This window comes from Vulpes vulpes, chromosome 5 (genome assembly GCF_048418805.1).
Source record: "Vulpes vulpes isolate BD-2025 chromosome 5, VulVul3, whole genome shotgun sequence".
NCBI lineage: Eukaryota > Metazoa > Chordata > Mammalia > Carnivora > Canidae > Vulpes > Vulpes vulpes.
Genome location: NC_132784.1, coordinates 137,710,767 through 137,782,855, shown reverse-complemented (window position 1 = coordinate 137,782,855; position 72,089 = coordinate 137,710,767). Strand labels below are relative to the sequence as shown.

General features: G+C 42.0%; 1 long non-coding RNA gene across 2 annotated transcripts; it reads right to left on the bottom strand.

Moving 5' to 3' along the window:
- Window positions 1-22,193: 22,193 nt before the first annotated feature.
- LOC112925824 (uncharacterized) lies at window positions 22,194-55,405 on the bottom strand. Of its 2 annotated transcripts, none has more exons than XR_003236214.2 (3): window positions 55,281-55,405; window positions 52,439-52,602; window positions 22,194-22,886 (listed from the first exon to the last, which is right to left on the bottom strand). It is a non-coding gene; the product is annotated as an uncharacterized lncRNA (long non-coding RNA). The 2 variants fall into 2 exon arrangements; XR_012001854.1 differs by lacking the exon at window positions 22,194-22,886 and adding an exon at window positions 50,307-51,472.
- Window positions 55,406-72,089: the final 16,684 nt, after the last annotated feature.

Here is a 72,089-nt window from a genome sequence, read left to right as displayed (position 1 = left end):
GCCCCTCATCTTTGTCTGAGGGTCTCCATTGTCGATCATTATCATCCCCAGGCCAGTCACATGGTAGGTCCCCGAGGCTCAGGGATATTAAGGTTGTGGCCTCATGACAAGGTGATGGAGTCGAGGACCGAATTCCCTTGGCCCTTTAGTTATTCACATTTATTGTGCTGCTCGCTGAGCCCCTGCATCTAGTGTTCAAGGCCCTCCGAAACACCCAACATGTTTCCATTTATATGTAAATTCTAAGTGTAAATAAAGATGATTCCTATATGGCCCTCCATCTGGATTATCCGTGCCATAGCTCTATTTAATTAGCAAAAAGTAACTCAGAGGTGACAGTCATGTGGAGAATGTACTGATGGGTAATTTTGATTTGTTATTTTCCTAAAATGCTAAAGACCTAGTGACTTTTAAATGGTAGTGAAAGATGCACAACCAAAAATTATCATGATTTTTTTTGGAGAAATGATGCCATTAGTTCACATGAACGGTCTATTTAAAAATAGAGGCAGAGAATGAAGGAAAAAACCCAGGAAGGTAACCTTTAATTTGAAATTGGATGCATTGTGATGCTCATGCTGTAAAAATCTGATGGTGTATTAATGTCCTCACATATATTATCTCAAATTGTACCTTTCAGTTATAATGGCTGTTCCAATAACATAATAGCCACTCACCTGTAATTATAAGTTTTCAAAGCCTGAAATGATTCCAATTGTTTTTCTCTGTACTTTCCATGTGCAGCTACAAGTTCCAAAAGGCTTGTTTCAACTTTTTCTGTTCCCATATAGTGTCTCATGTTGCAGTTTAAGGTCATCTTGGGCCCACTCTGCACCATGAGGACAGCACCAAGGGCGTCCAGCGGAAGACACGTCAATCTTGGGACATCGGTGACTCGCACTGGTCACCCCAACACCCACCTACACACATCTGAGTCCCATTTTCCCTTTTAAATGGAATTAGCCTCTGTCCTGTTCATTTTCCACTGTCCTTGTGTATCTCATCCTGAGGCATATCCAGGGCACCCCTCCGCTCTGTCCCGTGACCAGCCGGGCAAGGAGCTCCAGCGCCCTTCTCCACCAGGCGGGGAAGTCTGAAAGTGCGTGTGGAGGAGCCGTCGTCAGGGTCACTCCCTTTCCCTCTCTTACCCCCACCTCTACTCATATCCCTAATTCTGCAAAAGGAAGGAGAGGACAGATCTCAAGAGAACCTGGAAAGAAAAGTGGGAAGGGAGATCTTTTCAGGTGCAGACTCTCCCTGGGAGATCTCTTGGTGCTTGGACAACATCCTGAGCACCCTGGTGCTATCCGGGACCCACTGTTAAGACTCGGGTCAGCTTGGCCATTGGACTAAGCAGAAAGGGGCATCTCAGGTGTGGTCGTTAAGATGTCATTGGGGGAGGTTGAGACGGTTATTTGCAGCAAGAGCATGGGACACGAGTGTAAGATAGTGCTTTTCTCTCCTTCGTGGCATTGAGTAACATGCACACGCACTCACACATGCATGCACACGCACACACATGCACGCACACAGTGGGGAGCAGCCTGCACAGCCGAGTTCAGATGGAACCAAACCCAAGGAGCCGCTCACTTCTGATTATCACCGAGATGCGAGGTGTGGAAACCGTTTTGCAGTCAGGCAAAGTGGAAATTGAAAAAGAGGTTTTGTGACAGAGCCATGTCCATGTTGGGGTCCAGGCACTAGAGAAACAGGCTAGTGGTGATTTAGGTTTGGGGTTCTCAAGCTCTGGGGAGGGGCAGCCACCCCCGGGGGGCTATGGCGGCGGAGGCTGCTGAACTCACCCGAGTCCCTGACTTTGTAGGTCTGGGTGAGGAGCACGACTTGTATTTCTACACGAGTGTCCGGATGCTGCAGAGGCTGCTGGTCCTCTGACCTCACTTGGAAGACCTCTGATTTCTGCTGCCACGGCCCACTCCGCAGGTGGTTCTAGACCTGGAGCTGGAGGCAAGGAGGACCCAGGGCATCTCCTCAGAGGTTGGAATTGAAGAGGCACCAGGAGCGCCCGGGCATGAGGATGGGATGGTGTATGGACAGGACAAATCTACCCCAATGAGAGGGACCCCGAGCCACCACCTGTCCCCTGAGGAGCTAATTTGCATGCAGTTTCTTTAGGGTGAAGGGCCCGGGGGCCTCATGAGAAGGTGGGCTCTTCTTGTTAGCTCCAGCCTCTCAGGGGCTGTGCAGCAGGCGTGGTGGGCAGGAAGAGGGTCTCCCCAGTGCAGGCTGCAGGGCACTTGGTCGAGTGATTCTGGGATGGCACCCACCCGAGACTACATTCCGTCCAGCTCAGCGCCCAAGACCAAGCCGCATGTCACGTAGGCCTCGGGGTGAGGGGCCAACGGCAGGCCTCAGCATCTCCCCACATGGGTCTGGCTGAAGTGCGGGTAGGCTGGAGAAGGTCCCTGTCCCATCGCGCTGAATAGACCCCCTCTGCCTCCCTGCTCCTGCCCTGTGAGAAATGGGCGAAAACCCCGTGGATTTAGGAACCTTAGTAAGAAGAGTGCCAAGGTGAGGAACAGGGCTTGGCATAGTAATACGGGAGTCCTATTAAGTTTTTCTCAGAAAGATGGGACGTTGAACCAGTGACTGGTATTACCAGGAGCTTCAAAATTATTTTCTGCTGCTGATTGGGGAAGAGGAACACGAAAAGGAAATAAATACGGTTCTACGTTCACCTGCCATTGACTTGACACGGTCAAGGGGAAGGGAAACCAAGACCTTGACAATCAACCATTGATCCGTATTAATCATTCGCTCAACAAATCCACAGTTAGCAGCCACTCTGGGTAGTGACCTACAGCAGTGGGTCTTACCCCGTCTCAGCGGAACGATAACATGTTTTAAGGCATTGAGTGGCTTAGACGATTTTTGGGAGAGCTCAGGTGTGTGTTTGAAGGCCACGCCAGAATTACGGGTTTAAAATCACATTAAAAAAAGAGAGAGGGAAGCAAAGCACAAGAGATTGTGAACTACAGAGGGCTGGTGGGTGGGGGGCGGGGGCTAGATGGGGGATGGGGATTCAGGAGGGACCTTGTGGTGAGATGCGTGTTACATGTCAGTGACGAGTCACAAGTCTACGCCTGACACCAATGTACCATATATGTTAACTGGAATCTAAATAAAAACTTGAAAACAATAAAATAAAATCGGATTAAAGTCAGGTCTCCTGAATATTCCACTCGCTGCTCTGCGTGGCCCCAAATCAGCTGACACCCCAGTACTGGGGGCAAGAGATGTTGCTGGTAGAGACTCTTCAACTGCAACCCCTGGAAAAGAGAGGCTGTTCCTTCCCGCGACCCCTCGCCACCCTCTGGGTGAGTCCCATGCCTTTGGATGACTGGGCTTCTAGTCCCGGCCAGGCTGGGGACAGGGGTGAGGACTCCAGGCCACTTGTCTTTGCCTTGGGGACAGGGATGTCTGGCACTGTGAACGTGAGATAGAGGTTGGGGCTCCTGGAGTAGGGCTTCCTCCTGGCACGGGGGCAACCCATCACTTCAGGTTCTTTATGTTCTCTGCTCTTATTATTTTTTTTCTTAAAGATTTTACATGAGAGACCCACAGAGAGAAGTAGAGACCCAGGCAGAGGGAGAAAGAAGCAGGCTCTCTGCGGGGAGCCCGACACAGGACTCGATCCCGGGACCCCGGGATCACGCCCTGAGCTGAACGCAGATGCTCCACCATTGAGCCCCACAGGGGCCCTGTTCTCTGCTCTTAGATGGGAGACGTTGCTAGTGTCTCCCTAGTATCTCCCACCAGGGGTGTGTGCAGCCCCATTGTGGACCCCAGCACTGGATCTGGGTTCGAGCTCTGCCGTGAGGGGAGGGTGACTTGGGGTGCTCCTTGGCTGAGCTCCAGGCTCCATGACGGTCCCTACAGAGCGACACAGAGGCCTGTTGGCTGCCCCTGCTCAGTGCCAGCTCCTCATTGGAGACCTTGTCAACATGCACCCCCAGCCCACCTCATGCCCCATGCTCCCCCCATTTGCACAGAAGAGCTATTAATTTCCAAGGTCATGTCAACCTCGGGAGGCACCTCCCGGGCAGGGTGGTGGTGAGAAGAGCATTGCACTAGACTCCCAGGGCTCCAGGAGCTCAACAAAAGTGGTCTCATTTATGTATCATTATTGTCATATGCAGTGAAGACCCTGGGGGCAGCAGCGAGGCACGAGGCCTCTGACCTGTTGGCTGCTCACCCTTGGCGTAGGCCCAGAGGGACTTGGTGCCATTTCCTCTATTGCCTGTAGAAAGTGCAAAATGCTAACTGCTCCTCGGGCCCTGGGCCCCACACCCATCAGGCCTTTCACACTCCAGAGGGGATGGGATATTGGTTTGGGTGCTCTGTGAGCAGCCCCCTGGCCAGAGCCGTTGACACCTGGAGGTGTTTTCCCAACTGTGAGAGGGTCAGGCTCCCGGCCCAGCTGGCACGGGGCCCTGTGGTTTTCCAGTGCGCGTCTCTAATGTCATCGATCTAATCTAATGTCACCGATTACCTGCCCTCTGCTCTTGGGCCCTGCAGGGGAGCCTCCGAGGCTGCGGCTGGGTGGGGGCGCCGGGCAGGTGGCAGGGGCTGGGGGCCACACCCCACGCTCCCCTGGCCCACGGCCCGCACCGCCTCGGAGCCTCCCTGCCTTCTCGGGGACAGCGGGCACCGAGGGTGGCTCGCAGGTAGGAGGAGATGCCATCACGCTTAGTCAAGAGCTTTGAAAAATAAAAAGCACAGTAATTGTTCCATCTTTGCTGATCACAGCTACTGTATTAAATAACGATTTCGTTCTTCTTTTCCAACCCAGCCCTTGAAAACGGGAGCTGGTGTGCTCAGAATAAATTGAGAGCCTTTCAGGGGCTCGAGCCAAGTTAAGCCTGCCTCGCTGGTGGGCCTGCTGCTCGGTGCCCTTGGCCCCAGAAATTCCTTGGAGGGCTCGGCCTCGGGTGGAAATCTGCAGCCCCGGGGCCGGGTTTGGCCAGGCCTGGCTTGGGGCCTGCCAGCAGGCTTTCCTTCCCAGAGCGAACCCAGGCCCAGGCGGGGATTGTCAAAGGGCTCCAGTCATTTGCAGTCTCTTTGCGTCCCGAATGTTATTTCAGCTCCTCTCCCACAGAGCAAATATCACCAGAGGCAAGACCATATCTTTTTCATATCTACACAGAAAAGAAAAAAAAAAAAAAAGGACAGTTTAGCAACCTCAGTAAAAGATATAAAGATTTGAAGGGTTGGGGAGTTTTTATGTTTTTCTCCCGTGAGGATTGAAGAAAAGGAAAGCCAAGGGGCGGAGATGCCTGGAGGCAGTGGAAATTCTTGCCTGCGCTTAGCGCCTCCTTGACACGGTGGGCCCTCGCCCACCCTGAAGCCTGGATGCGGGGACAAGGGGGTGGGGGGCTCCTAGCTCCTCGCCTTCTCATCAGATTTCTCAGGAACTGTGATTTCATTCCCCGATCGGTAGGATGCAGTTCCGGGAAAGAACCTAAAATCAGACTCCACACACCTGGCTGCAAAGACAGATCAGTCCAACATAAGGCGGTTGGGTCCCTACAATGCCCCATAAACCAGCGAGTAACTGATGGCCAACTTCTGCATTTTTATTGAGAGGGAAGAAAGCAAACATCGGTGGGCATATAATCTAGTGCTGGGCAGTGTGTGCGTGTGTGCGTGTGTGTGTGCGTGTGTGTGCGTGTGCGTGTGTGTGTGCGTGTGTGTGTGCGTGTGCGTAATATTTCTTTTATTTTCTATCATCGTTCTGTAGGATGGGCATCATGGCAAGCATTTTGCAAACAAGCATGTGAATCTTGGAGTGATTAAGCCACTCGCTTAACAGTGAAGAGGGGTGGGAAGCCAACAGCAGGTTTCAAAGCCATGGTCTAGGCCGGGAGCAAACTCTCCTTCCGGTCAAGGCCACACGAGGGCCATGTTGATATGGAGAACGCGCAAATGCAATCCACCCTGCCTTCTGATACCTCCATTTCTATTTAGAAGATCTGAGGAATGTTCCTTTGCATGATCCTAATTCTTGGTTGCATCTAAATTCCGATGGAACAAATGGAGCATGTTGCCAAGCACGCAGCCCAGTCCCCTACCCAACTCTTGAGGAAAAATGTGCATGTCTGTGTATGACGTTCTGGCTGCTTTGTACACCAGAGAGCGCAAAAGACTCATTTTTAGGAAATACTCTTGATTTTTAAATAGTCACAGTCGGGGTGGCTGGATAGCCCATTTGGTTAAGCCTTCGACTCTTGATTTCGGCTCAGGTCGTGATCTCAGGGTCATGGGATCAAGCCTGGAGTCCAGCTCCGTGCTGGGCATGGAACCTGCTTAGGATTCTCTTCCTCTCCCCCTTCACCTCCCGCTGCTCTCACTCTCTATCTCTCTCTAAATAAATAAAAATAAAATAAAATAAATATAAAAAAACAAAATAAATAATAAAATAAATAAATAAATAAAACCTTTAAAAAAATAGCCATGCATCTAACTCCTTAATATTTCAGGATTTTAATATCATAAAAAATTAATATATATATATTTTTGAGTGCCAGGCCTTGTCACACATACTCACCGAACCCCTGGGCCTTCCTGGTATAGACCACCTTCATGGTAGCATTTTTTCACTGATGCAGGAGGCGGAGGTCCAGCTGGGTTAGGTCATCTGTCCAACATCACCTAGCTAGATGAGGTCCACGTGGATGTAACCTCCTCAATTTCAAGCTCAGACTATTTCTTGTCTTTTTTCATGTGGCTGGAAGGAATGTTAGTTTTACCTACTTGAACCCTTTTTTTTTCACTGCTTTTGGGAGATATGATTCCCATGCTGTACAATCCATCCACTGCGCACAATCCACAGATACATACAACATCTATACAACGGTCAATCTTTTTTTTTTAATTTTTATTTATTTATGATAGTCACAGAGAGAGAGAGAGAGAGAGAGAGAGAGAGGCAGAGACACAGGCAGAGGGAGAAGCAGGCTCCATGCACCGGGAGCCCGATGTGGGATTCGATCCCGGGTCTCCAGGATCGTGCTCTGGGCCCAAGGCAGGCGCCAAACCGCTGCGCCACCCAGGGATCCCTACAACGGTCAATCTTAGAACATTTTCATCACCTCAAAAAAAAAAAAAAAAAAAACTTAATCTTACATGTGGGAAAACAGAGTACAAGGGATTCTTTCAAAACTCTATACAACGCAAGTTTTATTTTTTGGCTTTTTCTCTTATGGCTTTTGAATGCATTTTTCAAAATCACAGCATCTCTTACTCGCTGGGCTGGAACCAGCACTATTTTTTGTTCTGCCTGAAGAAGATTCATGACTGTGCGAGGGAAGCTTCACACTCAGTCCTGGTTCTCCCCAGGTGGCTTTGTGATCTCCTCTCTGCACCTTGGCTTCCTCCTTCGTCGGAGAGGACGGCCCTCCCGGGATAGAATGACCCCACAGCGCCACAGCAGCTCTAGCTCCCGTTTTGCTCAGTTCTGGGTTCTTTACGCGCGTGGTCTACCTGAGATCACCAGTCATCACTGTGTTACCAACAGAGGGTCCCCAGCCCTGGGAGCTTCCTTGATTTTCTCAAGGCCCCGAAAATGGAAAGTGATAGAGACAGTTCGAACAGCCCAGGATTGTCTCTACATGACATGGTGGGAAGTAGATTTTCAGGTACCGCGGTGGAAAAAGGAAGATCAACAGCAATTTGGTGAAGCAAACAGAGCAGGAAGTTTTACATGATTTGTTTGTTTACTGGTGGCCACTAATAGGGCCATGATGCCTGGGTGCTGGGAGACACGACGCACTGTGCTTTCGCAGGCCGACGCTCCAGTTGACTGTGAGGGCACGGAATGACGGCAGCGTCCCAAATGTCTTTTTTTATCTCACACATGGTGAACATTTAAGCGGGCTAAAGGGGTGGTTGGCATTTACCTTTTATCTTTTTTAGCTCCCCTGGATGAAGCTTCTTATTTGACTGATGTCTGGCTGTCTGCCACGGGGCTGTAGACTTTGATAATGTCACACCAGCTTCCTCTGACCCCGAGGTCTTGCTTCTGATTAATTGAGACTCACCAACCTTGACCTCAAGTCCCATTACCCATTTCACTTTGTTGGGCAGGCTTGTCGCCCCCTAACGAGAACTAAATCAGACAGTAGTGATGTGCAGGGACACAGGGCCTGAGCCGGGGCAAGGGGCGGGCCTTCCTGTGTGCAGAGAGATATAATGTCTGTGAAGATGTTCCAGAAACCCCGCCTATCTCTCTCTCTCTCTTTTTTTTTTTTTTAATAAAGATTGTATTTATTTTTTCATGACAGACACAGAGAAAGAGAGAGAGGCAGAGACACAGGCAGAGGGAGACGCAGGCTCCCTGAGGGAAGCCCGATGCAGGACTCGATCTCAGGACTCCGGGGTCACACCTTGGGCCAAAGGCAGATGCTCAACCACTGAGCCACCCAGGCGTCCCCCCTGCCTATCTCTTAATGGGTATTCAAAAAATAACAGTTTCCTATTACACATTCCTCCTATTTTTTTTTTCCCTCTTTGAATGTACTCCAGGATCCCACTGTCATTAGCTGTTGTCTAATCTTGCTGTTGGGGTTTGCAAGTACTTACAAAATTGGGTGATGGTCATTGTTGCAATGACTTTCCTCTTTGCCTTGGAAAGCCTTAGAGGTCAAAGGTGCTAAGCATGTCCTTTGCTGCTGAACAGGAGTGTCCCCTCTGGTGAGGGCCGTGCCCTGGCTATGACTGTTGCAGACACCTACCCTGGGGAGTTACCAGAAGGGAGTGGTGTTCAGGTGGGGGCGGGGAGCTGCAGGAGTGGCACTTGCTGAGTTTATAGACGGTGAGCCCCTGGTCACTGTCCAGATGTGCCTCCTGATAATTCTAGAGAGATGCTCCCACAAGAACTTGTAATGAGGTCCGCCTGCTGAGAGCTGAGAGGTGATGGAGCTTCCCACTGAACTGCCCAGCCATTGTGGCTTAGACATGTCCTGTGTCAGTAGCCATCGATGTGTAATACCACCACGAGTTGCTGGGTGGCCTTTAAAGAAAGCCACAGTTGCTGGGGCCGCTGCCAGCCACCTCAAGGAGCACCGAGGGGCCCTATTATCAATCAGGGCTCCAGGACGGCCATTCCCGACACGCGACTCATATTAAGGAAGCGATCTGCCTGCCCCACTGTCTGCTTAACACCCTGAAGAGAAAATGGGCAATGCCATCCTCCTGGCAATTTTCTTTCTGAGTGGAACCTTCCCGACAGAGTAGATTTTGGGAAAGATCTATCCGACTGAGAAGATGGGATGACAGATATATTGTTGACCTCAGCCCAGGATGCAGATCTCTCCAGAAGGCAAGCTGGAGGTGGGGCACGAGGATAGAGCAAATGGAAAGAAAAGGAAAAGACACATGCCTAAGAAAGAATGGGAGCTTTTCTAAGAAAATATTCCCTTTTTGAGAGCTGCGTACCAAAAGGTAGTTGCAGATTTGACGTAAGTTTTAGGAAAAGGAGACAGGAGACCTCAGGTTGTTTTTTTTCTATGCTGATTCATTGTGACCGAGAAAAAAGAGAATTTCAGGAAAGCCATGCTTGGAAAAGGTGATACCCAGTGCTGGCGAGGATGCAATGAAACCGGCATTCAGACCTTGCCAGTAGCAGGCACAAACCCTCACAGACCTTTTGGAAAGCAATTTGGCACCATAGGTCAAAAGCCATTCAGTGCACATTTATTTTAACTGGGGAGCTGCGTTGGGATGTTCCTTTGCTAAGATTATCTAGAAACATGGGATAGCTGTTTGCACAAAGACGCTGTTGGAAGCTTTTGTCGTAGTTTTTTACGGGAAATAAGTTGAATATGCATTTATAGTAGAATCATTAAGTAAATATCAAGTCTATTCACTGGAATTTTAAGCAGCAATTGAAAAGGGTGCCCAGCAACGCCGGAAATGTGTATGATGTTATATTAAGGGAACAAGTAGATTATAGACTACAGACTAGTCTATAAACAAATACATGTTAACAAAACAGAATTATAAATTAACCCAGAAAATTTTTAAAGTGCAGCATGTGATGCATCCCCCAAAGTCTCTGAGATAGTGGCTCTGAAAGCCATATTAACTGCATAGTAGCAGCTGTTCCCCCTTTTTTAAATTTTTTTCTTTTTTTTCTTTTCTTTCTTTCTTTCTTTCTTTCTTTTTTTTTTTTTTTTTTTTTTTTTTTTTTTTTTTTTTTTTTTTTTTTTTGCTGTCCCCCTTTTAAACTGATTGAGACACAATGGCTGGTAAGTTAATAAACCCCAGTCTTGGGCCAACATGGTCCTCTGTGGATACGCAGAGATGTGGAAGTCCTACGCAAGATCTGGCTTTTGTTTTTGTCTTCAATCTAGCAGGTGACCCAGTCATTTTATCCCTAAGTACCTTCCCAAAGCGGAGAACACAACAACATACGTTCATACAAAGACTTGCTCGTGCACGTTCACAACCAGAAGGCAAAGGCCCTCCAAATGTCCAAGTGTCCTTTGGTGGGTGGAGAATCAGAATTAGTGTATCGGGTCCAGTTATTGGGAGGAACAAGACGCAGGAACCTGCTGTAACAGGGGGAGGCCTCTAAACCATGTGAGTGAAAGGAGCCAGGGGCAAAATATCCTGTGTTGTCTGGCTTAGTGATGAGATGTCTGGTTGAGGCCAGAGTAAGAGACACAGAGCAGATTAGCGCTTGCCCGAGCCAGGCACGGGAACGAGGGTTAGCTCTACACCAGCAAGAGGATCTCTCGGGAGTGATGGGCATGTTGGTAAACCGCATAGTAATGGTGGTGGTTGCACTACTCGGTGAATTCACTAAAATTCATGGAGTTTCACACTTAATGGAAGTACTTGATGATATGCAGATTATACCTTAATAAAGTGTTGGAATAATCTTTTTCTTATGGGATATAGTCAACGTTAGAAATAAAACGAATGAGATTTTTCCACGGGGCACCTAGATACCTGGTCATGGTCCATTCAGAAGATGGTCGGGTGGAAGAAGTGCTTTCTGGAGACGTGGAAGACTGGAAGGTTGGGGAGCTGGAGGGACAGGGAGGCAGGTCATCCCGCGAGTGCTCTGCAGAGCCGGGCCACTGCCTCAGCTGCGTCAGCTATGCCCTCGTTTAAGTGAAGAAATACTCCGAAATGCAGACAAGCACCAGCTATCCGATATGACGGGCTCATTTAAAACCCACGACTCAGATTTGGGGAATGTTAATTTTTTTTGTAGTTTTTCTGTCGTGTTTTTTAAAAAAAATAAAAAAAAAAAAAAAAAGAAATCAGATTTGGTGAAGCCTCCCCTGCCCACCCCCATTTGTCTCTCTCCTTCCCACGCTGCTCAGGAATCCACAGGCCAGGAGCCCGTGTCCAGTCTTTCCGGACACGTCTTTATAAACCTCATACAGGCTCCTGGATCACTCGCTATAGTAGCTGCTGGGGAGCCTCCGAGCTCACCTGGTGGCGACTATGTCTGGTCGCTTAGCCAACAAGGTGGGCCGGGGCTCCCCCAGGGCTGGGGCACAGCTCAGCCAGGTCACCGGGCTCCTCCCCCGAGAGGCAGCAAGGTGGGAAATGAGGGAAGCAGGAAAAAATTCCCCTCCGAAGGGTCTCACTTTCATTTAGAGGAAAAAGATTAGGAATCTTCCGAGGATTTTGTTTGTATTTCTTTGTTAGGTTCGGGTGTCGCGCTCACCCTAATGGTGGGCTGGCCTCTCACATGGCACTAAGGTTCCACCCCTGGTGCACAGGCCTTGTGCGATCCCTGCCCCTGAGTGTGGACAGAGCCTGTGGTCGCGAGGTCAGGTCGTTCCTATTCAGAGGCTGGAAGCCTGTCAACTCCGAATTAATCGAAAGGGAGATTATCCTGGGTGGGCCTGAGCTAATCAGAAGAGCCTTGCCAAACCCCTGAGGCATGGGAGCTGCCTGTGGGGAGAGGCGGGCCGCAGGGGCTCAGAGAAGTCCACGTGGGTCCACCAGCAGGAAATGAGGGACCTCAGCTCCACAACCACGGAGAAATGGTTTCTGCCCACAGGCTGTGAGCCTGGGGAGGACCCTCAGCCTCGGACGAGACCCAGTTCTGGGCTGACACCTGGACGTCAGCCCCTGAGGACTGGGCAGAGGCCGCGGCTCAGGCCCACCCACCCACCCTCCTACCCCCGCAGAGGCAGTGAGAGGATGCACGTGGGGTTTCTGAAGCTGCTGATTTGTGATGCCTTCTTGCACAGCAGCAGCCACACAGACACATCCTGAAGGAACCCCTGGCAAGGCGAGTGGGTCGGCTGTGATATTCCTTGGATTTATTCCTACCATATTCTTGTGCATTTTCTAGTGCCCACCTGTTTCCTGGGTGTTTTGCTTTTCTTCTCCATCTTTTAATTAAATTACTCTTACTTTATTCACTCACACACACTTTGTTTCCCTTCTGCTGATTCTTATTTTCATTCTTTTTTTTTTAAAGATTTTATTTATTTATTCACAAGAGACACACGAGAGAGAGAGAGAGGGGGGCAGAGACACGGGCAGAGGGAGAAGCAGGCTCCATGCAGGGAGCCCAATGTGGGACTCGATCCCGGGTCTCCAGGATGAGGCCCTGGGCTGAAAGTGGCGCTAAACTGCTGAGCCACCCAGGCTACCCTGTTTTTATTCTTATAGTGGATTTTTTTTTTTTTTTTAGAGAGAGAGACTGAACCCTCACCTTATCTCACAACCCTAAGATCGTGACGTGAGCTGAAATCAAGAGTCAGCTACTTAACCAACTAAGCTCCCGTGTGCCCCTCACCTTCTTTTTCTTTTTCTTTTATAGTGGATTATTCTTAAATAATCTTCACTTAATAAGTACAATTGAGGGCACCTGGGCAGCTCAGTGATTGAGCATCTCCCTTCCTCTCAGGGTGTGATCCCGGAGTCCCAGGATCGAGTCCCATGTCGGGCTCCCTGCTTGGGGCCTGCTTCTCCCTCTGCCTGTGTCTCTGCCTCTCTCTCTCTCTGTGTCTCTCATGAATAAATAAATAAAATCTTTAAAAATAAATAAACAAATACAACTCGAGGTGAAGCAATATCACTGTAATTTTCACTCATTCCCCATCGTTCATATCATTATTGCGTAATATTTTCATACTACTTCATTTTTAATCTTTTGAAATAACTCTAATTATTATGGTGTTTGTCGTTAACAAGTACTTAAATGTATTTACAAGTTTACCAATAATTTATGTGTTCACTGTGGCTTCTTGCATTCACTCACCATCCTTCTGTGTACAAGTTCCTTCTTGCTGAAGGATCATCTTCGATGATGGGCTGGGCTCAGTGCGAGGCGAGGAAGACTTGGAAGGGAAGCAGAATGTGCCACCCCAAAATGTGCCCTTTGGCAAAAGGATTACTTTGAAGGGATTATTTTGAGCAACTGCAGAGACTGGAGAAACTCTGAAAACAGCAGAAGTTAGCCTGTGTAAGAGAAATTTACATTTCTAAAGTAAATTTACATTAGAGACCAGGCCATACCAGGGAGACTGCTACTCCCAGAGATCACTTTTTCCTTGGAGACACTTATCAGCAAGGCAGGGCCGTCTTTGTTTGCCAAACATTTCCTCTTGTCACACTGTCCCCTGAATTGCCATCTCCTTTTGAAGCCCCAGACTCCTGTCCCTTTCTTTAGCTCAGGATGATCTAGGAGCCTCAATGGTCCAGTTGCCTTTGGAGTCTCCGGATCTTTGTGGGATTCCATACACACATACATGATTTATATTTTTTATTTATTTTTCACACATACATAATTAAAATACTTTTCTTTCTCTTGTTAACCTCCCATGTCAGTTTAATTCTTGGACAACCCTAGAACCTAGAAAGGTCGAAAGGAAGATTTTTCCTCCCCTCTAGCTTTCACCTTGGGCAGAACATGTAAGAGGGCGAGACAAAACTCAGGGATCAACGTAAGTGCTCTATTAATTCAACGTTGTGAAAAATCAAAATGCTGAAATATTTTGAAAAAATCCGAATCGATGAAAAATCTTTACGGAGATAAAATATCAACATTTTATGAGAAGACAGGCTGTGGCTTGTGTGTTTCACGTCGTTGTGTGACTCCTCAGCAAGAACAGGCGTTTCCGGTCAGCTCCTGGCTCCCGGCACAGGCAGCAGGGGAGACCACACACAGAAACTGATGTTTTGGGTGTCCTGACCCTTCTGTGACCTTTGGTTTGTGTCTGTGTTATGGTCCCTTTGTGTCTCCCAGGTAGTAGCCCTTGTGCCCTGTCGGTCTTGTTTTGTGTCCTGAGAGCTTGTGTCCGATGCAGGGAGAATGTTCTCTGCTCTTGCACCTGCCGGGGGCATTAGGGTGTCCGCCGTGCATCTGCAGGCAGAAGGTTGTCACACTGGGGGCCTGAGACACCGTCCTACTGACTCTGCCCATCTCTCCTGGGATGGTCGACATCTAAATGCCTTCCTTTCTCATGGCTTTGCTGCCTATGACAACTTGGCTTCTTTCCTTCGGACTGTCTTTAGTGATGTAGGCAAGACAGGGGAGTTCGAAGCTGATGGTCAAGAAAGAATTCTTGAGATGTCTTTGGTGAAAAAAAAGGTGGTTTTATTAAAGCACGGGGACAGGACTCGTGGGCAGAAAGAGCTGCACTGTGGTCATGAGGAGTGGCCTGCTATACACTTCCAAGTTGGAAGAGGGTCGAGGAGAGGGTAAGTCTCTAGGAATTTGGGGAGCAAGGTTTCAAGGACCCTGAGGGGGCTGGCTGTTGTTGGGAGAAGGTCATTTATTACCATCTAATAAAACCTTAATCATGAGACCCTTCAGATGTGTGTCGGTGGGTCATATGCTTGAGGGGTGACTGCCCACATTTATCTTGAAAGGTAGAGATAAAGGAAGTTTCCGAAATAATTTATATGTTAAAGTAGACTTACAGGGTCCTGGGGTCGAGCTAAGATGGGCTTCTGCCCTGAGCAAAGGGTCCACATCCAGGCAGTTGAGCTCCTAGAGGAAGGTCACTCTGCTTGTTTCAAGGACTTGTTAATGGGCTGGAGGAAGGAAATTTAACACTTTTTCATCCGCCTTTGTTTCCCACATCATTTGGGGGTCACTTTGGATCATGGCAGCTGCAACTTTTGTGCTCTTTGGGGGACACCTCTTGCAATCATGGTTAAGCCATGAAAAGGCTTATCGGATCTGAGTCACATTTTGAAACAGGTATACCTTGGGAGATTCTAAATCGCCAATGACTGCATGACAGATCCTTTGAATTCAGAAAGCTTTCATGTTTAAAAGGATGTTTAGGAAGTTTTCACACTAAACAAATGTCCTACTGGTGCCCATAGGAGGATCAAATTAAAAGAAGGGCGAAAAGCCTCATGTTTACTTAAAATACTCCTTTAATGAAATTAGAGAGTAAACATCAGATTTAGAACAAAAATTAAATCCACACCCACCGTAAACCCTCCCCCACTGTTTTAAAGTGTCTCCTGCTGCCAGGAGAGTTTAATGTTGGTTCCAGTCAAAAACCTGGTTATAGGCAAATATCGCCCCAAACTGGCTCTTAGAGCAGTTATTTTGGAAAGCTTGCATCCTTTATTTCCTCCTTTGGGATGTAATTTCTGTACCACCCAGCACTGCCGTCCCCAGAGCCTGAAAGCCATCTCTCTGAAAGGAAAACATCTGAGGTTCTTACTCCGGCTCCGAGTCAGAAAGACGCCTTGCTTTAGCTGCTCATTTGACTCTATCGGTGAGATAAAGGGGTTAAAGCCACAGCCGCCAAGAGGTTATATAGTGTGTTCAACGTTTACTGCTCTACTACAGAATGCTACAGCCAATTGATGTTTGTCTACTGTCTAGTTTTCTCTGGAAAATAAAGGATACTAAGAAGTAACATTTATAAGAGCGCCTGGGTGGCTCCGTGGATGGAGCCCCCGCATCAGGCTCCCTGCTCAGCCTCTAAAAAAGAAAAAAAGGAGAAGTAACAGTCTTAACCAACTGATGGAAATTGAACTTCTAAAATAATAAGGGTGAAAGGAAATAAGTTAGGATTCAAAGTATGCAAGGAAAATAGGGTGAGTTTTCGATAAGGACGAGAATACAAGGTATGCTATACAAAGGATAGATTTTTGTTAAGAAAATTAAAGGATAGTAACGTTCGTCCGTAGATGATTGTTTAAAGGTTAAAGTCTATTATGGAATGAAAAAATAAAACTCAACAACCACAGGGTTGATGGATAAAAGGAAAAGAGAAAAAGAGAGAGCCCTGTCTTGTATGGCCAAACTGGCCCAGATTGAATGGTTTATTACAAGCTTGCTTTATTTATTTATTTATTTGTTTATTTATTTATTTATTCATTCATTCACTCATTCATTCATTCATTATGAGCTTTAAAATGAATGAGCTTCCCAATCTCGAGCGCACCAATCCCAGAGCCGACTGGTTTTCTTTGTAAAGTTTTCCTGGGCTGTTGGTTTGCTCCTAACAAGAGATCTTAAAATATTTTTCTTTAGCTTTTGATTAATTTGCATAGGCAACAGTAATTTTTCTGTCTTATTTTATCATCTCTTGCACGTCATGTTGCCTTTATCATATCTTGGATGATTTAGGTAAACTTAGTTCTCCAGTAATGAAAGAATGACATTTTTTCAATCTTGTGATCTTCTATACTTATTTTTTAAATCTCCCGTGGTTACTTTGGCTAGATTGCTAACTAAATGCTGTCCCACAGTAGCCTGTGATCTTATCTAATCAAATGTTGAAACCTCTTGGTCTTTTTGACAGCTTCCCCGAATCAAATTCTAAACGGAATCTTCATGACCTTGAAGTGATCTTGAGATTTCGCAGACAATCCCTGGAAAATCTCGATTTATTCTCTCACCTTACAAGAAAAGGATGCTACACTAATCTGGTATATATTTGTTACCGTAAATTGTCAAATCCTTATATTGTCATACGTTAAACTGCACAGCCTCTACTATGTTCAATTTATAAGGACGGATGTTATTAGTATAAACATTTTAGAATTTATGTAAGGTTTCTGGAAATTTATCTATGTCCACAAAATGTCCTGATAGAATGTTTTTGGTCCTAATGCCAATTATTGCCTTAAAATGTATGTCACAGAGGCACCTGCGTGGCTCAGTCGGTTAGGTGGATGACTCCTGATTTGGGCTCAGGTCACGATCTCAGGCTCTTAGGGTTGAGCCCCAAGTAGGACGTCCTGCTCAGTGGGGAGTCTGCTGGAGGATTCTTTCTACCTCTCCCTCTGCCTCTCCCCCTTCTCATGCCCTCTCACCCTCTATACTCTCTCTCAAATAGATAAATAAATAAAATCTTTAAAAAAAAGGTATTTAAAAATGTTGTATGTCACAGAGGCTGTGAAATTTCCTTTGTTAGTTGCAATATAATATATTCTCATTAGAGCTTTCACCAAAAGCATTTTAAAGCTTTGGCCACTGACAGATAGTTTTTGTTTTATTCTGGGAAATCTCTGCAAGTTCTCACAATTAGCTACAGGCCAGATGCTTGTTTTCAAGAAAAGGGAGCCTCCTGGAAAGGACTCTGGCCATCACTCTGAGGTTCGGGCTTCTGACGGCATTAATACCCCTGAGATCACACCACTGGGCTGAGTGGGGACTTCCAGAATCCATGAAAAGCTGATGGGTTTGTGAAATTACTAACCCAACATCGAACAGGTCTGGAATTAACCACATGGGACTGAGCGGACTGGTAAAAAATAATTATGATCCCTTTCGTGACTTTTGCTTGGAATATTGCTGGTTTTTTCATGTGTTATTTTATGGATTTAAGGAACACCTTTTCTCTTTTCCCTTAAGTTCTGTAACTTAACAGCAATTTAGTAGATCACACTTTTGTAAATGGAAATAAAACATTTGTGTTTCTATTTGATCCCTCCAGAATTCAGAAATCCTTACTGAGTATTTTTGTATTCATGGCAATATTGTTACTTGTATAACTTCAAAAAGAATCTGTTCTCCTAAAGGGAACCCCCGTGCTGTCAGTGGGATCATAAACTGGTGCAGCTGCCGTGGGAAACACGATGGAGGTTTCTCCAATAATTACAAGTAGAAATACCATATGATAGACACCACACTTGTCTTTTTAAAGATTTATTTATTTATTTATTTATTTGAGAAAAAGAGAGAGAGAGACAGAGAGAGAGAAAGAGAGAGGAGGGAGAGACTCTCAAGCAGACTCTACACTGAATGTGGAGACTGATAAAGGGCTGGATCCCAAGACCCTGAGGTCACGACCTGAGCCAAAACCAAGAGTCGGATGCTTCACAGACTGAGCCACTCAGGCATCCCGAGCTGCCCCACTTTTGAGTATATGCCTGCAGAAAATTAAATCCTTATCTCAAACAGATGTGAGCAACACTCCCCTCTCCACGATTTTCACTACAGGATTATGCATAATGGCCAAGACTTGAAAACAACTTAACTGTCCATTGACTGATGAACAGGTAAAGAAATGTAGGCTATACCATGTTATATATCAATTATATCACAATAAAACCCAAAAAAGGAAAAGAATCTGTTGTCCTCACCACAAGTCATACTTGATAGCATTAGTTCGATAACCCAGGCTTTGACCGGAAAGTCATATTTGAAAATGATGTGCATTGACTCCAATGTGCCCGACTTTAAGTATCTGAGGTTTAGGTTATGAAGCCGGTGCCCACAAAACCCTGGCCAAGGTGCTTGGCTTTGTGGTGGAGGGGCCAAGGGCGGGCTGCCCCCAAATGTGCCACTTTGTCATATCAATTATTTTAAATAACAGTTGTATAAGAGACAGCATTTGCCAGAAGAACACTCAGACCCTCCTCTGTCCCCCTGAAGGCGGGAAACACATCTCCCAGGTGAAAGTTGCTCTCCTTGTACTAAGAAATAAAAAGACAACCCTATAACCAGAGAATTAAAAGCTGAGAAAGCTATAAAAATAACCTAAATAACCTTTGTTACTTTTTTTTTTTTTACTAAACTGTTACCTCGACCCAAATTCTGCTCAGGATTTTCTACTAATCAAAACTGCTAAATACATCTTTCCCTTATCCTGTCAATTCCTCACAAATTTTTGGTCTCTGTCTAAACTGTGTAACAACTGCCTGCCCTGGTCATTTCTTGGGGTCTCAATGTCATTATTAGGCCTCTGGGCGCAGGTAGTAAAACTTTGTGTGTGTTTTTTTTTTTTTTAATTCTCTGTTAACCGGTCTCACGTGAACTTAATTAGTAGTTTGGCTTGGAAGAGTTTTAGGGAAGTGATAGAAACTTCCCTCCCCAGCAGTGGTGAGTTAGGAAGGTCACCTCCTGGCAGGGCCAGGAATCTTAATAAACATTGGAGAGGAATTGACCCAAAACTGTTGGGACTTCTGGCAAAATCCCATGACACATTCTTGGCTTGGCTTCCTCGCCCCGAGAGGCCTTCCGAAGTCCCATCCCAGATGCCTCACCCAGCTTCCAACGAAATAAACTCGAAGAGACCTGTGTGTTTGGCACTATTGCTGCACGTACGGCCTTTGCACACCAGACTGATCTTATTTGATTATCTTTGATCAAACCTTAAAGATGGCTGGCGGGCGATCTGCATTCCCACGGAAAGTGATGGCACACCGTGGAGGCGTCCCACCTCTCTGGAAACTGGGTCCCCTTGTCTCACATCTCTCGAAGAGCTAGGATAGGCCTTTACTCGGGGCCCTGCAAGGGAAAGCAAGCCCAGGTGCTCCAAGCACTGTGGAGGTGCTCCAAGGTGCTCCAAGCACCATGGAAGCGTCCCATGTCTCTGGAAACTGGGTCCCCTTGTCTCACATCTCTCGAAGAGCTAGGACAGGCCTTTACTCGGGGCCCTGCAAGGGAAAGCAAGCCCAGGGACTCAGTACACACGTCTAAGGACTCATGCCTGCAGCCGCCTGGGCCTCTTAGGGACGGCGCCAGACCACGCACATCTTCCAAGCCATGACTCTGTCACTGCCACCCCGGCCCCCACTGGAGGTGCCCTGGGCCCAGCCTCCAGAGCTCCGGCTGCCCCCCCAGATGCAGACGGCGGGTTTATAACCTGCTTCACTATTAACCTTGGTTCCTTTCATTTCCTTGTTCTCCTTCCCTTGGCAGGTCTCTTCTCTCACAACTTCTGACTGGAGACTTCTCTCCACGGAAATCTGCCCAGGCTTTTGTGAAACTTCTTGGGAAATTTCAGACAAGGGAATAATGGGGACCATGCAGCCCCCCCCCCCCCCCCCCCCCCACTGAACTGAGATAAACATTATTGCAAACTAATGACATTTGAGATTCAACAGATGATGGCAGAAGCCTTCCAGGAGCTTCCCTATCTCCCTAAAAGCAGAAACATCTGGGAGTGAGGCTTTCGGGAATCCCCTCACCAGGGGAGAGAAAGCAAAGACCCACCCACTTGCTTTCCTAGAAACCTGTTTGCTCTTCCCATATAATTTTTTCTCCCCTGCCCCATTAGGTTAGTGTATGAATCCCCACCTTTAGTTGTTTAGAGAACCACTAAAACCTGGAGATCCCCCTGCCCTGGCATGATGTCAATTCCAATCGAAATCACTTGCCTGCAAACATTGAACCTCAGAGGAGAGAGGAAGATTTTGCTTCTGTACAAATACTAAATTATCCCAGGTTTGGGCCAAGGATGTCACTGTATTGTGCTCTCTCTAGGATGATGCTTCAGACGGATACAATGAGGACTTACTCATATGGATATGGGAAATCCTGCTGGTGCTGGGGTGGGAATGGGATTCTCTTCTGGGAGCTCATCTGGGCCTGATTTCCATGCCACAGAGTACGCCACGTCAAAGAAAATCTCTTCAGGTTCCACCAACCACCCGTATCCAGGACTCAGAGGCCCTCGCTACGAGCGGAGCTGTAAATGCCTCTCCATGATAACAGCACCTGTGTTTACTTCTTATGTATGTCATAATTATAAACAAAAGGAGAGGGGAAAAATAGGGAAATAAACCAAAATGTTTAGTATAATAAGATCTGATCAACTTCCAAAAACTAAAAAAAAAAAAAAAAATTTTTTTAAATATTTAATTTGTTTGAGAAAGAGAGAAAGAGAGAGCACGAGTTGGGAGGAGGGGCAAGGAGAAGCAGACCTCCCGCCGAGCGGGGAACCTATTGTGGGGCTCGATTCCAGAACCCCGACATCATGACCTGAGCCCGAAGGCAGAGGCTTAACCGACTGAGCCACCCAGGTGTCGCTCTTCCAGAAACAAACAAACAAAAATTCCAGCTATGGTAGCCTCATAATTGTAAAAAACGGTGTTAAATTAAGGCAAAGGTCCATCAGCCAGGGTTAAGGGTGTGGCCATGCTGTGGGCTACAAGGCAGATATTTATAACAGCTTTCTCCCTGAGTTCTGAATGCTGTGGGGATTTTACTGGATTAAGCCCCATCTACAGGATTCCAGAATAATTGTAAAGTCATCAAAATTCAGTAAACAACTTGTGGTAGGCACTGTTGCCATCATAAAATGTCAGGGCTTGAGAAGACGGTGTCAGGTGCTGACTTTTAAAAGGATCAGTGTCACTTTTTAATAAAAACATTTGTTTAGCGTCGCAAACATGCACGACATCACTTGTCCTTGCTTTGGGTTGTTTATTGATCAAATAAAAATGAGGATGGCCTCAGCTCTTATTCTGAGAGTCACAATTCTCACCTCTGTGGGTGCTATAGGATTCTCGGTTTGTACCTGGTTTCATGTCTACACGGATAAAGGCAAACATTCCCATTCTCCTTTGCAACCAAGTGTAGCCATTTGACTAAGCCCAGATCTACAAGAAATTATGTGCAGCCTCTGGGCCATGATCTTGCTCCTCCCTTCTTGGGCTTGCTCGGGCTGTGCTGGCGCATCACCCCATACCAGGGGAATGAGGACATTTTCTAAGGCAGGAGTCAGAAAGCTCTTCCTGTAAAGAGCCAGACAGTTAGTACTTTAAGTTTTGTAGGCTGGACAGTGTCAAAGAGAAACAAGGCCAGACACTCACTGACGTGGTGAGAAAAGATTTCTACTGGTAATACGGTATTGCAACGGGGAAGAAGGGACAGCAACACACAACTCAGCTCTGATGAGTGTAGACGTGACAGGGTGTTTTATTTTTATTTATTATTTATTTATTTATTTATTTATTTATTTATTTATTTATTATTTTATTTTATGTAAGTAGGCTCCACACTATGTGGGAGCCCAGCATGGGGCTTGAACTCTTGACTGTGAGCTGAGATCAGGAGTCGGATACTTAACTGACTGAGCCACCTGGGCACCCCATGTCTGGGCAGAATGAACGGTGGTGAGTGGAAGCCACAGTAGGGTCAGGGAATTGAACAATTATAAAAAGCAGAAAGGAGAGGTTGGTCCATGTAATAAAATCCATGTGTGTTTGCTGCCTGGCACCACTGATGTTAGGCTCCTACCATCCCAAGGGCCTGGGGTACGGGACCCATCTTCAGGTGTCATCTGGGACTAACAGTGAATGCTTCTGGCAGCCTTGAGTTTTCTCAGGCAGACACTTTGGGGGCTGGACAGGGTCACCCTAGGGATGCGGCCTTGAGCTGTTAGAAACTGCTTCAGTGTTCATCCAAGCCTGTGTAGGCTGCGGTTGAGATCTACTCAAGGAGAAGAGTGAGGGGAACCTGGCCAGAGTTAGGTCAGGGTGACAAAAACTTTGTCAATGGTCTTGGTGGAAACTGTCCTACTCTGATCATATGAAAACGGCCACGAACAATCTTTGAACAGTAAAACTCTGTCTACAAAAAACCGGCTCTGGACCTCATTTCACCCACAGTTTTAGTTGGCCCGTGATGGATCCAAAAAATGGAGAGAAGCTTGGTCCTTGGAAGATGGCCGAGTCCAAGCACTGAGACCCTAAAAATATAAAAAGCAAGAGAAATTTAAGTAGGAGGTTGGTATATCAGTGACAGAGACATCCGAAAGGCCAAGGAGAGGGCAGGAGGGCACCTCAAAGACAATAGAGGCAGAAACAGCCTCCCCACCCTCTACCCCTGCACCGCCTTGCAGGCAGGAGGGGAGCTCTGGGAGCCTGAGACCCTCTTCCTTAAGCATCCTTACCTCAGGGGGAGGTGGACTCCCAGCTCGCTAAAGCCATGCTTATCTGTGTCTCTGTTTTATTTATTTTTTTCTAAGATTTTATTTATTCGTTCATGAGAGACACACAGAGAGAGGCAGAGACATAGGCAGAGGGAGAAGCAGGCTCCATGCAGGGAGCCCAATGCGGGACTGGATCCCAGGACCCTGAGATCATGACCTGAGTCGAAGGTAGACGCTCGACCTACTGAGCCACCCGGGTGCCCCTATTGATTTACTTTGAGTGGCTTTATTGAAGTATAATTGATACAAATAAACTGCAAATATTTAAGGTATCCGGTTTGATCAGTTTGGATATAAGATCCGCCCCTGATACCATTACTACAGTTAGGGTAAGAGACCTATTCATCACCTCCAAGAATATTCTCTGTCCCTCTGTCTTTACTTCCATTTTTATTCCTGTGCTAAGAACACGTATCGTGAGACCTACCGTCTTAACAAAATGTAAGTGCACAGCACAGCGCTGCTGGTGACAGACACTCTGCTGTAGGGCAGGTCGCTGGAGCTAATCCATCTTGCATAACTGACATTTCGTACCAATGGAACAACTCCCATTCCTCTCCCCTGCTCCTGACAGACACTGTTTTATTCTCTGCTCCTGTGAGTTTGAATATTTTGGGTACCTCATATAAGTGAAACCATGCAGTACTTGCCTTCTGCGACTGGCTTATTTTACTTAGTACAGTCTTCTGTACTAAGTAATATGGTTCATACATATTGCCACATAGGAAATAATTTCCTTAAAAAAAGATTTATTTATTCATGAGAGACACACAGAGAGAGGCAGAGACACAGGCAGAGGGAGAAGCAGGCTCCATGCTTCCATGCAGGGAGCCCGACACGGGACTCGATCCCGGGACCCCAGGGTCATGACCTGAGCCAAAGGCAGATGCTCAACCACTGAGCCACCCAGATGTCCCTCCTTTTTTTTTTTTTTAAAGGATGGATAATATTGCATTGTACGTATATGCTACATTTTCTTTATCCATTCATCTGTCAATGGGCATTTAGATCGTTTCTATCACGTGAAAGTTGTGAGTAATCCTGCAATAAAACATGAGAGCACAGGTGTCTTTTTGAGACTTGAATTCAGGAACTCAGTTCTTTTGAACATACACAAGTAAGTGGTAGTCCTGTTTTTAATTTTGAAGGAATCTCCATAATGTTTTTCTTAGTGGCTTCACTATTTTACATTCCCATCAACAGTGGAGATGAAGAAGTGACGATGACTTGTAATCTTTTGTTTTTCTGAGGATAGCCATCCTAAACTGATGCAGGTGTCCTCTCATCGTGGTTTTGATTTGCATTTTCCTGATGATGAGTGATGTCGAGCACCTTCTCATACATGTGTTAGCCATTTGCATGTTCTTGGGAGAACGTCTGTTTTAAGTCCTTTGCCCGTTAAAAGAAACCATGTTATCAGGTTTTGTTTTTTTGCTATTGGATTGTAAGAGTTAATTTTATGTTTTGGATATTAACCCCTTATGAGATATACAGTATGATGGTTACTTTCATGTATCAACTTGACTGAGTCAGGGGTGCCCAGAGTAAACATTTTTTCTGGACTTACCTTTGAGGGTATTTCTAGGTAAGATTACCATTTGGGCCTGTAGCTTATGTGTGAGAAGGAGCTGGGCCAGAGGGGTGAGTACCAGAGGGGTGAGGAGTCAGCACCTGGTTAGCTCAGTAGACACTGTGATGTCACAGCTACACAGTAATTTCTGGAGGAAGGACAGTGGGCATGTCTGATGCCTGCTTCAGAGGGTAGGGATAAGCTGCAAAGACCCCAAGAAAACACCTTTATTCTTCCCACCTGCCTCAAGGTAACCTCTATCTGCAACTGGAATTCTGAGTCATAATGCCCTCATCTTTTTTTCCTCTTCCCTCCTGTCCTTCACATTATATTTGTTATTCTTCAGTATTGATTTTTGGTTTGATTTTATGCACAGCTTGAATTACTCCAAATTTTATTCAAAATGGTAGAAATACAGACACATCAGGAGGCAGAGAGGCAGGAGAGACAAAGAGAAAACGTGCCGTTACAGGGCTTCTCCTACATGCATTTTCATTTGGACTATAAAATAGTCATTTTAGAAGATGTATTTAAGGGGATAATTTCAAGGCAAGGAAGATGGAGTAGGAACGAAAAAGAGAGAGGAAGCAGAAAGCAAGGCCACTTTAACATTTCTCTTCGTGGTGCAGTACTAGGAAATGAAATGTATTACTGGAGTGGTTTCCTTTTTGTTTTATATTAAAACAGGTCAAGTGGAACCAGGATTATTACCACTATTCCAATAACTATAAGATTTCCATTGGTAACACTGACACTATTTTTGTTGTTAGTTTCACCTTGTGGCACAAATGCACCTGGAGGTGTCCTCCATTAAGTTTCAAATATGTTTGAACAGCTGGGCTTTTAGAAATATATTGATACTGGTATATATTTTATTGCAAAATTTATAAAAGAGAAGGGTAAAAGTTCGAACAGTTCCCAAGTGATGGCATTACTCATCATAGATATTTTGTGTATTTTTTTCCCTGAAGGAATTATCAGGCAGGAAACTGAATTTTCAAATGTGGAACAATGAAATGCAACCAGTGTCTGGAAAAAAATGCTTGAAGTGAAGGCGATTGCAGTTACGTTAGCGAATTTCTGATGGATTCTGTGACATTATCTGATAATAAGAAATGAAAAGGAGAATAACAATAACAATACATGCTTTACCCATCTTTGCTTTCTCTTCTCCCATTACTCATTTAAAATCTCCCAAGGTGCTGCTTTTCCTAAAGTGTTTATTCCGCAAAATATTAACCTTGCAAGCTCTTCCAGTAAAACAAGTAACAATGGACTCTCCACTTGCCTGTCATGAATCCAGCTGGGAATCATATTCTTTGGGCACATACGACGTGTATCTGGATTGTGGGGTCATGGGGTGGACTGCTGACCTGCTGTCAACACTCGCCTGCCTGGAGGTGATAGATGGCTTCCGATCGTCACAAATATATTTCCCCAGGTGTTCCTGAAATCCTTATAAACACAGCACATATCTCTTCCCCATTTTATTTATTCATTTTTTAATTTATTCTTATTTTACTTTTAAAAATATTTATTTATTCATTTGAGAGAGAGTGCATGTGCATGCACATGAGGGGGAAGGAGAGGGAGAGAGAGAGAGAGAGAGAGAGAGAGAGAGAGAGAGAGAGAGAGAAAATCTCTAGCAGACTCCCCACTGAGCACAGAGCCTCACTACCCTGTACCCTGAGGTCATGACCTGGGCTGAAATCAAGTCATGCTTAGCTGAATGAGCCACCCAGGTGCTCCTCTCTTGCCCGTCTTAAGATGGAGCCACTCCATTTCTTCTAACACATATCATTCCCTGTCCTCAAGAGTTTAGGCTTTGTATCCTCATTTGTTGTGGTGGATACAGGAGAAGAGCTTTTCGCTCATCATCACTGAGTACTTAGAAATTTGATTGAGGAGCCTGACGATTTTGAACAATAGACTGGCTTAGTCGGCTGTGTCTTCTCTAAGTTATGGCAGCTGCAACACTGCAAATTTCAAACCCCTGACAATGAAGCCTTGGCATCAGATCACCCTTTCCCCTGGGAGGAGAATCTGATTGAACTGATTGTGGAGAAAAGAGAAGCATCCTTGAATTCTCTAATGTTTCCATTTTGTGCCCCTTGCTGTTATTATTTGCTTATTAACCCTACATTTCTGGCTACTTAACTTTGCCTCTAATGGATTCCCATCCTCTCACGCTGCTCCCAGGCCCTGAGCACGCTGTGGTATTGTGATAGGTGGATGGTGTTATTGTCCCCAAGAATCTGGTTTCTACAGCAAGGATTTGCTGTTATAGATTTTATTTTCCGCTTTCTAAATTAGATGTAAGGGCAGGAAGAGGGATCAAAACAAAGTCTGTCAGTACATAGCAGACAGAGTACTTATATCAGTAAGTCGGAACTCACTCCAAAATTTGGCTCACAGCAATACACGTCTGAACATTTCCTACGAGACTCCGAGCCAAGTGCACTCACCTCTGAGCCAAAGGATCTTTTATTCTATGATTATCCATATATTGCATGTGAAGCAAAGGAACATCTAATGTAAATATATAATTTAAGTTTAAAGGCAATTAACACATTGCTTCTAAATTTATCTTCTTAAACAATTACAGTTAGAATTTCATTCTTTTTGAGCAGTAGAAAAGATGTTTCACAAAATGACATTTCTTCCCTGAATAAACAAAAACAACACAATTGTTTGCAAGTTTACTGAAGTAAATTTTTATAACACAAAAACGTAAAAATAAGGTGAATAAGACCCTCCTGCAGTTCTAGGATTAAGAGAAAAATTAGCGTTTGAATTTCATGGCACAAATGTGTTTATATTTACATATTTGTAAAACCAGAATCATACTGTTATGAAATAACATTTTACATTTGCTTAAATGTGAGCACGATTTTTCCCATTGGCCTCATATCTCTAGCATAATTTTTAATAGTAGACTCTTAATGTTTGGAGATGTTTTTAAGAAGCATATCCATTATATTCTAAGGGAAAATAAGGTATATAGAACCAGTTGTGTCATCTTTTTTTGGCAATTTTGTCTTTAATACTTTATCTGTTTACATATTCTCCCTTTGATGATTTATTTCATTTTTCCTTGAAACTTAGAAAGCACACACTTGACATTTCCATTCTTTTATGAGGTAGTTTAAAGACATTTTTCAAAACAGCTTTCAACATATAAGCTAATAGTATAATAATTACGATATAACAATAATACAACTAATAATGTAAGCTAACATTCACAGAGCAATATGATTTAGCCTGAGTCTAAAAATTATCCGTGTTAATAATGAAATATATCTTGTGAAAGATTCCAAAGTGAAATAAACTTTGCTAAGAGAGTGTTCAAAATAAAGTCTGGAGGATACTGGGGAAGCCGGGCCAGCCCAGCCGTCCTGGTTTAATTCCCCAAACACCAACAACTTTTGTCAACTGCAACTTGTCTGTTGTACCGGGAACCTCCCAGACCACGTCCCTCTGCTCTGGACTCAAGTAGGCACAGGGTTAATACCTGTTGGTTAAATAGCCAGTGGTGTATTAGGCAGGTCAACTCTGCACCAAACCGTAATTCTTTCAAAACAAATTATGCGACCACGTAGTTGGTGCTTGCACTGCCTACTTGCAATTCAGAGCACACTTTCCATTTCTGTTAACTGTGTCTCCTGGATTACAATCCCTAAGACGGCAGATAAATGCTCGCGGATGCTCTACAGCCTCTTCTTGACCAATGATCTATAGCTCTGAACACAAGATCATTTTACCTCCTCACAACTCTCATGAACGCTTGTTTGCACAAGCTGGGATGATCCTACTTATTAATGCTAAACTGTGTGTGTATCTTCTCACAGGAGTTACTTTTTGCATGGGTTCTCTTTGGAAGCACGCTCAACCCATGATTTAATTACTTGTTTGGCTGGTTGCAACAATCATTTGTTCATTTTATGTTGTAATACCACCATCTTAAGGTATTATTTTTTTTAAAGACTGATTCAAATATTTATAAATTAAAAAATCCATAAGACTGTTTTCATGTGGATATATTGATAGTTTATTTCTCAGGACTTCGGATATCTGGGGGCACATTTCATTGCCTGTGTGAACTATGAGTTGTCAGTTTCTCTCAAAGCCTTAGATGTTGGACTATAACCTTGGTGGCCTCATGTTTTAAATAATAATAATAATGTTGATGACAATAATAAAAGTGCTCACGTGGGAAACACTGGTAACTGTCCACGAAATAGTGGTACCAATTTTTTCCCATGTACTTCTTTTTTTTTTTTGAGATCTGGGGGCAGAGGGAGAGAGAGAGAAGCCCAGAGGGACCTCGTGCTTAGCACAGAGCCCAACATGGGGCTCAATCTCATGACCCTGAGATCATGACCTCAGCCCAAATCAAGAGTTGGATGCTTAACCTACTGAGGCACGCAGGCACCCCCCTCACACTCCTTTCTAGCCTGTGGCACCCACCCCTCAATGTTGTATGGGCTTACATCTGAGAGTCATCTTCTCCAAGTGCTGCATTTTGTTAACAACCCCGAATCTCTGTGGGTTCACTGAATCCCATCCTCTACCAGCCAATCAAGGACTTTGTTCCAGAAATTCTTCCCTGGCCTTCAGGTGCCAGTGTCTTTTCTCTCCAAAATGGATCTTTCCTTAGAACTCCCCACTCCCCACCTCTTTTCTCTGCGTCTTGTACCACCAGCTCTACCAGAGAGCTATCTGTGCTCATTGTCTCTGAATTCTCTCCTCCATTTCTCTTCCACACTTCTCCCAAGGCGGCATTCACCACCACCACTGCCAAAGCCACCAAAACCCTTCTTGCTGTTAAATCCAGTCATCACGCTCAAGTCATCGCCTGACTTGTGCCCAAATAATTGCTGGATGCAGCTAATGCTTCCCTCCACCTTTAAATCTTTTATTGAGTAGTTTCTAGTAGTTTCATGCTACTGATTCCCCTGCCCCCCCACTTCATTCATTCATCCATTAACTGGATAGTTTGCTACATATATCCTCACTTCTCCATATTCTTGAAATTAGAACATCCTGGCTCTTTTCTCAATTCCACTTTTCCTGTTGATAAAACCAAAGTCTCGGACTCATTTTGTTTTTCATTTCTCTCATACTCCATATAGAATCCACCAGAAAATCTTCTACCTTCAAAGCACATCCAGAATTTGGCCATATCTCCCGCCAACCCTATGACCCTGTTGCAATTCACCATGACATTTTAACTGGGATGTGGTAATAACCTCCGAACTGGTCTTCCAATGTCTGACTTTGCTTTCTGACCTACTTTGTCTATTCTTAGCATGGCAGCCATTTAATTTCCTCAGGAAATGTCACTCCTCTCCTTCAAATTACCACCGTCTCCTCTCTTCACGGCCTGTAATGTCCAGAGGCTTTGCAAAGGCCTGGGTGATGCTGGACTGGCCACCCCTTCCCTCTGCCATGGTAACTCCTGCAGGGATCTCCTTGCTCACCCATCTGCAGCTCCCGGGCCACCCGGTCTGTTCCTGTGCCTGCCAAGCACCTGCTCATTCCAGAGCGTTTCCCCCAGATGCCAGGAGGGATTCCCCCAGAAACTTTCTACTGTTCTTTCTTCAATGTCTCCTTCCAAGTGAGGTCTTCATTAGCACCATTTTAAAATTGGTGACTTCCACGTCCTGAGATTCCCTAGTCTTTTTCTCTGCTTTATTTTTCTCCCTAGAGCCTGTAAGTTTCTAACCTAGACACTGTTTTGCTAATTATCTATGCTCCCTCCTCTCCCCATCCCCCCCCCATGCAAATCTTATGAGGGGTAGAGGCTTTTGCCTCTTGTATGTGTTATTGGGTTACTGGAGACTGAGATCACCAACTGGCATACAGAAGGCACTTTATAAAAATTTTCAAGCAGATGGAAGATATTATATCACAGTGGACTATAGGCAAATGGGCCTGGAAATGTGACAAATATAAAATTGCATGAAAAACATCTTTCAAGGGCTCCTGGGGGCTCAGTGGGTTGGGCGCCTGCCTTCAGCTCAGGTCATGATCCCCGGGTCCTGGGATCTAGCCCCACATCAGGCTCCCTGTGCAGGGGAGAGTCTGCTTCTCCCTCCTCTTCTACTTCTCCCTTTCTTGGGCTCTTTCTCTCTCAAATAAATAAACAGAATCTTTTAAAAAATATTTTATTTATTTATTCATGAGAGACACAGAGAGAGAGAGAGAGAGAGAGGCAGAGACACAGGCAGAGGGAGAAGCAGGCTCCCTGCAGGGAGCCCGACGTGGGACTCGATCCTAGGACCCTGGGATCAGGCCCTGGGCTGAAGGCAGATGCTCAACCGCTGAGCCACCCAGGGATCCAATAAATAGAATCTTTAAAGAAAAAAGAACATTTTTCAAATCTGTCAGCGTACTGCTAAATGTATATATAAACTCATTTGGATGTAATAGCAAGTCTCAATGAGACCAATTTTCTGAATGTGAAGCCACTAGGAACTCTGGCTATTCTCTGTGTCCCCCTAACCCTCCCCTTTGATGGACATGATCATGTCTCTTTGGGCACCTGGTTTGGGGCTGCGTGTGCCTCGGTTCAGGGGACTCAGCGTGATCTGTGTGCATCACATCTCTTATTTATCATTGTGGTTCAGAATTTATACTTTCTTACCTTTTTGAAGGCTGAGGTGAATATTATTTTCTGGGTGTATATGTTATTTGAAGAACGATGCTTTTCCCATTTATCATGAATACTACTGTTCTTTCCCTAAAGATCCAGGGCACCTGGGTCTACCCTTACCACTGTGCAACCTTTCCTGAAACAGGAGTAGCACATTCAGCTCTGTGTCGGTGCCTGGATGGAGAGGCCGAGCGCTCCTCGTTCCCCTGGTGGTGATTATATTCCTCCTTTTAAATTTGAAGTTTAAATCTACTGATGTGTGCAGCTCCTGGTCAAATTCCTGCTGTCTCTGAATTATCTCATATGGAAACTGGACTGGGGACAGAGTTTCTCTATTTCTAGACAAGAAGATAAGAAATTCATTATTTGAGATTTATTTCTCTCTAAATAAAAAAGAACAAATGAACAATTATTGTCTCCAGATTATAAAACTTAGTAAGCTTCTTACTTAGTAAGAAGAATATCCTCTTTAAAAAAAAAAAAAAGAATTATTTAAATTCAATTTAGTTAACCTATAGGATATTATTAGTTTCAGGGGTAGAATTTAGAGAGTCATCAGTTGCATCAGTTTAGAATATCTTCTAAACTTTGAATGTAAGTATTATAAGGTGTCTACCTCCATCTCTGGAAGCACTCAACGCATTGGGATGTCGGAGTGAAGAGTTGATGTATAAGAATGAGGATTTATACTGACAAAGGGATACAGAAACTGAACAGGAGAGGAACAGCTTTCAATGGCTGGTTGACTTAATTTGAAGTGCTTTATCTTTCCGAGATTTGAGAAAGGTGATGTGAGACATAAATTAAATCCTCATCCTTCTCACCAACGGCCTTGTTCTCCCTTTGGTAAGAAAGTGACAAATTACCAGTGTAAGCTGCAAATTACAATAATTCCCATTTCAGCTTCATATATACTGAAACTTATAGAAATTCCTTTTGGGCTCTAGCAGTAGTCTTCAAGGTTGTTGTGAGAGGCATTTTATTTAGTCTGGAATGTTTAACATTTTCATAACTGGAATCAGACAGTCCGGGGTTTGGATTCCACTTCTTTGACCATCTAGCTCCGTGATGTAAATAGTTAAATTCTAGCCATGGGTGTTCTTATCTGTAAGGTTAGCAACTATCTTGCAAGGTTCATAATTGGTTGAGATAATGTTTATAACTTCTCAGAGGTGGTACGTAGCAGGCTTGAAATGTGTGCAGGTGATTACAGGAAGATTATTCATGCTCATAATTGCTGTTTTGGTGAAATTGAGTATTGAATTCCTATCTGGACACCATCATACAGTGAGCACCTCCTCCATTATTTTGTTCACTTTTTTTTCCTTCAGAATTGTTTGGAGCAGAGGTGATCAGTGGGGATACTATAGATTTGGTGTCATGGTTGGAATATCAACTCCAGTAATTTTCTATTCCAGCAGAAATGTGTGGTTACTTGGACAAGAAAAAAAAGGAAGAATCAATCCAACTTGCAGGATCTTCTATTTTATTGGAGAAAATAAAATCATAATCAGTATGTTCAATCATGGGTGAACCAATAATTCATTCCTTGGATCAGAAATTGCACCACACTTTTAGCTGTAAACTCTATCCCTCCTAAAATCAATTGAATAAACATAGACTGTTGTAGAATATCAAATACATATTAGGTTTTCTTACAGACCAAACTTCTCAGCAAGAGATAATTAAACTATCTTTTTTCTATCATTAGCAGACCATGTAAGGCATCCCTTTAACTGGTGAAGAATGATGATAAGTTTTTAGCTTTTAAGGGTTGCTTTTAGGGTCTCATTCCAACTCGAGACAACAGGAGCGAAAACACGCGGGGAAATGTGCAGTAGTGTTTCCTGGGTTATACCCAAAAGCAAAGTAATCATAATCATGATCTGTATGCTCATTCATTGGAACCCTCCTCGGAATATTTCTCAGAAGGCACAGCAGAAAAACACACTTGAGATATGAGCACGTTTTAAAAGGAAAATGCATAACCTGGAGCAGTCCATGGGACTTAATTTGTGTGTGTTTGATTGAGATTAAAATGACACTTTGTGTGCTCTCGGAGGGGGAGGCGGCCTCGGATCCCAAGGCGCTGGGCACAGAGTGAGCATGGCTGTTGTGATTCCACTAAAGTGCAGAAGTAAAACCCCAGGCTGCAGGGGCCTAGTTTCGGATATCTCATCAATATTTCTGTGCACAGAATATTAGAAAGTGATTAACAACTCTCTATGCTTTCATCTCAAGACTGTTTTCTTTCCTCTCGGGGACAAAGCACAGGCAGCTGTACCCTGTTATTTTATGAAGCTGTAGCACAGTATTTAGAGATTTTGCCATCTTAATCGGCTTCGTTCCAGTGAAATAATAAATGCATAGGGAGAAATTTCAAAAAAGGAAGAAAGCGAGATAACACTACAATTCCAAACCTAAGACATTAGGCAAATCTCTAGTCCTCAAACCTTCAATTTGTCAACAGCAAACAGCTGATGGAGAGAAAGGTTTTATTCATACACACATACCTGCGTGCACGTGGCCCTACACTTCTATTTCGTCTTGGGATACACAAGCCTATTCTCCTGTGTCTAGACATCCTTTATGTCATTTCATATACTCCCGTGTATAGGCGTCCTTTGTGTTATTTCATATAATTTTCAACTGCATAGTGTGATGTGGAAAAGGTGGATTCAGAGAGCACCATGAAAATATAGGCAACGTGTCACAGACCTTCTCCTAATATATGGTTGACTGAAGGCATCTAAAGATGAAGCCGCACATCCTAAAGGTTGGTTTCAGAGACCAATGAGACATTGTAGCATCCCATTTTAGTAGAAATTGTGGCCTTATGTATGAAAACCCAAAATATTTTTTGGGGTGCTTCCGTTTGGGCGAGGGACTTTTCCAAGAGTTTGAAGTAAGATTTTTGTCTGTCAGAACCTTAAAATCAATTTGATATTATGTCACAAAGCTTGGAGAAAGATGACATCCACCTCCTTCAATCTCTCTTCACTTCCGGTGGGTGTTCATGCCTACTATCACCAGGAGCCAAAAATTCTTTGGCTGTATTCTCCGACTTTTCCAGTCATATGCCTGAGAAGGACAATAGGGAGAAGAGAGTCCCAAGAGAGGGGAAGCAGCTGATCAGGAAAATGCCTCCATGCTTCTTGCCACATTTCAGACTTTGCCAGGCCCCTGGCACTCATGCTACTTGAGAAGTTATGGTTTTAGGCCGGGGGTTGTGGTTTGATTTCCATAGAATAAGGGGTAAAGAAATAGGTTAGGTAGTTCAACAAAAATCTGTTTGCCTTTCTATGCTTTTCTTCATACTTTTTCATTCCTAGAATGCTGGGGGAGATAGAGAAGGAATTTTTAAAAAATCCTTTCTGTTATACAACCTTAGCTATTTTTACTCCTCTTCACCAGCATTTAGTTTTGAAAAAAAAAATCAAACATATACAAATCCAATGAAAATAGTGAAATGACCATCTGTACCCATCTAGGTTTCACAGTTGTGGACATTTTGCAACAATTGTTCTGTAAATATATTTCTATCAACTTCTGTCTATCTGCCCTTAACAGAGTGTTTCTAAACCAAGGAACAAATTAAGTTTCGCACATCACATCACATTTGTTATTAGATTTCGTTAGCCTCATTTACCCTAGAAGAGCCCCCCTTACTTTTTAATTTCAAGGCATTGAACGTGGGGGATATTGAACTTGTCGACTATCCCCCACTGTGGACTTGAGTGCTTCCTCATGGTGTCATTTACCTTGCTCCTTCCTCCCCTGATTTTCTGTAGCTTCTAAGTGTAATCTAACTGCTTGATCAAATTCATATTTAAATTTTTGGCAGTCATACTTCAAAGGGAATGCTGTACACATCATACTGTGCATATTTTAAGAACTAAGCAGTTAATTCTCTGATTTTCAATATGAGTAAATAAGACCCAGTGAAGCAACAAGAGTAGCCTGAGGACATCCTCCCTAAGATGAGTGTCTCAGAAAGAGAGTCTGGGGAGTCACAGGTCCCTTGCTCCAGCAAAGCTGTAGAAGACTTTGCTTCTTCCATTCCCAATTCTGTCATCAGTTTTCCTAACTTGGGCATCCAGAGTAAAAAAATTCAAAGAGTATCCTGAATATAGTTTTCCCATGATAGATCCTAGGGGTGAGACAGGCTCACAACCATGGCCTGATTCAAGTCCCCAGCTGGTAAAGTCTCAGTGGCTCCTATGGCTGATTACTAGTGATCCTTACATCTGGCACTCATGGCATCCTTGGAAGACTTGTTCAACGCACAGCTACTGGCCCCACTCCCAGAATTTCTGATTCAGCAGGTGTGGGGAGGAGCCTAAAAATTTGCATGCCTAATAAGTTCCCAAGGGATGTGGATGCTGCTGGTCCAGGAATTATACTTTGACAACTCCATGCTCAAGGTTCCAGAGTCCTATGTTGGAATACAACAGAAGTCCTCTTTTAGGCCAATTCTGTTTGTTAACACCGTGAATGAATGGGAAGCTTAGGAGATGGGGTTCTAAGACCTGTACTTGAACTTCTGAATTTCCACTCCATGTGTAATGGTTCCTAACTTAGTCTCTCCACCTGTTAAACAGAAATGTGCATATCAGATTACCTCACAAATTGTTAAAGACCAACTAGGCTGTGAATGTGAAAAGATTTTATGCTAGAAATAGTTCTGTAAAATGCCACTTAGAGACTCATATCCCGATGTCAGTGCCCTGAGAAAACAGGAACTGCACCTGGGATGGTGGACGGGCCTGCGACTGGACCACAAGGAGACTTTTAAAAAATATATTCTTTTTTATTTTTTTTTAAGAGAGAGAGAGAGAGAAGGAAAAGGAGGAAGGACAGAGGGAGAGGGAGAAGCAGTCTCCCTGCTGAGAAGGGACTCAATCCTGGGACTCAGGGATCCTGACCTGAGCCAAAGGCTGATGCCCCAAGGAGGAGACTTAATACTGACTTGTGTTTAGTCCTGGGAGCAGATAGAGAAAATTAGCTAGTGACAAAGGTGAGGTGAGGAGGAAGGGAGAACAAATTTTACTTATTTACCGATCTTAGTGATATGAATTATCAGCTCATATAAGGGGGAAAGAAGGGACAAAAGGTGGAAACGTTGAAACCCACCATCACTACACAGACAGATACACATTTTTCTCAATACCATGATTAATTCCTGACTGAAAAATCGGTGCCATGGATAAATACATGAATTCTATTAGGCTTTCAGAAAATGCCTTTGCCTTCTAAATGATTAAACTGGAATTATGGCATGATAGAGATGAACTTTTGGGTTGGACGGAATGCCCTCCACGTGACGTCCCTACCACCCGGATGGTGCACAAGAAGGCAGTAAAGCTTGGTGGCTCTTCCTTTTCATGACTCATACATTTCACGATGCTTTCTGGGGCTAAATGGTGCTTTTGGTGAACATACTTACATAGCAGGGTACCTGTCACAGATTAAGTATTCGTGACACTCAATTGATGTGTGCGACGTGTGTGTGCTAGGATCGTAGAAGAATGTAAGATACTACCTCTCGTAGCATGAAGTTCATTACATTAAAGACAAAAAGAAATCAACAAGAAATCTAGGTGCTGATTATATTTATAGATTTTTAAGCCCCTGTTGTATCCTATAAGCATTCGGGATTGTTTAAATTGCCCCCTCCAAGTTCAATTTTAATGCTATTATGATTGATGATGCTCCTGGTTTCTCATTAAGAGGTTTTTCGGCTTTACTTGGAACAACTCATCCCAGACTGACGAGGCCATAAAATACAGTACTCATTTTCTTTAATTTATCATCTATGGTCTGAATATTCCTTTGTGTATCTCACTGTAACGGGGCACCTCTGGAACAGGGCAGCTCTCCTGAGGATCCTGGCAAGCTGGAGAATCTTAGAATGTGAAGTCCCCACATGCCTTGGCTGTTAAACCCGGGCTTCTCTTTACCTAGATCTGGGCATACATTCCAGGCAACCCAATAGACACTTGTGATGAGGGGTTGCTGACATCGTCGTTGCCCATTCCTGTCGCTGAAAAGAAGCCAACATTGAAGGGTCTCGGGCCCGACATTATCCTCTTAACTTGTTGATTCTGCTCAAGGATTGGCAAAATTTCACGTGAAAGGACAGAAATCTCTTTGCAGGTGTTGTCACAAATGGGATTATTGGAGGCTACGTCTCCATTTGGTTTCCGATGGTTCACTTGAGGGATGGGCTTCTAAACGATGAAATCAAATCCCAGTTTAGTGGCCAATCCAAAGCTATGGGGGTGAGAAATGAAGGGGATGAGAAGGATTTCACAAGTGATGTGAGGGATTCCAGCGAGCAGGAAAATTGCTACCGAAAAATCAGAGACCTCTAGACAATTAAATATCAAAATGAGAATGTCAATAACCTAAAGCTAGTTTGACACCAAGAATCACCCATTATGGCGCCTTGCTCTCCTCCTGGCATAGCGAGGCTTTAACATGAGTTTCAAAGGTTTCAGCCAGCCAGAATTAGTTGCAAGCAATACCTGAGAGAATGGTTTGGGCTCATCCTCTTCTTTGGCGTATTATGGGATGACTCATCAAACAATTCCCTCCTGAGCAAGTCACTCAAAGAAAGATCAATTGACTCACAAAGTTGATCTGCATCGTGCACACAGATCGTAGCTCCTGTAACCCTGTTTGCTTGTTAGCTATCATTTGAGAGAAATGGGAAGCAAAAAAGAAGCAGGAAGCTAATTTAAAGCAAAGTAAGCAAGTGCAAGTGGTTCAGGCATTTTCTCTGGATATTTATCAATCCGTGGTGGCCTGAAGTGGAGTCCTGAGGGAGGAACCATTTACACTAAGAGATTTATGGGGCCAGGCCCTGCTGCATGGGTAGGAGTTAATGAAGATGCTAAGAAGAAAGAATTGACTTTGGGAGCAGAGAGTGGAGCTCATTTCAGATAAGGAACCAAGTTCCATTAAATGAAGAAAACAGAAACAGCGTACGGATGACATCGTAACTTCTTCAAAAATTTGGGCTAATGATACTTGGAATTTAAGTCAACTGATAGCGCAAGGTGGAGTTTGGTTATAATTAATCAAAAGTTTAAAAGCACAGTGTGCAGAATGTTTCAAAGGGTCCAGTCAGCAGGTTGCTTGTTCTGAATGGGGCGAGCGTCAAGTAGGAGAGGCCAGGGCTGCTGCCCGCAGCCAGGTACCGGAAGCAGAAGCCCTATGCACACAGTCAGCCAGCCAGGATGCTCCCCAAGACCCAGCTTCTGTTTTCCAAGACAAGGGCCCTCCATTTTATTTTATTTTATTTTATTTTATTTTATTTTATTTTATTATTTTATTTTATTATTTTATTTATTTTATTTTATTTTTATTTTTATTTTATATTTTATTTTATTATTTTATCTTATTATTTTATATTTTGTTTTATTATTTTATATTATTTTATTATTTTATTTTATTTTATTTTATTTTATTATTTTATTTTATTTTTTATTTTTTAAATTTATTTTATTTTTTATTGGAGTTCAATTTGCCAACATATAGCATAACACCCAATGCTTATCCCATCAAGTGCCCCCCTCAGTAGGGCCCTCCATTCATAGGAAGAAAGGCAGCCCCCTAGTTCACTCATGTTTTCCTCGTGTTCTGCACAGTGTTGACCAGTGCATGTGTGTGTTTCTATTTTCAAAAAGGAAGACAGTTCTCAGTGATCACCTTGTGAAGAAAATAACTTTTGAAGTCCCCCTTCTCTCAGCATCTCTCAGCTGCATGGCAATGATCTCGATCTTTCCCGTCACTCTTCCTTCAGGTAATTTTTCTGACTTATTAGTTTGGCCGATTATGTCACAGACAACATTCTTGACTGCTACCGTCTTGTAATCAAGATTGTTTCTTTATGGTGAGATCTTTAAATCACTGGAGAAGTAGTCATCGGCTGCTTCCCACATCCCACAAGGCTCGCTCCCCTTTAGCTGCACCTGAGGCCTGGGGTTTGTGGTTGTTGGAGGAGCTCCAGGGAGCGAGCCCTGCTCACTCCTCAACCCCATCTTTCTATTCCAGGGGAAAGCACAGCTCCACTTGAAAGCCCTGAGATGTGGGAACTGGTTTCCATGGTGGTGGTGGGGGAATTGGGTTTCATTAATGTTTCTGTTGGCAAAATAGTTGTTAGCTCCACGGAGACTTCTTCCATTGAATTATTTCTCAGAAATAAATACCCAAGAGTTGGATTAATAGCTTAAAGATTAATAACTTCCTCTTAGCTCTTGAAATATATTCCCATTATGTTTCCCAAAATTGTACCAATTTGCAGTGTTATTGGGAGGGGATTAGTGTGATTCTGTGTGTCTCATTTTGGATTAAATCCTAACATGTATTTAGATTTATGTTAATTTAATAGGTGTAAAATTGAGTTTCATTGTTGCTTAAATTTCTGTGCTTTCATTACAAATGTTCTTGGACATTTTCCATATGTTTCTTTATTGTTTCTATTTTCTAATTTGTGATGGTTCCACTCATAATAATTACCCATCTATCTATTGGAATGCTGATAATTTTCTTACAATTTTAGAGCCATTACAATTCTTGTGAAAGAGATACTTGCTAATTGCAATAACAATAAATATGTACAGAGAAGCATAAAGAGGTGTGATGCTGTCATCATCGAGAGGCCTGTAGTGAGAACAAGGTGGACTGAAAACAAGGGCAAATGGGCATCATCTTCCGTTATGTCATCTAACGGAGGGTAGCATCGAATAAGGTACAGTGGCTCGCATGCCCACAGGCCAGGAAATTGCTGTCAAGTTTTTGTGTGACAACCCGTGTTATACATTTTGCAAATAACTGTGCATTTTCTTTCTACCTTGCCTATGTGAAGTTTTCTCTTTGCACACAAAAGTCACTTTTTCCACCATAAAGTTTACCAATGCCACTCAGGTGGGAATCTGGAATATTGAACATAGTCAGTGGTGGTGTGATAACGTTATATGAGACAGATGGTAGCTACACCTGTGGTGAGCACAGCAAAACTTGTCAGATCGCTTTGTTTTCCATCTGAAACTATCGTAACGTTTTGTGCCAGTTTTACTCAAATAAAAACAAATAGAATTATTTCAAAATCTATGGGATAATCACACACTCCTACTCCACTGATGCCCGACCTGAGCCTTTGACTAAGAAAGTATGACCAGAAGTGGTGTTGTCACATTCAAGAGAGAGTTTTAAGAGGTGATGCGGCTCTGCAGTCTCTTTTTTCTTTCTTTCTTTCCTTTTCTTTTCTTTTCTTTCTTTTCTTTTCTTTTCTTTTCTTTTCTTTTCTTTTCTTTTCTTTTTTTCTTTCTTTTCTTTTTCTTTTCTTTTCTTTTCTTTTCTTTTTTTCTTTTCTTTTTTTCTTTTCTTCTTTTCTTTTCTTTTCTTTTCTCTTTTCCTTTTTCTTTTTTCTCTTCTTTTCTCTTCTTTTCTTTCTTTTCTTTTCTTTTCTTTCTTTTCTTTTCTTTTCTTTTCTTTTCTTTTCTTTTCTTTTCTTTTCTTTTCTTTTCTTTCTTTTCTTTCTTTCTTTTTTCACGGTATCAGAAATATCTAGACAGGTTTGCTCTTTCAGCCTGGAAACCCAAATCAAGACTCGTGCAATAGCAATCCAGACAATCTGTGATGTAGATATAACATGGGTGAAAAAGAAATATTTTATTTCTATAAATCATTGAGATTTTAGTTTTTTTTATTATCACCATGAAACATAACCTAATCTGTCTGATAAAGTCACATACCTTCTAGAAGGGGTTGCATAATTCCTGTTAAATTTCTTTTTAGTTATTATATGTTTGTATCATTGTTGTAAACAATACACATTATTTTACCCTGTTTTCCTATTGATGATGGCTTTATAATGCAATCAGATTTATACTTGGTTTTAACTTTGATTTTTTTATATGTTCCAACCAAGTATTTGTACTGTCTGTAACATTTATCTGGTGTTGGTTTCCTTTGTCGTGTCATTACTATTCCCTGCGTGCTTAAAACTTCCAAAAGTAAGCCTTTAGTCCAGACTTCCCTTTTGAGCACCAACAGTATAGTATATACCTCAGACTTGATTTCTCTAAGTTCATCCATGAACTCTTTAAAAAAAGAAATACTTCTTCATTTTACCCGCAAAGATTTTATTTGCATATCTGCTCTTCTGAACACCAGCAATGCCAGCACCCAGTCACCCATGTCTCCAACGTGCTTTGACTCCCCTCTGCATCCCATCAGTGAGACTGACTGACCCTACCTTCTGGAAGCCTTTGAAACATGCTGCCTCCTTACATTTACACTATATGGGCCTAATTTCAATCCTGCATAATTAACCACTTGAACAGCTATGATAGTCTCATCCATCTCCAGCCCTTTCTTTACATCATTACCAAAGGCAGGTTGTCTACAACCCGTTTTTTACTACTTTTAAAATTTTTCCATCATTCCCCATCATTTCCAGGGTAAAGTCATTGACTTGTACTAGTTGACAAGAGCATTTCAACTCTATGATTACTTACTCATCGTTTGAGGTCCAACAGATTCCTTGTAAGAACAGAAGACAGACAGGTCAGGGAAAATATGCTCAATAGGGTTCTATCTCCTTGGGAGTTGGCACCGGCAGCTGGAATCTGGGGTACATGGGAAATAAACTGGGGTTTCTCATGTCTGCTCATTGTGATGAAATGCCTGGCCAAAAAAGTATTGATCCACTGTCATAAACCTTTGAGGTGCTACTACATAAAGTCCTCAGCTGCAAGATTAGGAGCCTCAAAAATCTCACTCCTACCTACAATGCCCATGGCTTTGCCATGTATTTCTCAGGAATACTGACAACTTCTCATTGCCAACACACAGGGTTCAGAGGGCCATCCACCTCCTACCAGGAAGACAAACAGATGAACGTGGACTTTAGTAGGTGATCCCAATACACCATATGTAACACCTTCCACCTTGATGTCATTAATGTTTATTTATCTTACATTATTTCCAGCCACTCTAGCTTTTTGTTCAGCAATATTAATATTGTCTATAATTCATTGCTTTTTGTTTGTATCTTTTATCTTATACATTTACATTGCTTTTCTTTCTACGTAGAGTTCTGTTTCTGCTCTTTTGTATCTGGGAAATGCCTATCAACCAACCGAGTGTAGTTCAAATATGAGGTATCTTGTATCACATCTGTCATCATAGGCATTTGGGGCGTGATCTCTACATTGTACATATACATATTAATGTCTCAATTGTCACAGTATATATCAAATATTTATTCACATATTTATCTTCCTAGTTAGAGTATGAGATCCTTTAGGAAAAGGGCTTTGTCTTTTTCATCTCTTTCAAATTGTCACTCAAGAAATGCTTCTTTTTTTTAATTTTTTATTTATTTATGATAGTCAGAGAGAGAGAGAGAGGCAGAGACACAGGCAGAGGGAGAAGCAGGCTCCATGCACCGGGAGCCCGACGTGGGATTCGATCCCCGGTCTCCAGGATCGCACCCTGGGCCAAAGGCAGGCGCCAAACCGCTGTGCCACCCAGAGATCCCTCAAGAAATGTTTCTATTTAAAAGGAGAGTGGGGAAATAAAAAAGGAGAGTGGGGACAAAAGTTACAAACCCATTAGCTTCTATATTTACAAACATAAGTAGGACCATATCTATTTTCTTAAAGTATTTAAAAACATATACCATGTTCCTGTAGCGTGCCTTAATAATCAAAGGCAGGCTGCCTAACAAGAAGGACCTGACTAGTTACTGAGGAAGTGCCATGTATTATTTACTTATCTTTAACTTTTATTTAAAAAAATTTCAAGCATATAAGGAAGTAGAGAGAATAATAAACATAGTCTCTAAAGACTTAACAACTGATAGCCTGTTTCTGTATATACTTGATAGTTTGGGATTTTGTTTTCTTGCTGAAATATTTTAAAATCAATCCTATCATCTCCCTCTAGTTGCTGAATTGCTTAGGTCTTGTTGCTTGATGCTGTCATTGTGTTCTTCAATGTCCTCGCTTTAATTTACATCTCTCTATTCTATCAAACATAAGAGAGGAAAGTGGAAATTTCCAGCTGTAGTTGTCTACTTCTTTCAGTTCTATCAGTTTTTACTTCATGCATTTTGAAGCTCTTCTGTACGTTACATAAACATTTAGGGTGATTATCACTTCTTGGCGCATCAGCCCTTTTTCCATTATAGTGTATATTTATTGTCTCTGGTAACATTTTTTTCTTCCTGAAATGTACTTTATCTGATATTATAGAGTTACTCCAGTTTTGCTTTGATTAATGTTTATCTATTATAACTTTATCTATCCTTTGACTTTAAACTTGTCCAGATTGTTATATTTGAAGTCAGTTTCCTGAAAACAGCATACAGTTGGGTCATGTTTTTTTATTTTTTTAATGGGTCATGTTTTATAATCCACTCTACTAATCTATGACTGTTGAAAATATATGTTTATTAATTTTAGAGAGAGAGAGAGAGTGAGTGACAGAAAGATAGCAGGAACAGGGGGAGGGGCAGAGAGAGGGAGAAGCAGACTCCCCACTGAGCAGGGAGCCTGACTCCTGGCTCAATCCCAGGAACCTAAGCTCATGACCTGAGCTGAAGGCAGTTGCTTAACCAACTTGTATTTGGCTTGTGAAGACCTTCTAGCTTTAATGAAATTGTTGATGTGGCAGGACTTAAATTTTTCATCTTTTGTTTTTTATTTTCCCAGGTTTTTGTTGTTGTTGTTCTTGTGTTCCTTTTTTTTTTTTTTTTTCATTTTTGTTAATTATTTGGCTATTTTAAGAACAGCATTAATATTTTGTCTATGTTTTTTACTATATATCTTTGTATAGCATTTTCAGTGATTGCTCTGGGTGTCACATTTTATATACATAACTAATCACATCTTAGTGGTATCATCATTTCACCCGTGAAGTGTAAAAAAAAAAAAACAAAAAAAAACTTAGCTCTCTTTACATCCCTTTATCCTTCTCCACTTAAAGTTGTTTTAAACATATCTTCTATAAACATTTGGAATCATACCAGTGTTATACTTTTGCTGTAACTGTCAAGCATATCTTAGAAAGCTCAAAAGAAGGAAAGCTTATTTTATTTACCCATGGTTTTGCATATGAGGCTCTTTCTTCTTTCCTGATTTCCGAGCTTCTTTCTTTTATCATTTCTGTTTAGATAATTTCCTTTAGCCAATTTTTTTTTATGGTAACTCTGCTGGTGGCACATTTTTTTCAGTTTTTCGTCATCTGAGAACATATTGATTTCCCCTTTATTCCTGAAGAATATTTTGCTAGGTAGGAATTATTTTCTCTCAGCACTTGAAAATATTGTGCTTCCTGACTTCCATGTTTCTGATGAGAAATCTCTGCCATTCAAATTGTTTTCTTCTCTAGGTAAACTACTATTTATTTTATTGCTGCTTTACATATCTTTTCATTTTTCTTTAGTTTTCAGAATTTTAATTATAAGGTATCCAGGTATAGATCTCTTTGGGTTTATTCTGTTTAAAATTTACTCAGATTCTTGAAACTATAGGACTATGACTCGACGAATTTGGGGAGTTTTCAGTCATTATTTCTTTGAGTATTACTTTTAGACTCACTTCTTTCTCCTTCTCTTTGGGACTTTTATAATACAGATGCTGCACCTCTTTTTACAGTCCCAGAGGTTCCTAAGATTCTCTTTATTCTCTTTTTTTATGGTATATTTTCCCTCTGTTGTTCACACTAAGTTTTCTTGTTCTATTTTCCAGTTCAGTAGTTTTTCCCTGTGGCTTCTCCATTCTCCTGGTCAGTCCATTCACTGAACTTTTTCTTTTATTTATTGTATTTTTCACTTCTAAAATTCCAATTTGATTTTTCTTCATATCTTCTATTTCTTTGCTGAGATTTTGTACATTTTTAATTAAGAGTGTTTGTAATTCTTTCTTTTTGTTTAAGACTTTATTTATTTATTAATGAGAGACACACACACACAGAGAGGCAGAGACATAGGCAGAGAGAGAAGCAGGTTCCCTGCAGGGAGCCCAGTCAGTAGGACTTAATCCCAGGACCTCAGGATCACACCCTGAGCCAAAGGCAGATGCTCAACCACTGAGCCACCCAGGTGCCCCAGTAATTGTTTCTTAAAACATTTTGATGATGGCTGCTATAAAGCCTTTGTCAGATATTCCTACCATTACAGCCATCCTGGTGTTGAATTATGTGAATTCTCTTTGTTTCATTCGGTTGTAGATCTGTTCCTTGACGTGATGAGGGATTTTTAATTTGCAGTTTGGACATTTTCATATTATATTATGAGAGGTTGTATCTTATTTAAACCTCTATTATAGATGTCTTTACTTGGCACTTCGGAGGAGGGTTACTGCCTCACTACTGCCATGTGGATGGAGAAGTCCATGTTCCCTTGCTCGCCTCCCCTGACAGCTATTCTCTTTACTGCCAGGTGGGAGGTTCTTGCTCTCCACATGGTTCCCAGTCACTCTGTAGAGGTGCCCTTGCTACTATTGGATGATAATGAAAGTCTTCACTAGGCCTTCTCTGACATTACTCAGTGGGGAAGGATGTGGAAACTGGGCTCCCCATGTCTCTACTGACACTACGAAGATGAGAGAGCTCTGGTTGACAGCAGTTGGGGATGGAAACTCTACCCTGACATGAGGGTTGGGGCACTTCACTGCAGCTTCACGAGGGTAGTCATCCATGTTCCTCAGTCTTCACTGACATGGTCGGGGGCGGGGGGGGGGGGCGCATAATTTTTCCCAAGTTTCTGTGGTAGAATGCTTATTATGTAAAAGTTTTCTATTTTGCTAGACTGGCCTTTCCTCTTCCTTTGGTTACAGAGAGAAGATTTTTACCAGGAAGCAGATTTTTGTTCTGTTCATGCCTCATTACATTTCTGGTTTGCTGCTGTCTGAAATATTATGAAGTAAAAAAAAAAAAAAAAAAACCTCCAAATAAATCATTGCTGTGTAACTGCTTATGTTCCAAGATCCCTGGGAAGGCTGCCTTCTTCTCTATACGTTTTAGAGTCTTTCTATATGTTTTGTATATGGTATCAAGGAAGAGTTGTTTTCCAGTTGTGATTTACATATTTATTATTATTTTAAGTTTTTGTTTTAGATACAGTTAGTTAACATACAGTGGAACATTAACTTTAGGTGTACAATATAGTGATTCAGCACTTTCAGACATCACCCAGTACTCATCACAAGTGAACTTCTTAATCTCCATTACCTATTTCCCCCATCCCCCACCACCTTCCCTCTGGTGACCATCAGGTTGTTATCTATAGTTAGGAGTTTGTTTCTTGGTTTGCTTCTCTCTCTCTTTTTTTCCCTGTGCTCATTTGATTTATTTCTTTTTTAAAATTCTACACATGAGTAAAATATGGCATGTAATGGTATGTATCCAGACTGACTTATTTCACTTAGCATAATACTCTCTAGCTCCATCCCTGTCATTGCAAATAGCAATATTTCATTCTGTTTTGTGGCTGAGTAATATTCCATTGTGTGAATATGTTTGTGTAAAGTATATTTTCTTTATTTATTCATAAGTTGATGGACACTTGGACTCTTTCCATAATTTGGTTTTGTACTTATATTACTATAAACATTAGGGCACACGTTTCCTTTTGAATTAGTATTTCTGTAATGTGTTTGCTGGATCATAGGGTAGTTCTATGTTTGTTGTGTATATGATATCCAGGAGTTTTAATTGTACTTAAAGTAAGCTGAGACTAATTTCAGTTGTATAGGAAGGAAAAGGAAATGTGTGTCTAATTTTTCCGTAAGGTGAGGTCTCCTTTGTCTCTTTCAATTTAGAGAGATCCTGCTGTACTGGGAATCCAGGAAGTCCTCAAAATGAATAGTGCTCTGATAAAGGATCTCCTAATCAGCTTGAAGGACATTCTATTAGACAAACTCAACACAGTTAAAGCATTTCCCCAAAATATGATGATCACAAATGATGGAAACAAAAAAAAATCTATCTCTGTGTATTTGTGTTTATTCCTTAATTCTACAATTGCGTTCGCCAAATGGAAAGCCCTCCCCATACAAATTAGCAAAATGTATTTGACACTATTGTAGGTGATCATTACACTGAATCCTTTCTATGAAAATTGAAAATTTAAAGGAAGGAAATAAGTATTAAACTGCCTTTACAATACAACTGTATGTCAAGGTAACCAAAATGTCAATGTCCGAAGCAAAAGCTCTTTATACAAAAGGAATTGTTGGATTTATGAATCCTAATGGAATAATTGATGTAGACCATCATCATCAAAGGGTGGCAAAGTTATCATTTGAAAGTTTGTCAGAAAATACTCACATTGTGCCAAGTTATCACTTCACACATATCATTACTAGTCCTGAGGGCTGCAATGCAACTTCAATGGACAGGCCTGTCTGTCACTGGCTTAACCCAGTGATTAATCTCAGCATCGCTATTAGTGACCTTATAACTGGATGTGTCCCCTGAGGTGATGCAAATGAAGTCTATAGCAGCTCCTGTGAAGATTCTTCTCCAAATATATAACCTGATCTAGCTGAGCCTTTAGATTTAACTTTCATTTAACTATATGAACACAGAAGAACAAGCTGAAGCACGTCAGGATGAAAGTTTAAAAATCCAGAATGTGGATCATTTTGTAGCACAAGTGGGAGGCCCTTTTCCAAGTCAATAGCTGTGTAGGAGCAGAGTCATGCTATTTATTTGAACCTGATTGCAGCTCAGTCAAAGACTTCCTAGCAGCTTTTTATTTTTTTTTTCCTAGCAGCTTTTAAATACTGTCTTTGATGACAGTAATATATGCTCAAAGGTAGGAAAACCCATGACACATCACATTCAGTGTTTCCTAATCATCACTGTTTATGCAGAATGGATCTGCATAAAGAAGAAAGATGCAACTGGCAGAGCTACACCCTTATTTCAGAGTCTAAAAAAATATATACTTGGTTTTAGTACTTTTCCCAAAGATCCCTTAGTACCTTTTTTTTTCCTATCCCGGATGAGATAGTCCTTTTAGACAAATTATCACTTGTTACAGTTATCACTAAATAATTTTAGTGCTGTCATTGGCTATTTTAGAGGTAATGGAGTATAGTGGCAAAGAGCTGGGGGCTAGAGTCAGGCTGCCTTCATTTGAATCCCAACTCAGGATTTGTCCTGATGGACAAATCCCATGATTTGCCATCAGAATAAATCCCATGATTAAATCAAGCCAGCTGAGATCTATCTAAAATATGCCTGGTACCCTCACATTCAAGCCCTTTCTCTACCCTAGATGGCCTGAGACTAACTCTGTTATTGACTTTCAGCACATCCTTTAAGGCTTAGCTCAAATGTTGAAGATATCTCTACTACTTACAACTGAAAAGTAATGCTATTTTATATCCACTCATATCTTTCATAATATTTGTGCAGTTTATTTATTTATTTATTTATTTATTTATTTATTTATTTATTTATATTTATTTAAGATTTTATTCATCCATTCATGAAAGACACAGAGAGAGAGGGAGAGAGAGAGAGAGGCAGAGACACAGGCAGAGGGAGAAGCAGGCTCCATATAGGGAGCCCGACATGGGACTTGATCCCAGGCCCCCAAAATCAGGCCCTGGGCTGAAGGCAGTGCTAAATTGCTGAACCACCCGGGCTGCCCCAGTTTATTTATTTTTAAATATTTTATTTATTTATTTATTTATTTATTTATTTATTTATTTAGTGTGCACTTGCATACTTGCATGCACATTAGCAGGGAAGGGAGGAACAGGGAGAGGGAGAGAGAAGAATCTCAAGCAGGCCCCACTCATCACAGACTCTGGTGCAGGGCTCAATCCCATGACTCTGACATCATGACCTGAGCAGGAATCAAGAGTCAGATGCTTAACCGACTGAGCTACCAGATGTCCCATATTTTGCATCACAGTTATTATTCCATCCAGCGCTACTTAAGCTCCTTTATATGGTCGTAGATCTTACATTTAGTGAGCATTTCCTATGTGCCTGCAGTAATTTGGTTGACTGACATGTTTTAATTTACCTAATTTTTCCAACAACAGCATGAAGCTTATTTATCATCCACCTCTTTTACAGATGGGGAAGCTGTGGGGCAGAGCGGTACTCTAACGGCTGATAGTCACTGCTTGCTAGGGCCCGAGCTAGAACCTGGATGCAGGCAGTCCTCTGGTGCTCGAGCCACAGCAGTGCCTTATACTGGAAACCTGAACGCCAAGAGAGATTTCTAGGAAGAATGATGGGGAGGTAGATGGCAGGCTGTGTTCTGTCTTCCTCTCCTCCGCCCCGTCCAACCACAGCCCGTCCAAGCACACAGTGGCAGTAGGACAGTGCCTCAGTGCTCCCTTCTCCATGCTGGGGAAAATTGTTTTACCCAGTTACCTCCCAGAGATCCCCACAAGGGAGGGGCTCGGCCCTTAACAGCATTCTGATAATCCTTATCTCCCTCTCATTTATGAACCTTGCTCCGTTCAGTCCAACCCGTGCTGTGTTGGAGACCATCTCACCCAGAAAGCCCCGTGTGAATGCGTCGATGGTATCCTCAGGCAGCGTATGTGAGCCCAACCTACAGTTCTTTATTTACTCTGGACTGACGTGCCAAGCCAGCCTCACGTGTGCTAAGTGCAGGCGTCAAGGCCAAGCCAAGCACACACCCTGCCGGGAAGACCCTGGGGGGCCCATGGAATAAAGCAGCCAAATCTTCTTGATGATTTCTGCTGTTCCTGACTGATGGCATCAGCATTTGAAATTGTTGGTCCTATTTGCTGGGTAGCTTTATCAGTTGCTTCTCATTTGTTAGGAAGTTCAGCAATCGAAATCCAGATGACAGGTAGGTAAAATGAATTCTTCTCATAGATTTTTTAAGGTCTAATTAGATGGATACTTTCAGATGTTGTTAGTATCCAAGGACACTGACCTTTCTTATTGAGAAAGTAAATCAATTGTATTGGAAGCGTTTTCTGGGTCTTTGATAAATGATGGGCTATTCTCACTTGACAACTATACACAATAGAAAAATGGATAAAAGTTCGTTAATTCACTAACCAGCTGTAATTCCAATGACGGCCTCTGAGTATTTCTACACAAAGCTGTTTGGAAATCATATCACGGCTTGGATACTTGTTTACTGATATATTCTGAGAGTTTTTTGGATAATAAAATCACACTTTTGCAGATCATTTTGTAGGTGAATAGTGTTCAGCGGGAACAGCGTGATCAGACTTGGAGAGTCAGCAGCCTGGACGCCGTAACCTGGCACTGGGTGGGCCCGTGCACTCCGACTGGCTTCCCTCCTGGTACAGCGCGCGGTTTGGTCATGTGGATTCTTTTCTCGTGAGCTTGAATGGAAGATGTGGATGTCATACCCCATCACCATGGTGTGGTGGACACCTATATGATCGGCTGCTCCATCATGCTCCGGGACGGCACTCCACATCCTGGTGTGCCTGCCACACACAGCCTGGACCCTGGCCACCTCTACCGACCTCTGGTCCCTTGCTCCTGTACCTTGCTCCCTCCCACCTTCTTGGCCCCCATAGTACCTTCACTTGCTGACTCCTCTCCCTGGAACCCTCTGTCCCTCCTCTTCTGTGGCTTTTATCCTACTTCCTCCCACAGATGTCATGTACAGGCAGGTGGGTAGCCGTTGACGGCAGCATGGCCATCCCTGCCTCCCCTTCCTGCCGCCTCCCTGACCAGCCTGTGTGCCACCACCTGACCATCTCATGCAGCAAGTGCTGGCCAAGCAGGTCTCTGCCCTGTGACTATTTGGTACCTTTGCTTTGCTTTACTTTTCTTCTGCTTCTCCTGCCATCTGACATTATAGTTATTTGCCAGTTTTCTACAGTACAAAGTGGTATCCTTGAGGGCAATGCTTGTCACTTATGGTCATTGCTGAATCCTGGTGCCTGGTACATGATAGCACGTTGGTGGAATCAATCAATCAATCAATCGATTGATTGATTTTATAAGTAGTTTGTGCAAAGGTTGGGGTCCAGGGCCTGGAGGCTGATGCATTGAAATACTTGGTGGACCCGTTGCTGCCTGGGTGGCCTTGGGGATGCCGTTCAGGACCTCTGGACTCATCTGTTTAATGGGAAGAGTAATAATCCTGTCTCACTGCAATGTTGTGACAGTCAAATTAATTAACATGGAAAAAAGGTTTAGAAAATTAGCAGGCTCTTAGAAAATTAAACTCACAATAAATATTAGCTATCATAATTATTTCCTTAGTGCTTTATAATTTTCAGATATTTCCCATTTTTATGTTGTTAAATCCTTGTAAAAATTCTATGAAGCAGAAAGGCATTTCAAAGACGAACAACCTGAGTTATGTCATTGTGACCATTCAGCTCTGGCAGGGCAGGGCTGATGCCCCAGGTCTCCTAATCCCCAACTGGTGGCTTTTCAAGTAAAAACAAAAACAAAAACAAAAAAACCCCAAACAACAACAACAACAAAAAACAACTAGTTTCTCAATATGGTACTTCTGTTTCCAGTTAACTTCCATCTATCTTACCCCTCTTGGATCCTTGTCATTTCTTTTTGGCTATCTTCCGGGTTCTAAATTAGTTAACCTTTCTGGATTTTAATATTTTCATTTAAGATCTTCTTAATACATAGTGTTTTTACTGGTTTTAATGGGAATGCTGATGAACATGAGGAGGGTGACAGCAATATTTAGGCAGCAATATTTTATGGTGTGCCTGTTACTATTTCCAGCCTTTGCCACTTAACCGTCTCTCAAGACAACCCTATAGGAGAGGTACAGCTTTAATCCTCATTTCACAGATGAGCAAATGGAGGCACAGAGAGCTAAGCAAGACTTGCAGCCATTCCGACTCCAGAAGGCACGGCCTCAAGCCATCACCACCTGGTCGTAGCTGCTGTGGTTTCCTCCGGAGCCCGCAGCACCAGCCACAGAGCCAGCCCTCCCGGGATTGGGCGATACGCACACTAGGTCCCCGACCCCCCCTCCTTTCCAAAGACCCCTCGCCAGTGCTCGTGATCGAGACACACTTGTTTCAGTTATAGCTATGCTGGTAACCTCACCTGCGCTGCGAAGTCAGTGGATAAAGGATGCCAGTGTGATGATCGTCCCAGAAAGAGATTTTTTTTTTTTATCAGAAGGGCAACAGGGAGAGGAGTTTTTGGCCTGCAGAGTCTTTGGCTCTATCCGAAGAGGAACGTTTATCCTTCCCGTGTCCTCAAGCTGCCTTTCACGTGAAAGAACAAGTCAAGATAAATCAAAAGGAGGATATGACTTAAGGTTTGACTTACTACAAGAAAGACCTGATTCATGTGTCCCAGAGAGACTAATATGCATCACAATTATGAGCCCCGGATCACACAGAAACATTTCAGTCTTCCCACCAACTCTGGGACAAAGTAGCATAAAAATAAAGTTTTCTGAATAAACGGTACAAAACATGTAATCCCAAATAGCGATTACTCCACAGACTTGCCACCTTCTGTGAAAATGTAAAGTTTGACCTTTTTTTAAAATTTCAAATGCATGAACTCTTTGAACCTAAAGAAAAGAAACTTGAAATGTGCCAGAGGTTTCGGCTGAATGCATAACCTTGAACTGCAAGTTCAAATGTATTGATTTACTCTGCACTTTCGTTTTCAAATGTGTTGAGGCTTTTGCTTTCCTCTCGGGCACCCCTGGGACGCTGCGATCTCCCTCCTGTGATGCTCTCAGTCCCGCTTCTCTTCTGGGGACTATTCTGGTGTATGTGGCTGCCAGGCTCAGGGAAGGGGTCCCTAAAGGGCTTTGCACCCATGGGTGTGGGATTTGATTGCATCCACCCTGCAGGACTTGGGGGGGCCTCGGAGCACTCATGAGGGATGAATGCCAGGCTATCAGGAGGGGGTAGAGTGGTCAGAGCAGGTGGGTGGACATGAGGACACCCAACAGACTGAGCTGCCTAGATGCCCTGCTTTATGTACTTCTTGTGAGGAATAAATGAGAATAATCCACGTGACGCTCATAGACTTATTCTGGGCCCGGCACATAGTAAATTCATAAATGTTAGTTGTTGTTTACTTTTTAAGAAAGGAAAAATAAGGAAAGAAATTATATATATTTTATAATTCAGGCAGCATTCCTTGCTTCTGAAGTTGAGGAAGTTTAGGTAGATACTGGGAAATGTATTTTAATCAGTAATATATTAGAAATTGATACTATATTTAGTAGATTGATTACATTTGAATAATATGGCTGATGAAACTTTGTTAGTGAGGTTTCTCTATTCCAGGACATCACCAACTTAGGCATAAACTAACTCCATTTTAAATAGTTTGCCAACATCTATATCATAACCCCATCCACCCCTGTGGGATATCGCACAGAAGATTTTGAGATGCAACATCCAGAGGTTGGGGGGAGCTCACTGGTGACCCAGCAGCCAGTAGTCACGTTGGAGCGGTGGGGAACCTGGGAGAGGGATCATCACAGGTCTTAACTAGGTCTTCACCCAGGAGCTTTGTCCAAGACGGCAGGACTCCGAACCCTAAGCTGTGATGTTGCGATGTTGTGGGCTCGTTCTTACATATGGCACAGAGACTCCCTTTGATGGAATGACTCAGTTCCACCGAGATGCTGATGGAGCCTAGTTCATGGAGAGCTGGGATCTGGAACTGGGTCACAACTGACGTGGGCCTGTGTGCTGTGTTATGTACGTGTGTAGTGTTATGTGTGTTGTGTGTGTGAGATGTGTGTAGGGGGATGTATCTGTGGATCCAGAAGCAGGAGACCTGGAATGAATGTGTTTTGAGGCACAAAATCAAAATAAAGCTGAGATGAACACAATTGACAACAAGTGGCCAGCATTGACTGGGGACCTACACACCAGGCCCGATCTAGACCGTTGATGTGGATGATGCATCCAACCACTTAGACAGTGGTTCTCAGTATCTCCATGGAGCAACTGAGGAAACAAAATTTAGGAACAGTGAAGCCACAGGGTGAGATGAGGCAGGAATGAGGGAGCCAGCCTGTTAGCTAGGCTTATCTGACCCCAGAGATAGCATCACTTCCATTACGGTAACTGGGCAGAGTCCATGAGTTCCAGGGTAGCCAACCTCCCTGGGAATGTTGACTCTGTCCCTGCTCTTCTTGCACAGCTCAGTCCTCCCTGAACTTACCTTCACTGAAGTCCAGCTTGGCTGTGCACCTGGTCCATGGGACCAGAAACCTTAGGTCATCAAAGGGAAAAAGAGCACAGTGATGAAAACTGTTACATTCCCTAAAACATTGTAATAGAAATAGAGATGGTATAAGTTATCACAGTGATAAGATGATCTAATCATATATTTGCAAATAGTAGGTACTTGTTACCTGCCTCACTGTTGGAAGGGTAACAAATTATTATTATTGTATTTAATCCTCAAACTAAATATGTAAAGAAACCAGTGCTATTCTTTTTTCTTTGCAAAATGCATCTCAGAGAAGTTAAATGAATTTCCTTCGGTATTGTATGGCAGGGGTAGGCTTAACAATCACGGTTTTCTGATTTTTTCCCCCACTATCCTCCTTTGTGATAGGAATAATAATGTCAAATAAAAGAGAAAAAAAAGGAACTTATCTGGAAAAATAACAGCTTCTTTCAAAGTTCTATTTTTGTTTCATCCATGGCGTAACAGCTTCAGAAAAAAGAAATGGCTCCAATAGAGAAAATTTTGACCATACTTTTTAGAAACCAGGCACATCGTAATGATATTAATACACAAATAAGAATAGGACTTTGGGACGATGGGTGTCTTTTTGCATAGGATGGATAACCTCTTGAAGGGCTAGATGCAAATAAATGTGCTTTGTCTTCAGTATTTAGAAGACAGATACAATGACATCTCCCACATTAAAAAGAAGCAGATAATTACAAGTGCTTACTTGGAATGTAACGACGTATTTCTTCTTTTGTCCTGGCCTCACCACAGCTGTGCCCGTTCTTGCCAAGTGTTCCATCTGTTACCATCGATCAGGAGTGATGCAGCACAACAGCGGTGCAGCCTTCTCTTGCATTCCGAAAGGGGGGTGTGCACTTTTCAGGGCCCTGGGAGTGAATGCTTGCGGGAACTCTGCGACGCCCCCACGACAAGGTGTGTGGTTGGATTTCTCATTGCTAATGGGCTTCCACTGTGCTCGCTTCTCTACAGCAGACTCTCCTCTCCAGCTAGGCTGCTCGAGGATACATTCCCAAGAACCAATGGTCGTCTGCATGGTCACTCTCTTTACCCCCAAACTGAACATTGAGGCCAGGGCTGCTGATGGGGTCAATAAAATTATTTGGGGCTGGTCATCAGGGCTGCTAAAGATGTAGGGACTGGCTGGCAATCACAACAGAGGGAAGCTCTTTCACCTGAGCGTTCACCCTGAGGGTGTCCATAGAAGAAGAGAAAATAAATATTTGATTATGAAGTTAGTTTCTTAGGGCAACCAGAGCTTTAACTGAAGGGTGCCTTGCTTTTGTTTGGGTGCCTACTTTCCTGGGGTAGGGGTGGGAATGCAGACTTCACAAAGCAGTGAAAGGCAGGGGCCTTCTTAGTAGATTAATTTGTAGCACGTCAGCCTTCCGCCTCCATCGGTTCCCAGACAGACACACATGCCCGATGAAGAAAGAGAAAGTAAGGGATCGAAATTATCTGGATTTTTAAAACCTTGAAATTGGATATGATCTTTCAGATGTTTGAACCCCGAGGAGTAGCCAGTGAAATTTGGAACTAGGAATTTACAGGTTGTCTGAGTTTAAAAACCCGAATTCTACTTGTTTCTGCTCCTCCCACCACCTACAACACACACATGACTTCAGTCCCTCACTGTACAGGACTCAACTGTTCCTAAACCCACGGTGCACATCCCTGCAGCAGGTAGGTGGTGTCAGTCCACTCACAGAATAAGGGAGCATGTTATTGCTCTGATGCTTCTTGCGTTCCCACATTCAGCTGCCACAAACCATTTGCATGACATTAAGACAACGTAGGTGATGCATTTTCAAATCAAATTGATTTTTTTTTCCTGTGTAATGATTTATCCACCTCAACTTATTTTCAGCTCCTCTAACCTAGTTGATGGTGCGGAAAATCCCTAGCTCAGGATTCATTCTGCTACAAACACCGAAAGTCATTTCCTAGTTCTGAGATTATTTTGGAAATGAGTCATGTGAGAAAGCCTGAGGATCCAGGAGAGAAAGAGAACAAACAATGGGGAAGGATTCTAGGGAAAGATCAAGGTTATGAGATGGGGAACACATGTGTGCAGACGACTCTAAACAAGCAGAGGAGTTTGGCCTTCACTAAGATAAGAGAGAACAAGATGTGGATGGGAATAATGAAATTTGTGTGTGAATGAGTGTGAGTGTGTGTGTGTGTGTGTGTGTGTGTGTGTGTTGGGTGAAATCAGAAGAAATTCATGCAGAATTGCATAAATTAGGAAGAAAGCAGCTTCTCTGTAAGGACCAACTACCGAACAACTCCTTGTCCCATCAGACGAAAAGCCCTGCACCAGCACAGACCGGTCAGTTTCCCCTCCGCCCCTCAGCCCGGTGATTTTGTGCAGTGCGCGTGCCGCACACCTGTCTCCTTGACAGATCTGCTTTACTTTTGAAATTAAAAATATGTATCTGCTGCTCAGAATCAAGAGATGGATAGGAGGAGATTGGAGGGCCATCATGCAGATTTAACATGAGTCACGCGGGGGAATGGGACCTTGTTAGGGAGACGCAAACGACATACGACCACTTCTGAGATTGGAGGAAAAGGGATTTCATGTGTGTAGAAGTGAACGAGGAAAATCCCAACTCCCTGGTCGTTCTATTGGCTCTGATGAGGGGGTCTGTGGGAGAGTGAGCTGCCTCTGCTCCCAGCAGCCACCTTCAGGGGAAAGACGGCTCCCGGTGAGGACAGAGGACAGTGAGTGCGTTTGAAGCCTGGGGATGCGGTGCCAGACCTTAAAACCTAATGCCCTGCAGACACATTTATCTTCTGAAGGAATCCCTCTCCCTCTGCTCCCCCACAACATCAATAATACAGCTAACCTTTTGCTTGTGAATGCTGCTTCTCCCTTCCCTTGGACTCAGAACATTCTTCGTGACTTTTAGCGCCAAACTTGCTGCCCTGAAGGTTTCCAATTATATCTAAGAATGACATTTTCACAGTCATCTGTGGCTGAGCTGATAGGTGTCTGCCAGGGGTCGGAGAGGTGCATAGCCCACTGACATTCACACAGGGTCCCCAGGAAAGCGCTGGGAGCAGCCAGCTTGCTCGCCGGGCAGTGCCAGGTTCGGGTGGAGTGGGCACGTGGCTAGAGCTCATCGCTTCTGCTGTGATATAAAGATAAAATCCCCATCGCCTATGTTTTAGAGGTTTTAAAATCAATAAAAGTGGCCAAGGTCCTTAAAAAATGTGTGTGTGTTTTTTTTAATGGAGTAACCAGGATGGACGTTTGCATAAATACGTTATGCCAAGACAGCTACACATTTCTGTTTCAAAAAAGGAGGAAATAAAATGCGGAAAATCATCGATGGGATGCCCTTTATAGAATTCTTTCATGTTTATTATGGAACGTATGAGAGCCTAAGTCTAAAGAAAGGTAATAATTCTCTGGAAGGTATCGCTTTGCAAAGGGGAAGGGATTACTGTTCAACTGCTACCCTTTCTCTGATGAAATATTTAGAATGGCAAAAAGTCTTTGAGAGATACGCTCATTTTGTCCAATTTTCTTTCTAAATCTCGCTTCTGAATCTGCGTGCTTCAGTTCAGACAACCCGAAGGATATCTCTACGCAGTTTGAAAAACAGTGACGGACAAAGTGTTGGAATAAATAAAGGAAACTAACCCCCAGGTCCTGGGAGACGGCACAAACCAACCAGCATCCCCTGCAGCTTGTCCCCTCAACCACATGCACACGCCGACCCCGTGGCTAGTATCTGCAGCAAGAGAAAGCCCCTGACCTACTCCACTTCTCGTGTTTTCTAGTAATGAAATGGATTCCAGAGAAAATTCGGAAGGAGTTTTAAAAACTGAAGGTGGCCCCTATTATAACGTGAAGAGTAGAACCGACGTACAGGTGTTCAGCAACCTGAGACAAAATTGTGTCTCACGGATAGTGTTTTTGGGGTGGAAGAAAGAGGGGGGCTAGAGGAGGTGGCCTTGGACTGGATCCTCAGCCCAGCACTCCAAGAGATGCTGCTCGCAATCTTTCTGTGTCCTCCAGCAGTATTTTTTTTTTTTTTTGAATGGCTGACAGTACAAACGTGCCCTGCAACATGACAGGGTAGCCACACACACGTGTGCAGCCAGGAGTTGTCGCTCACACCCACTTTTGTCGAATCTCTTCTCTTCCATTATCTCTCACTTTTCTATTGCTGATCTCGACCCACTATGTTGCTTCCAAATCCTACTAATGTGTTGCCGCCATAGATGGAATAAGGTCTGCTCATGATACTTTTAAATTGAGGTGTCATTGACATTTTATTCATTTCAGGCATACCACAAATTGATTTGATATTTGTATATAATGTAAAATGATCACCACAAATAGTCTAGATAACTTCCATGGTCCTGCATATTTACCAATTTATGTCTTGCATTGAGAACTTTTAATGTCTACCCTCTCAGCAACTTTCAAATGTACCATCGAGTACTATTGACTATGGTCACGGAGTGTGCATAGGCGACCGCACATCTCGTGACTTATTTATTTTGTAACTGGATATTTGTGCCTTTTGGCCCTCTTTATCCATCCAGTCCATCAAATGCCCTCCATCACCCTCCCTTTCCTGCCTCTGGCAACCACTGATCTGTTTTCCGCATCTATGAACTCATTTTGTTTTGTTTTGAAGTGAGATCATACAGTATTTGTCTTTCTCTGACTTACTTCACTGAGGATAACACCCTCAAGGTCCATTCAAGTTGTTATAAATGGAAAGATTGTTTTTATTTATGGCTGAATATTCCACCAGATGTATTATATATATATACATATATAATCCAATATATTATTTATATTATATATATCATCCAAAATATATAATATTCCACCATACATAATATATACATATTATATATAATGATTCCAGAGGAAAAAACATATAAAACCCTTTTTCTTTATCCATTCATCCATCAAGGGACTCTTAGGTAATTTTCATACCTCAGCTGTTGTACATAATGCCAAAATGAATGTGGGGGTGCAGATACCTGTTCAAATTAGTGTTTTCATTTCCTTCTGGTAAATAACCAGAGGTGCAATTGAGGAATCATATGGTAGTTCTGTTTCTCATTTTTTCAGGAACCTCCATACGGTTTTCCACAGTGGCTGGGCCGGTTTGCATTCCCACCAACAGAGCAGGAGGGTTCCCCTAGTTCCACATCCTCGCCAACACCTGTTGTTTCTCGTGTTGGTCATTTTAGCCATTCTGACAGGTGTGAGGTGGCATCTCATTGTGGTTTTGATTTCCACTTCCCTGATGATGAGTGACGTTGAGCACCTTTTCATGGACCTGTTGGCATCTGTACGTCTTCTCAGCTTAATGAGCATGAGCTGATTTGGTTTTTGATGCCTCCCATCTTTCTTCACCTTTTTGAAGCTCCTTTTCCCCGGTCATGATTATCGCTCTACCCATGGAACCCTATTTCTATTGCCCACTCATGAGAGTGTCCCACGGGCCATGTGTGAACAATGCCTTCTTCCCAACCCCTAAAGCCTTTGTTCTGATGTGGGGTTGGAGAAATGACCTGAAACTTCGCACTTCATCTAAAGACAATGGTGCCCAGAACCCAAGATTCACAGCTTGAGGGGCTGAAAATATTTACCGACAACTCTCTAAAATTGTTATGTCACAGCTCATGCCCTGCGTCACATTCTACAGAGAAAAGAAAGGAATTGGGGTGTTCTCATTTCCTTGAAACCGAGGTTACTGACTCCAGTGCATCAGCATCCACACCCTGGGTGCTCAGGTCTAGAATGAAGGCCAAGTGCCATTTCTCCAGGCAAAGACTGCTCCTATTCTCATCCTTGGGACACTAGTCCTGCCCTCTGTGAGTCTTTTGCACCTATGATTGTCCTCTCCTCCCTGCATCACTGACTTCTCTCTTCCCCTTCAGCCCACAGACATCCTGTAACTCCCACACATTAAATCTAAACAATGTGCCTCACTCTGGAGGGCAGGTTCCTCAAAGCTTCCTGGAAGAGTTGCACATATTCGTGTGTCCACTTCCCCTCCATCTCATTAAAGGCTGCTCCTCTGGGCATTAGCCCCATAGCTGCGGTGGGGGTGCTCATGATGTGGCTATTGGTGATGTCACACCAACCGATGCCACTTAAAATTCTCCCTCCTGTTCCCGTCCAGCAGACTTGGACACAGCTAGCCGGGGAAAAGCTGTCCTCACCGCTCTCGGCCCATCTCACTGGCTGCTGCTGCTTCATCTCCTCGGCTTGCTTGCTGCTCTCTTGCTGTTATTCCCTTCAGCTCTTGTCCTTTCTATCATTAATGTACTTAATTTAGCTTCAGTCTCTTCCACTCAGTGTACATTTTGCCAGGACTAGGATTTCTGTCGTCTTTTTTTGCTCTCTGATAATCTCCAGCATCTAGAACAGTGTGTGATCTGGAAGTCATTCAACATTTTGTTTGAATGCATGTGGTAGTGTTTTCAACATGCGTGCTTCAGAATCTTATAAATGCCATGGTGCTGTAGATCTTTTCCTTCTTTCTCTCTCTTTTTCTCAGCATAACCTAAGCATTTAAGACATCGTGTTGCAACATGTTGAGAGAATATATTGCTCTTGAGTATTACCTGGTATTCTCTGTCATGTAAACATCACATTTTATTTTCCTCTTTTCTTAGGAATGAATATTTAAGTTCCCTCCAACCTGGGATACTATATATATGGAAGCCAAGATTAGTCCTGTGAGTGTCACCTTAATGACCTGTGAATTTTTCTGGGATGGTTACGTGGCTTTTGTCAATCTCATTGGTGGAGAGTATATTTTTCTTTCAAATTAAAGTTTTAAAAATTATAATACAACTTTGTATATGAACAATTAAATTTGAATTTCAGTAATTTTCACGTTATGATGTATTCTTGTTTTGTTTTGTTTTGTTTTCTTTCAACCACTTAAACACATGAAGTAATTCGTAGCCTATGGACTGCACAAAACCAAAGTTGATTGGATTTGGCCAGCAAGTCATGATTGAAGCAGTTGGTTGAATGATGACCTATTACTGCTTTTCTTTGAAATTGTCTAACTACTAACAAACTTAAGTGTCTTTTTTTCTTAATTTGCTAGCCCTATTATTATTTGCCTATTTCCTGTCTTTGCTGAACTGCACTGTTATAAGCTTTCCTGTATTTGTTTATATTTTCAGAAATCTTATATATTCTTAGATATTAATCTTCATCAAATTTCTATACTTCAAGGATCTCCTCCCTGCCTATAATCTGCCACATAGCCTCATACTTGTCTCTCTCAGTTGAACAGATATTTCCAATTTGGATATAGTGAGTTCCAGTAAATTTATTGGTCTTAATGGTTTGTGAGTGTTCAAAATTACTGGAGAAATAATTACCTACTTCCAGATTACAAAGATATGATTTTGTATTTTCATTTCTGAGCTTCATATTATCTTTCATTTGTATTTTATTTTGTTTCCTTTAATTTTCAAAGTTTTTATTTAAATTCCAATTAGTTAATAGTGTAATAATTAGTTTCAGGTGTACAATATAATGGTTCAACACTCCCATACATCTCCTGGTACTCATCATAAATGCACTCCCTAATCCCCATCACCTGTTTCCCCATCTCACCACCTGCCTCCCCTCTGGTAACCATCAGTGAGTCCTCTATACTTTATTCCACTCACTTTGTCATTTTTTTTTTTGTTTCTTAAATTCCACATATGAGTGAAATCATCTGGTATTTGATTTCTCTGACTTTTTTCACTTAACATAATACACTCTAGCTCCACCCATGCCATTTCCAATGGCAAGATTTCATTATTTTTATGATGAATATTCCATATATATCACATCCATTCAATCCGTTGATAGACTTTTGGGCTATTTCCATCATTGGGCTATCGTTGATAATGCTGCTATAAACATCAGGATGTTTATCCCTTTAAATTCATATTTTTGTACTTTTGGGTAAATAGTAGTGCAATTGCTAGATCATAGGGTAGTTCTAATTTTAACTTTTTGAGGAACCTCCATACTGTTTTCCATAGTGGCTGCACCACTTTGCATTCCTACCAATAATGCAAGAGGGTTCCCTTTCTCCACAACCTCGCCAACACCTATTGTTTCTTGTGTTACTGATTTTAGCCATTCTGACCTGTGTGAGGTGGTATCTCATTGTAGTCTTGATTTCTATTTCCCTGATGATGAGTGATGTTGAGCATCTTTTCATGTGTCTGTTGGCCATCTGGATATATCTGCTTTGGAGAAATGTCTGTTCATACCTTCTGCCCATTTTTTATCTTTCATTTTTAAATCTTTAATTCTGCATCTGCCTTATAGTTAGTGAAAGATAAAGTCCCAGCTTGATTTTCATGTGAAGTGAATAGTCTTCCCCAAATCAGCTATTTAATAATTTTTCCTTTCATTATTGGTTTGTTAGTGCCACATTTATTATATATCAAGTTGCACCTGTTTTGCAAGGGTTTATTTCTGAGCTTGCTCTTCTATTCCCAAAGAGTTTGTACTGTAATTTCTCCTACAGTATCATGCTGATTTTTTTATTATTAACATTAACCTTGTTGTTTTTTAAATGTTTTATTTATTTATTCATGAGAGACACACACACACACACAGAGAGAGAGAGAGAGAGAGAGGCAGAAACACAGGCAGAGGGAGAAGCAGGCTCCATGCAGGGAGCCTGACGTGGGACTTGATCCTGAATCTCCAGGATCACACCCTGGGCTAAAGGCGGTGGTAAACTGCTGAGCCACCCAGGCCACCCCATTAACCTTATTGTTATTATATTGTATTCCATCTTAAATTCTTGTATGACAAGTTTCTTTTTGCTCAGGACTAATTTAACTATTCATGGATCTGAATTCTTTCACATAGTTTTAAAAATGATTTCGTTTGGTACTTGAAAAAATCCAATGGAGTTTTTAATGTGATTTCATTAAATTATAAATTTATATATCAATTTGTGGTTAACAAGTATACTTTTATTTCTCTGTACTCAAACGTTTAAGAATTTCCTTTATAGAGTAGTGCACCTTCTTTGTGAGTTTAGTTCCTAGATATATATTTTTGATTTGCCCTTGCTGATGTAGAGCAATGGTCTTGATTTTAAAAATCTGTGCTAGCAAAATGTACTCTTCTTACTTTTAATAGTATATTAAAATAATTAAAATATATTGTGATGTTATCTACATTTGTTCATAAACATCTATATATAACGGACATTTTACTTAATTTTCTTAAAAAATCAGTACATGTTGTGTCTCCTTTGTTGATCTCAAAATGTTACCCAGAACTTCTAGTACCATGAGTAATAATAGCAGTGATACCGTGCTTCCTATCTTTCTTTTCATGTGAATTTCTTTTCAGAAATTCTTGGCGACTTTTGGTTTCTAGTCCCACATGTAAAGAGCTTGGAAGTCATCATATCCATCCCAAAAAAAAAAAAAAAAAAAAGCTGAAAAAACTGAAAATCAAGAACTCTTCCTGGATCCATTAGAGAATTGAGGACATAGGGCATACCACTTCCCTCAAAACTCAGAAGCCAGACAGCCAGATGCACAGAATCACAATTCACCAGCACAGAAGACCAGGAGAAAAAATCCACATAAAATGAAGTCCTGGCTAAAATAAATATAACCTGTGATTAAGAAGTTGCTTGAGGTACCACGTAGAACAGTTTGAGAGTTGAAACCCCAGAGGCCCGGTATGAGAAGAGTCCACCTTGGTGAGTTTTAATTGGAGGAACCTTGCCAGGTTTCTACAGGAAAAATGAGAGAACTACACTCCTCCCTGCCTGCTTCAGCAGGAGGAAGGAAAAGTAGACATTTGGAAGTACATCCAACCTTTTTGCTATCCCTTAACAAAGCCTGATCCCAGAGAAACCTCTTTACCAGAGCCAAACCAACTGGGTAAAGGGAAATACAACTCTAGCCTGTTAGACTTCCTATATCAAATTAAAAAAGAAAGAAAGATGGAAAGAAAAACTCTAACTGAATATCACTTGGGGATGTCAAAACCCAGGGACATAGGCTCACTAAAAGACTGATACATAATGACAGGAATATAGTTTCTCTGTATGTCCCCTATCCCGTACTCCTACATAAATAGGGATCATGTACGGTAACAGAGGAGTATAATAGAACTCTGACACTTTAAAAAATATTATCTGGGAAAACTCAAAGACAACAGGAGAGAAAATAAAGAAGGGCTTGAGAGGAAATATTAGCTTCTGACATCTATAGCTACAGCAAGCAGTACCATAGTCTAACTTTCAGCTGTATAAAATAAAACCACACACAAAAGGGCTCTGTGGTTCACTTTTTCTTGCCCATATCCATATTTCAACAAAAAATTAGAAGACAAAAAAAAGACAAAAAAATTAGAAGACATACTAAAAGCAACACACAAACAAAATTCCACAAAGTTTGAAGAGACACAGTAAGCATGCATACTAGATTCAGATATGGCAGAGAGTTTGGAATTATCAGACTGGAATTTCAAAACAAATATGATTAATAAACTAAGGGCTCTAATGGAAAAAGTGGATAATGTAAACAGAGAGATGTAAACTGTAAGAATCAAAAGGAAATGATAGAAATCAAAACACTGTCATAGAAATGAAGAATAAAGGGAGGAACCTTGCCACCTATAGATGAGCTCACCTATAGATTGGACAAGTCAAGGAAAAAAACAGTGCTCAAAGAAAATGTCAAAAGAAGCTTCCAAAGCCAATATAAAAAAAAAATAAAAATGAAACTGTGGAACAACTACAAAAGGAAAAGAAGGAGAGAAAGGAACAGAAACCTGTACCTGAAGGAATACTGACCGACAATTTCCCCAAATTAATGTTAGATACGAAAGTATAGACCAGGCAGCTCAGAGCACACTACAAAGGATAAATATGAAAAAAAAAATCATACAAGCATATCATATTCAAGCCACAGAAAATCAAGGACAAAGAAAAATTCCCCCAAAGAATCAAAAGAAATAAACACCTTGCAAAGCAGGATTAATATAAATTGTATCAGACTTGTCTTTAGAAATGATGCAATCCAGAAGAGAGTGAAGTGAAAAATCTAAAATATTGAAGGAAAAGAACCACCAATGTAGAATTCTGTATCCAGCAAAATTATCCTTCCAAAGTAAAGGAGAAATAGAGACTTTCTCAGAGGAACAATAACTGAGAGAATTGATTACCAGTAGACTAGGCTTGAATGAAACATTAAAGAAATATTTTTGGGGGGCTTGGCTGGCTCAGTTGGAAAAGTATGCGACTCTTGATATCAAGGTCATAAGTTTGAGCCTCATGTTAGCTGTAAAGATTACTAAAAAATAAATGAAATTTAAAAGAAGAAATATTACAGAAAGAAAACTGTATAGGTTCACAAATTCAGAAATTCAGATATACAAAAATGAAGGATGAAAATTAGAAAAGAAATAAATACAAATAAAAATATTTTATTTCCTTATTCTTAAGTAACCTAACAGATAACTGTTCAAAATAGTGGCAACAATGTATTCATTTAAATTAGCAACAGTAAAAGATAAAGTTTAAGTGTAAATCTAACAAAAAGTATATATCAATTCTATTTGAGGAAAACTACAAAACTCTTATAAAAGAAACCAATCATCTAAATAAATGGGGAGATATTTCATAGTCAAAGATAAGAAAACTCAACTTTTCAAGATACTAATTTTTCTTGGCCTATAGATTCAATGAAATCCAAACCAAAATCCCAGAAATTTATTTTGTGGACATCAACAAATTGCTCTTATAGTTTATCTTTAAAAGCAGAGAACCCAAAATAGCCAATACAATATGAAAAGAGAAGAACAAAATCGGAAGACTGGGTTTTCCCTGACTTCAAGTCTTTAACTATAAAGTTATAATAATCAAGACAATGTGACATTGGTAAAGGAATAGATGAATATAAATAGAGCAGAATAGAAAGCCCAGAAATATATGTAGAAAAATATAGTCAATTCAACTTTAAGAAAAGATCAAAAGTAATTCAATGGAGAACGTATGGCCATTTCAACAAATGCTGCTGGGACAACTGATCATTCATTAAGAAAACCAATCTGCACACTGACCTTCCACCTTTTACAAACTCCAAAGACCTAATTATAAATTACAAGAGTATACGTCTTCTAGAAGATAATATACAAGAAAATCTAGGTGACATTGGATTTGGTGATGCTCCTTATATGAAACATCAAAAGCAGGATTCATGAAAAAGAAAAAAAAATGGGTAAGTTGGACTTCACTAAAATTAAAAACTTCTGCTCCTTGATACAAACTGTTAAGAGAATATAAAGATAAACCACAAACTGGGAGAAAACATTCGCAAAACACATATCTGATAAAGGGCTGCTATCTTAAAACTCCACAATAAGGAAATAAACAACCCAATTAAAAAGAGGGCAAACATCTCAAGACACTTAACTGAAAGATATACAGAAGGTAAAAAAGCATATGAAAAGATGCTTAACATCCTATGTTATTACGGGATTGCAAACTAATACAAGAGCAAACTGCTACATACATATTAGGGTGTCTAAAATCCAAACACTGATGGCATAAAATGCCAACAAGTTCTGGAACAGCACGAGTGCTCATTCATTGCCGGTGGGAACGCAAAATGATACAACCGTGACAGGTAGTTTGGCAGTTTCTTAGAAAACTAAACCTATTCTTACCAAACAACCCAGCAATTGTGTGCTCCTTGGTATTTACCCAAATGTGTTGAAAACTTAGGTCCCCACATAAATTTGCACCTAAATGTTTGCAGCAACTTTTTTTCAGAATTGCCAAAACTCCGAAGTAATCACATAGTCCACAGATGAACGGATAAAGAAAATGTAATATATATACATGCAATAGATCATTATTCAGCAACAAAAATAAGTTTTATTTTAGCTCTTGTTGCCATAACAAAACACGGTGGACTGAGCAGTTTAAACAATAGGAATTTATTTCTCTCAGTTCTAGAGACCAGGTCCAAGCTCAAGGTGGCGGTATTTTTCATGTCTGGTGAAGGCTCTCTTTCTAGCTTGCAGAGGTCTGTCCATTCACTCGGGGCTCACCTGGCCTTTCTTTGGTGTGTGTGCATGGAGGGAGGGAGAGGGATATGTCCTCTTCTTTAAAGGCACTAATTCCCCTGCAAGATTCCAACCCTTGTGACCTAGTCCAACCCTAATATTTTCCCAAAGGTCCATCTCCAAATGAGACCACATTAGAGGCTAGGGCTTCAGCATATGTATGATGGGGGTCACAGACATTCAGTCCATAACAGGCTCAAGCCACACAGCGACATAGAGAAACCTTAAATGCATGCTGCCAAGGGAGAGAAGCTCATCTGAAAGGTCTTCATTCTGTAAAATTCCACCTACAGGTATCCCTCACCTTCCAAAAGTTCATGTCACCCTACTTCACTTTTACGTGAGACCTGCAGTAGAACAGTAAGAGCTTTTTTAGTAAAAGCAAAAGTCCTCTTGGGACTTGTTTGATTTAGGGAAAACAAGACCTTATATAGGTCTTTCAAAAAGTGAAATAGCATAAAGAAAACTTTGAAAACCGAAGAGAATCTTCCTGTTATGACATTCTGGCTCACAATTTTTTCATAGGAATGCTCTATTTTTGGACAGGAGGGGAACCTGTATATGACATTCTAGCAAAGGCAAAGCTAAGGAGACCATAGAAAGATCAGTGATTGCCAGGAGTGGAGGATGGGGCAGGGAAAAAGGATGAATAAGTGGATCATGTTGGGCTTTTAGAGCTGCGAAACTATTTTGTGAGACACTTTAATGGTGAATACGTATCATTATACTTTCACTCAGCCCCACAGAATGTCCAAATTAGAGTAGCCCCAAATAAAAACTATGTACTTCAGTTAATAATGTGTATTAATGTTGACTTATCAATGCTAAAAAATGTGCCATATTCAGAAAAGACATTAGCAGTGGGGGAAAAGGCCATTATTTCAACGGGGTATATTTGACCTCTCTTACTTGCCACTGATTTTTTTTAAGACCTAAAACTGCTAAAAAACAATATTATTTTTTTTGAAAGGTAGGGAAAAAGAGAGTGACCTATAAATTAAAAGTGACTTGAGATACTAATCAAATGAAATGTGCGCCCTCTTGTCTAGATCATGAATATGGACAAATCAATGTGAGAACTTCTGAGAAAAAGATAATTGATATTTGAAAATAAACAAAAAAGAAGTAGTTAAACCTTTCCATCAAACCTGTTATGTCTTTTGGCTGTTGTCTTTCATCAAGCATAGGACAGTCTCTTTCTCCTCTATTTCTTCTGACCCTTAAAGATGATTAACAGATTTTGTATCCTAATTAATGCATTTTTAAAAATATCATTTATTTATTTGAGAGACAGTGCGAGCAGGAGGAGGGTAATGAGAGATGTAGAGAGAGAATCAAGCAGACGCCCCGCTGAGCGAGTAGTCTGAGGCAGGGCTTGATCTCATGCCCCTGAGATCATGACCTGAACTGAAACCAAAGGTCAGATGCTGAAATGATTAAGCCACCCAGACACCCCTAACAATGCTTTTTTAATATTATTTAATGCTTTTAAAAAATGCTAGTCAGAAAGACTAATACCCACAATTTGCTTCAACATGGATGGAACTAGAGGGTGTTATGCTGAGTGAAATAAGTCAATCAGAGAAGGACAATCATCATATGGTCTCACTCACATGGGGAATATAAGAAATAGTGAAAGGGATTATAAGGAAAAGGAGGGGAACTGAGTGGGAAAAACCAGAGAGGGAGACAAACCATGAGAGACTCCTAACAAAGAGTTGTAGAAAGGGAGGTGGGTAGGGGATGGGGTAACTGGGTGACTTGATGGCACCCAAAGAGGGCACTTGATGGGATGAGCACTGGGTGTTATACTACACGTTAGCAAATTTAATTTAAATAAAAAATTAAAAAATGCTAATATGTATATTCATGTGTGTATAATACTTTATTATATATATAACTACACAACATAGGAAGACATTAGGTATTTCTGAAATACCTGAAGAAAATCTAAAATGTAAATGTGTATAGAAAACATATGTACATTATATTTATTTCATATGTTAACCATGGATGGATTTGTGAGAAACCTGATTACTGTATATGTATTTTTATAGATTTATTTGACAGAGAGAGAGAGAGAGAGAGAGAGCACACGTGCACATGAGTGTGTGTGGTACGGAGGGGCAGAGGGAGAGGGAGAGAAATCCTCCAGCAGACTCCCCACGGAGCCTGCCTGAGGTCAAGAGTCTGCTGCTTAACCAACTCAGCCAGCCAGGTGCCCCATGTGATCACTATATATATATATATTTATATATATATTAGTGTGTGTGATCACTATATTTTAAAATAATGTACTGAGTTCAATTAACTAGACATCTTAACTAAGCATGTCACATCTGTGTTCATACATGATGCAATGCTAATCAGTTGTCAAAATAGCTTTCTTTTACTCTCCCTTTTTTTTGGCCTTTTAGATTGTTGACTAAGTCATGTTTTTATTCTTGCCTAAGAAACTGAACTGGGCAACATTATCTTTTTTTTTTCTCTCTCTCTTTTTGATAACATAGTTTCATCACATAGAAAAATGTTTTGCAACATAGATTATTAATTTCTTGAAATTTTGGTGTAATTGTAAAAAAAATTCCTTGACCTAGGGCTTTATTGAAGGAATATCTTGGATTATCATTTTGAACCTATTTAAATTTGTCTATTCAAGTTTTATATTTATTCTTATTCCTAGTTGGTAATTTATTTTTTCTCCAGATATTTATGCATATCATTCAGTTTTCAAAACCATTACTGTAGAGATATTCATATAAATGTGTATATATATATATTCATATATACATTTACAATTTTGATTACTTTTATATTTGTCCTTATTTCCCATTTATACATTTTTTCATGTATTATCTCTTATCTTGATAACTCTATTTTATTGATTTTTTAAAAATAATCTGATTTCAGATTTGTTAAATTTCTCCACTGGCTTTTATTATGCTAATCAGAAAAGATAAATACCCACCATTTGCTTTGAAGTGGATGGAACTGGAGGGTATTATGCTGAGTGAAATAAGTCAGTTGGAGAAGGACAATCATCATATGGTCTCAGCTTAAATTTATTATTTCCTTCTTTGTGTTTACCTATGTTTGTTATATTGACCTTTTAAATTTTTGGAATTGAAAGTTACCTCAGCTGCTTTCAGTATTTCTAGTTTTCCGATAAATGTCGCTAAATAGTGCTATAGTTATAATTTTAATATAAAACATTGCTGTTCAATTACAAGTATTTTAAATTTTCTTGTCTTCACTCTACCACTCAGCACTGGATACCATAAACATATCTTCAAAAATGGGATTCTGAAACTGGGTCAAGAGGACATTATATACAGCATCAGTGACATCCAGATTACTTTTAATACTTACTTTTAACGACCTGTTGCCATTTGGTACGGAAGGCTAACCGGATACAAGATGGATAGGCCCTGTGGCTGTTACAGTTGAGGGTAGTAATATGATAAGACTATGGGTTGGGATGGTACGCGTGACAGCTCACGCACAAAGAAATAAATTCCGTGCTGAAACCCCAATCAGAGAACCTGAGGGCTTCTATAAAAGCCCTAAAGATATCTTATTTCTTATAGCTACAGGGAAAATGTGCCGAACATCAGATGCAACATGTAATTGTGTGAGAGTGAGTCAGTGAATTAGATGCAGAGCCTCCATTAATTCTCCTCTGGGAAAGAAAAGGTATCGAGTGGAAAGGAAGGAGAAACATAGGTTTTGGATAGGGATTTTTGGATAGGTCAGCGTGAATCTTAGAATCTTGGACTCTTAACAATTCCCCAGCTTTCTGCACCAGCAGAAAGAAGCAGCACCTATCCTAGGGAAGCCACCTCTCTTGCTCAAAGCACACCTGTTCCGTTGCAAGATTTCTCTTCTCCTGAAGATGAATATACTACCCATCGTTGCCTTCAGATCCATAACTAGAATAAGATACCAGCATGCCCAAGAGACATAAATAAAAACCCTGACTTGCAAGGATACAGCTTATACGAATACTCATATATGTATTATTTACATATACTTATAAAGAGACTGGGAATGGAAAATGCAATAAACATTGCGTAACCATCAATATGTTTGTGAACATACTTGAAGTTACCCTCTAGTCTCTCCTCCAGTGCCTGATTTCATTATAGTGTTTTATTTGTGTGCAACTGCTCACATCTGTGCAGGAGCTTCCTCATCCATGGTATGAGGGCTAACGCGGTAGAAGAAAGTTAGGGAGAACTCCTGGAACTTGCCCCCCATTCAAGAACAACAAACATGAAACTGTTTATCTTTGGTGGAATTACAGAGATGTATGCCAATATAGGTCCCTAAAAATTACATTGTGAATTCTTTTTATTTTCTCATCACTTTTTTTCTTCTTTTGAGGGAGAGAGGGAAGGAAGTGCAGAG